The 72,089-nt window shown below is 36.8% G+C and overlaps 3 protein-coding genes across 3 annotated transcripts; 2 read left to right on the forward strand and 1 right to left on the reverse strand.

Moving 5' to 3' along the window:
- Positions 1-35,005: 35,005 nt before the first annotated feature.
- LOC107821436 (transcription factor bHLH162) lies at positions 35,006-36,680 on the reverse strand. The gene is made up of 3 exons (XM_016647870.2): positions 36,075-36,680; positions 35,553-35,876; positions 35,006-35,441 (listed from the first exon to the last, which is right to left on the reverse strand). Exons 1-3 carry the CDS (start codon positions 36,210-36,212, stop codon positions 35,364-35,366), a joined length of 540 nt encoding a protein of 179 aa, XP_016503356.1. The 5' UTR covers positions 36,213-36,680; the 3' UTR covers positions 35,006-35,363.
- Positions 36,681-41,340: 4,660 nt separating this feature from the next.
- On the forward strand, positions 41,341-43,400 carry LOC107792022 (transcription factor bHLH162-like). The gene is made up of 3 exons (XM_016614195.2): positions 41,341-41,598; positions 42,623-42,964; positions 43,173-43,400. The coding sequence occupies exons 1-3, from the start codon at positions 41,467-41,469 to the stop codon at positions 43,260-43,262; spliced, it is 564 nt and encodes a 187-aa protein (XP_016469681.1). The 5' UTR covers positions 41,341-41,466; the 3' UTR covers positions 43,263-43,400.
- A 20,699-nt stretch (positions 43,401-64,099) lies between these two features.
- LOC142178375 (uncharacterized) lies at positions 64,100-65,590 on the forward strand. The gene is made up of 4 exons (XM_075247720.1): positions 64,100-64,580; positions 64,749-64,801; positions 64,962-65,354; positions 65,492-65,590. Exons 1-4 carry the CDS (start codon positions 64,100-64,102, stop codon positions 65,588-65,590), a joined length of 1,026 nt encoding a protein of 341 aa, XP_075103821.1.
- The last annotated feature ends 6,499 nt before the right edge of the window (positions 65,591-72,089 follow it).

Raw genomic sequence — 72,089 nt, forward strand, 5'->3', positions numbered from 1 at the left:
ACCCTAAATCTCCCAAGTGGCGACTCTGAAATAAATAACCAATCCCGTTTCGATTGTCCTTTAATTGGAAAAAACTCCCTTGCGCCCTCTCGGGTGCGGAAGAATTCCATGGTAAACAGGACCGGACCGATGGTCAGTTCAAGTACAACATCCCCTACAGTGGCCGTTCCGTTTCCGTCAAACCCTCGGACACAGATACTGTTCTTGTGGATCCTTCCGTGGTCGATCTTCAACTGGTTCAAAGTAGATAGTGGGCAAATATTGGCGCTTGAGCCGTTATCCACCAATACTCGAGTTACCACCGAGTCTTCACATTTGACAGCTAGGTATAGAGCTTTATTATGCTCCGTACCTTCCACCGGCAGGTCATCATCTGAGAATGTTACCCTGTTCACCTCGAAAATCTTGCTGGCAATGGTTTCCAGGTGGTTTACAGCAATCTCACTGGGTACATGAGCTTCGTTCAATATCTTCAACAGGGCCCGACGATGCTCCTCAGAATGGATCAGTAACGACAACAGTGAGATCTGGGCCGGTGTTTTTCTCAGCTGTTCGACCATAGAATAGTCCTGTACTTTCATCTTCCTCAAGAACTCTTCAGCCTCTTCTTCGGACACAGGTTTCTTGGTTGCAACTGGGTTGGTTCTTCTTAGCTCCACCGGAGCAAAACATCGACCTGATCGAGTCAGCCCTTGCGCTTCACAACTGACTTCTTCCACCTGTTTTCCTTTGTACATTACCACCGCCTTTTCATATTTCCAAGGCACAGCCTTGCTGTCAATCATCGGCAGCTGGACCACAGGCTTTATGGTCACCCGTTCTCTACATACCCCTTTCAACACGACCGCCGGTGTGGGCGGGATCCCTGGTATTACCAACTTGCTTGGCGCGGGTTTGCTTGTTATGGCGGACGGGATCTTTCCCAATATCACTACCGGCTTGACGCCTTCTCCCTGCGACTGTACACTCGTTCCTCCACTGGTTGAGACTTCTTTCGTGGCGGCTTGGATCATCATCACTGTTTGTGAGGGTTTTCTCAATTCTCCTCCCTCACACACCAACTCAATCATGTGAGTTTCGTGGTGCGCTGGTAGTGGGTTTTGGTTGATGTTAGGAGCCTCCGGTGTCTGGACCTCGATCTTATTGGTGTCAATAAGATCCTGTATGGCATGCCTTAATTTCCAGCACTTCTCGGTATCATGCCCGAGCATCCCTGAATAGTATTCACAACTGATTGTTCGATCCAAGTTCTGAGGTGGGGGATTTGGTTCTCGAGTCTGGACATGACTAACCAAACCCAATTGCCTCAGCTTGTGGAACAAAGCGGTGTAGGTTTCTCCCAACTCCGTGAAAGTTCTCTGCTTCCGCAACCTGTCATTCCTAGCATCTGGATTTCCCTGAAAGCCTGCCCCTGAAGGGTTTCTATACGCCCTCGGTAGAGGATAGGTGTTTTGTGGTGGTGCATATATGTTCTGGGGAGCCGGCGCGCGCCATTGTGGGCAAACCGGAGGCTGAGTGTATGCTTGGGCCTGGTGTACGGAACAATGTGGTTCTCGAGGCGGATATAAATTTTGTGGTGGGTTGTATGGGTAGTTTGACCTGTGAGGTCTGGGTTGGTTGTAGTGTGGCCTGCCAGCCCTGGACCAGCTGCCTGCCTCGATCGTGGCAACCTCTTCTTTCTTTCTTCTCAGTTCACCTCCCGTGCCGCTTTGAATAGCCTGGGTTGTGGCCTTGAGTGCTGAATAGTTTAAGATTTTGTCAGACCTCAGACCTTCTTCTATCATGACCCCTATCTTGACCACCTCGTTGAAAGATTTTCCAACCGTTGTCACCAAGTGACCAAAGTAGGTTGGGTCCAATGTTTGCAAGAAATAATCCACCATCTCTCCCTCTCTCATGGGAGGATCGACTCTAGCTGCCTGTTCTCTCCAGTTGAACCCGAACTCGCGGAAACTTTCCCCGGGTTTCTTCCCAGTTCTTAATAATGTGAGACGGTCAGGGACTATCTCGAGGTTGTACTGGAAATGACCTGCGAAAGCCTGGGCCAGATCATCCCAAGTATACCACCTACTGGAATCCTGCCTGGTGTACCATTCTAGTGCAGATCCGCTCAGACTCTGGCCAAAATAAGCTATCAACAGCTCATCCTTGCCGCCTGCCCCTCTCATCTTGCTACAGAATCCCCGCAAATGTGCCATGGGATCACCGTATCCTTCATATAAATCAAACTTAGGCATCTTGAACCCAGCCAGGAGTTGGACGTCTGGAAAAGGGCACAGATCTTTGTATGCTACGCTGACTTGGTTGCCCAGCCCGTGTAAGTTCCTGAAGGACTGCTCCAGGCTTTTGAACTTTCTCAGCACTTCATCCTGTTCAGGGGCCTTAGCCGGCTTTTCAATCTCTGCCGGTACTTCCAAATGTGGATTGTAAGCTTGAGGCTCGGGTGCATGAAATGTAGGCTCAGGGGGATAGTATTGTGTATCGTGAGCCTGAAACAATGGCTCACTGGTCGTTCTTTGCAAAGGGGCTGATGTGGGTCCCACAAAAATGGGAATATTGGGTGTTGGGAGAGGTTGATGGGGTGGTGGAGCTTGGGAATCATGAGGGCTTCTTTCTTGATGATAAAGGGGATTTGGACGGCTTGTGGAAGGGCCGGAGTGAGGGTATTTTGGCATGTGTCCCAGTGTTTCAGGGCTCTTTTGTGTTTTGGCTATGGCTAGCTGCATTGCATTCATCTCTAGTCCCATCCTTTCAATCTTTTCCATCGCTTCTTTTAACAACTGGCTCATCGGCCTTTCTTCCTCATTGCTATTCTCTGAAGTAGTCATGCTTGTTGCTACCGGTCCTTTGGATCTGGTTTGGTATGAGTGTGTTGCCAGAGTTCTTTAACAACTAACTTGTCTGGATCAGACAACAACAAACTTTGTTAGCGTTAGAGTTTAACAGATTTGATCATAACACATAGAGGATGCAATGCTCCTAGGCAGTTAACTGTTTCTACATGCTTTGCTTCGAACAACATGCATCATTCCGGTTTGCTCATTTGCCCCCTTTTTATTTATTTGTATTTTCTTTTCTTTCTTTATTAAAAGCGGTCAAATCTTATGGGGATTGCCTACGTATCACGTCCCCGCGCGAATCAGACCAGGCGTAGTTCTGCCATGAGGCTAACATTTATAAAAGAAGATGAACAAACATTACATTTGAAAACTTTGTAAAAACAATGTCTTGCAATACACACGTTCAAATTGAAATAAAAGATACAATTCTTAACATCTCGTAACGTGCCCCACTTTCCACTTGTGTTGTACATTATTAGATCATTTGCTCAAGGCGGGGCTTGACCCGGATGACCTCCCAATGTTCGATACATCCTTTCCAACTCCACTGCTAGATGACGGGCAAATGTGGGTGCATGCTCTGTAAACCTTTCATAATCCATTCCTTGGCAGTTTACATAACTTTGAGAGGTGTAGACCGCCAGGTCGTGGATCTGTGCCCTGAAATCTTGGAGATGTTGGCCTTGATTCTGCAACTACTGATGGCGAGTGGTGGCTATATCTCGGATACGGCCTTCACGATCTAGGGCTGACTCTAATAGAGCTCGGAGTCTGGCCTGCTCTAATCTCAACTGCGCTCTTTCTCTATCAGTGTCCGCTTGATGATGCTCTCTGTACCTTCTTGCCTCTTCTAATTGTGCACGAAGTTGGTCTTCTGATCGTATCCAATGGTCTTTTTCCTTCTTGAATTGTGCCCTGTCTTTCTCGGATTGCCTATCTTGGCGTTCCTTATCAGATCTGGCTTCTTCGTTTAACTGTTGGATCATTTCTTTCGCTTTGCTCAACGCCCTTTCTTTTGCAGCAAGAACGGAATCATAATCTTGCATTCTTTCAAAAAGATTGGCGACGGTTTTTTGATCCTTCCAATTCCTCATTGGCGTTTCGGAAGCCTTTTTCATTCTCAGAAATCGAGCATGAAGACTTTCATTCTCGCAGGCTAGACTCTTCTTCTCGCCTTCAGCTTCTTGTGCTTGCAAAGCCTTCTCCAGACTGAGGTTCCTTAGATTTTCCTTTAGGGCATGGATAGTTGCTTTGTACCCCTTCTCTTTTTCTCCCCAGATCAACCGCTCTTGGATTTTATCATTAAAGCTTTGAATATGGGGTCTTTTAGTTGGCCTTCTTAGCTCAGGTTCTGGTACATCATCCACGCGAGACCGTTTCTCAAACCACCTTGCATATCCAGGATTTATCTCACCCTTTGTAGTGTCTGGGACTTGAGTATCGCTTTTCAAGTATCGACATCCATTCCACATCTGCTGAAGTAACGCCTCAGGAATAGTGACCTCTGGGTGTAATTCGATTTCTTGCGTACTCAAATCTTCATCATCAGGAACTACTTGATATCTTCCTAGTTGTCTTAGGACTCTCAATGGCGCATACGGCTGGATGCTTCTCAATCCCAATAGTAGCAGATAACTATTTGAGTTTGACATATGTATCACTTCCCTCATCGGGAGCCATCCCAGAGTCCATTCAATTTGATTTGCCGTTAGAGCCCTTAGCCGAGATACCCATGCTTCTATCCCTTCTGGAACCTGATAATTTTTCACTCTTTCCTCATAACCCTCGATGTAATTATCGTTGCTTGGCCCATACTGTATGATCTTGGGCTGTTGTTGGAGATGTTCAATCAACCACATTTGCAACAAAATTTTGCATCCTTCGAAGACTTTCGCTCCTGCTTTACATAAAGTTAAAGCCCGATAAAGGTCTGAGAGAATGATGGGGACAAGGGTGTGTTTTTCCTTGGTGGTGAGGATTTGCACAACTTTTGCGGTGTGAATATCGATTGTTCGCTCTTTATTCGGGAAGACCATGATTCCTAGAAAAGCCACCATGAAGGCGAAGCGACGGTGAACCTGCCATGCGTCTTTGTCTTGTTTGTTAGTAAGGCCTTTCTCATGAATTTCGAACCCATCTGACTTTCCGAACCTTGAATACAAAAAGTTGAAAGAACAACATCCGTTGACGACATTGCTTTTCCTGATTTGACTGCTGATGTTCAGAAGACCGAAGAATCGATGTACCGAGGGAGCCTTTGTGAATATCAAGCTTTGATTCCTTAAACTTTCGTCAAAACCAGCATATCCAGCTACCTCCTCTAATGTAGGAGTGAGCTCGAAGTCAGAGAAACGAAAGACATTGTGAACAGGGTCCCAAAAAGTTACTAATGCCGCAATCAGATCATCACGGGGTTTAACTTTCATAATGTCCGGGAGATTCCCAAATGCTTGATGACCCACTTTTGACCATCTTCGCCTAATTCACACCACCACATTTGAAGCTGGAATAGAAACTCTTCTGTATTTGCGGAGGAGGGGTTTTGTGTGGTGCTCATTTTGTATCTGAAATTTAATTTAATAAAGTCAAGACTCATTTTGAAAACATACTTTAATCATTTTCAGTCAAAACTATTTTCAAGATTTAAAACTATTTTTGGGAATTTTTCAAACTATTTTCAAGATTAAATACCTTTCAAGATTAAATACCTTTATTTCAAGATTTGAAAACTATATTTTATTTTTTATTATATATATATATATATATATATATTTTTTTTTATGAAAAAAAACCCATTTTATTCCTCAGCTCTTACCATGATTTCATTTAAGCCGGTCAGCAAGCATGTTCGAGGCAAATGAATGCACATATAGCAAGTAGGATGCATCAGGATGGTCTTTTTATTTCGGGTTCACCTGTCTTAGACAGACCCAACCCCTGTGTTGAGTCCCCTAAGTCAAATGCACGTGATGCAAATAAACGTTCCTACTAGGGATCCGGTACATGGCTGAGTTATTCTAAGTGTAAAACCTGAGGTTGATTGTTCTAAACCTGGCTTACCCAAACAGACAGTTTGAGCCGAAGCGGGGGTAACGTACCGGGAGCACGAAAGTCTGCCCGGCCTAGTTACTTGTCCCAACTCCATCTTATTTGGTATGACTTTAACAGAAAGGTGGGTCACGCGCACGTGTACACCATAAATTCAGAAGACTCAGAAAGAAGGGGGTTTCGTAACAGTTGTATATATTCACAATTCAAATAATATTAAAGCGGTAAAAGCATCATTTAGCACATTAGGCATACATCATGTAAAAATCAGATAATAAATAAAGCCAAATAATAACAATTACTCTAAGCTTGAATTCTTAACCCTGAACCAGTGGTTCTGGTAAGTAAATAGGTCCCCAACAGAGTCGCCAGAGCTGTCGCACCTCCTTTTTCCGCCCCGCGAGGGGACAAGGGAGTTTTTCCAATTAAAGGACAATCGAAAGGGGATTTATTTATTTATTTCAGAGTCGCCAATTGGGAGATTTAGGGTGTCCCAAGTCACCAATTTTAATCCCGAATCGAGTAAAAGAATGACTCCATATTACAGTCTGCGTACCAAAAATCCGGGTAAGGAATTCTGTTAACCCGGGAGAAGGTGTTAGGCATTCCCGAGTTCCGTGGTTCTAGCACGGTCGCTCAACTGTTATATTCGGCTTGATTATCTGATTTTATACAAATATGAACTTATGTGCCAATTTTATCTTTTAACCGCTTTTATCATTATTATTATTTTTACCAGGAATTGCAACGTCGCGAAAACATACCTCGAATCACGTTACATCAATGTACACGTGATTATTGACATATCTCGACTCGGTTGAGATTTGGATTTGGGTCACATAAATGTGCACCCGAGTTAAGGAAAATAAATTATTAAAGGCGCACTTAAAGCAACTAGCGTGTTGTTATTTCGGGGAAAGCCATGAAATTCGCTTAAACGGCATGTACCGAATTCTAAGTATTTTATATATATATACATTTAGAGGGCCCCGCACTTTGTGCATTTTTGTTTGTCGAGGCTCGTCTCATTCCTTATGAAAAGAATTTGCAACGTCGTGGAAATGCATCTCAGACCACGCCACAATCAATGTACCCATGGTTAGAGACACATTTCGATTCCGTTGAGATTGGGATTTGGGTCACATAAATGTGCACCCGAGTTTAAGGAGATAACATTATTAAGTACGCGCTTAAAGAGACTATCGCGTTATTATTCTGGGGAGGGCCGTGAGATTTGCTAAACGACCCATCCTGAAAACTGAATGCTTCGATAATATACATTTAACGAGGGCCCCGCAGCTTGTGCGTTTTTATTTATTTTTGTCGAGGCTCATCTCGTTCTTATTTTAAAAGGATATCCTATAGCAACTACGTTTCTTGTCGCGTTTGTCTCTACTAATTGAAAACAGTAGATAGTCCTAATTAATTACGTGCTTGCAAGTTATCTATAACAACATTCAGAAATGCTTAAAAATCAGAAACGAGGCTGCGTGCACAGTCAGCCGAACAAATAATCACGGGCCCAAATCCAGCCCATGCGTGATGGGCCAGACCTGGGCCACTGCTTGTTCGATGCGGGCCTGCTTGGTCTGTTTTGACCTGGGCTCGACCTTCATGAGGTTGAGATTGCAAGTTTTGTGTTCTTTGTCTTAACAGGTGGTTTACTAGTTATATGAGACCATTAATCAGAAAAGGAAGAACTCAGCCAATGATGTACAGTTTTCATGCTTGGCATACATTACAGCATATATTACAAAGTAAACTAAGTTTGAGATGCAACCTATTTCATTGAGAATATTTTCACCTATCAGCATACATATGTAAGCTACCCTTTAGCTAATCTATATTGATATACACTGGGCATACAGGCTGCTTCTATTGTCAACAGAGGAATGAAAATTATCATACAGTACATGATATCTAATATAACAATCTATGTATGAAAATCAACTTCAGGTCTTTTCTTTTTGCATTCAGGCTCAATGTTCCAATTACATTTGATAGTGCATTGGTTGTGTACCTGGTATAGAGGACAAAGAAGAAAGGACTGATCAGTTGGGCAGTATGCAGTAAACACAGCAACAGTAGATACACAGCAACAACACAGCAACAAACCAACAATCACAAGTGTTTTCCACAGTCCACAGACAACCAGCAACAATTCCCAGAACAAAGAAAACCAGCAGATGGTCGAGCACCAAACAAGTAATCCCAGAAAAGAGTAATGAAACAACAGAAGTAACAGAGTGTTCAATGCAGCAACACCAGCAGTTCAACAATCACAAGCAGCTCAATCAGTGCAGACAACAGAACTTTGCCAAGACAGCTTGACCAATATGAACTCTTATGTAGCTTTCAGACAGTGTTTGGTTACAATGTTTACTGGAAATTTCCTTATGTTTTCAGTTTTCTTTAAACTCCCAAGACCTTTCTCAAGACTAAAAATTCCAGCCCCTTTTTAAGTTCTGAAATGGCCTATTTATAAGCCAAACGACCCAGCGCAGCTAAGCTGCCTGGATCCCCCCACTTGCAGACTGCCCATTCCCTTTAAGCCCATGCCTAAGCATCTTTTTGGTGCCAGCCATTTGTTCCACACGCCTGGTTTATTCTTTAATCAAGAGTTATGGGCTCATTTTAGTATTCATTTTAAATTCCCATGCTCTTATGTCTTGTTCCCCATTGGCATTAGTTTAATCCTAATTTAGTACCCTACTTGTCAGCTTATTTAAACTAAGCCTTTTCTGTTCTTTTCAAACCCCAGACTACCCATGTTAGCCCTTGATTATTACTGTCCTGCATCACTGCAGCCTCAGGACATTTTGAACTTCTGAAAGTTCCATTTCAGAACTGCCCTAGCCCGGTCCTTTTAATTGTTTATAATGCAGTTACAAACTAGCATTCATAGATAATGTCCAACATTCAAATCACAATACGGGTCCATTCAGTCAAGTGAGGTTGTACGTATTAGAGTATTTGAACATTTAGTCGTAGGAAGTTAATCGACGACATTTATCAAGTCGACTATACTAATTATAACAGGTAACAATCAGTCGCTCATATAAACAATACGTACATGGACCTAAAGGGCTTCGGACAACTTTGGTCAATCACTGGGAACCTATATAAATTATTCATGCGACGACTATCCTAATCGGACATGCTTATCATAGGATACATTCAAATCATACACAGAAAACAATCGACCAAATAAAAGGTCTTTGACAGAGATGGAAGAAATTAAGAAAACTATCAGAAAATAACAAACAATCACAACAAGGCATGCTAACGACTTAATTAGCAGTTGAATAAAACAAAAGGGAAAGAAAAACTTACCGAAAAAATGTCTAAACCAAACTGAACCAAAACTGACTCAACTTTGACCATTTGAGGCCGAACAAACTTTAATCAGGGTGTTCTCACACGAGAACACCTTGATTAAGGTCTATTAGACCTCAGACCCCTGTCAAGACTGGCCGGATTCCACAGGTTCATGTGTTCTAGGGTCTGGATTTTCAGATCTGGTTTTTTAGAAGTTGTGGGTAGATTCGGACCAAACCAAGCTTGGTTTGGTCACGAGGGAAGTCATGGGAGTGTCTGATACAAAGATGGTGAGGTTTGGTATAGATCGAGTTTTGTCTCGAATCTTCAAATCCAGATTCGAGACGATAGGAGGTGATTTGAGGTACATGGCTAGTGGATTCGTGTTCAGGGTGGTTGGATGCTTCAGGGGTGTGAAGGGGGTGGTCATCGGCGTTCATGCCGCCGGGTTCTGGTGAAAGGGAAACTAGGGCGGCGTTAGGGTTTGGGGGTTTCAGGGCTTGGGGAAGGAGATGACTGAAGGGGGGGGGGGGTTCGGATAGGGGGCGTGGGGTGAAGGGCCAAGTTTATATACGGAAGGGGAAAGTGATCTGAACGGATTAGATCTATTGGTGGGTAACAGGACGGGGTCGTTTGGTATGGGAACGGGGTCGTTTTGGTTTAGGTGAGGGGTTGGGTTGAACCGGCTAAATAGGTCGGGTTATGAGGGAAGCTAGGGACCGTTGGATCAATGGGGTTGGACGGCTCAGATCAACTTGCCTGAAACGGCGTCGTTGAGGTGAGTTGAACAGCCTGATCTGGACCGTTCGTTTGAATCAAATCAACGACTTCAATAGGGATGACGATACAACGTCGTTTGAATCCGTGCTTGGGCAGGCCCGTCTTGGACTGGATCAGTGCTTTGGTTTTGGGCCTCGTTTTGGGGCCCAATCAGATTTTCCTTTCTTTTTTTTTTAATTCAACAAATTAAACAAAAACCCTAAAACAATGTAAAAATTAAAATTAAAAATAAACTTACACACATATTGGGTGACACCTACAACAATTAACACACACATATTAGAATTTTAAAAATGGTTAAATCACAGCATAGAGTAAAAGCTGCATATTTTGTGAATTTCCTTTTAAAAAACCGAATTACGGCCCGATTACACACGGCATACTTATTGTATTTTTGTTTGATAATATTCAATGAAAAATGGATATAAACACTAAGGACTACCAGCACATGTCACATAAAAATTGAAAATTTGTACGGCGAGGCCATTTGCAATTATTTTGATTTCTTTTGGAGTGATTGTTCGTGAAGCAAAAATCACGTGCTTACACTTGGTGCTGATCGGGTTGAGAGGGATATACCCATATGTACCTATACGAGTTATGAGGCAAGTAGGCAGAAAACAGGTTGTACCAAGAGTTGTCAAAATGAATCATTTCAGGGTAGACTTCCAAGATAAAGACGTCCCTTACAAATTCCAAGCTCAGCACATGTGGGACTGCAAAATCATTGTAGAGAAAAGCACCATTGAGCCAGACAGGTATCATGCAGGGTGCGAGTAGGGATGCTTATCGGGCGGATTGTGCGGTTATTTACTCTTACCGGTTTGGCTTAACAATTATCGACTTTTAAATGTATTAATCCGCTAGCCATCCGATAAGATATCAGGCGGATTGGTATCGGTTTACCTCTTATCGGGCGGTTTATCGGCCTAATTCAACCTATATTGTATGCTATAGAAAAATGATAGGAATGAGATATAGTAGCAAGATAACCTTTTTGGGGCATTTGCAGCAATTTAAGGGCATAAATTTGAAGGTAGATGGTATCATTGGCAAGATTTAAGACTTCATGCTAGCTAGACAATACAATTTATCCATACAGATCAGATGGTTCTTCTCTGTTTGTTGTGGAAGCTTAATCACGAGCATATACTAAAATAATATAATTTAATATTAAAGTAGAGACCACAAGTTCAGATAATTAAAGTAGAGACCACAAGTTCAGATAAATTTTCCTATTTGTGAATTCATAATTCCAAATTAATAAGCAATTGAAGAATATAATATTACGCAGTGCACAAAAGAGCATATCGGAATGTAAAAAAACATCTTCATGCAGTTCATACTTTTCATATTTTCTCTGACCTTGATAAAAAATTCAATTCGTTCCCCGTCTGTTAAGTCGTTAACCCGTTACCAGTAAGCCATTAAGCTTCGGTTCGGTTCGATTTTTGATTTTGGATCGGTTTTGAACACCCCTAGGTGCGATCCTCTGTATTCTGCATGGTTGGAAGACAATCTGAAAGGAATGGTGACACCAGGGACCGATCGAGGGAATAGAATCATAGATGAGGAAGCTGAAACTCATGTCAAATACAACAGGCTGCGCAAGATGGTCCACGACTCTAAGAATGAGCACTGGAAAATACATGAGAGGAATGTGAGGTTGATCGAGGAGTGGAAAGAGATGTCAATCACCTCCAACAGGAAATTGGAATACTTGGAGCGAGGAATAGTGGAGCTGGAAGGCAAAGTCATAAAGAGAATTGAAAATTGCCAGAATGTTGAAGGAGCTGAAGGAGGACATCTGGCCAGAGCCTACTTGCTGCTGGGTCTGCACGAGCTGGGGGATCTATATGATGGAGTCCAGAAGATCGAGTCTGGGGAAGGTCCTTCTGGGACCAAATAGGCTAAATTTACTTGCTTTTCCTAAAATGAAATAAGGCCAAATGCCAAGTAGTGACTTATCTTATTATTATCTTAGTGTTGTTTTGGGATTTGACTATTTTTATATTATGAAATGAAGTAGTTATTGTCACTAAAAGTTCTCCAAGTTTATTTGTCGCTAGGCCTACCTCGGGCACAATGAGGGTCCCAAAATAGGACACGAGTTTACATTTCACAATATGTGTTTAAATACTGCAAATGTTTCAGAATCCTCACTAACTTGTTACCTTTTTGTTTTTGCTTATTTTTATTATTATTCTCATCCCCTTAGGTTGATTTACTCATACTTGCCTCGTCAGCATATCATACCAGATCTAGAGGCCCTCCACATCCTCTTCCTCCAAGCAACACAAAAGGCAAAGGAAAGACAAAGATGGACGACTTAAGTGGAATCCGAAAGGAAAATATTGAGAATGCAGAAACTTTAGATGGTCGTAGTACTCCGGCCCCAAATGATTTGGTTTTGAGACTAGAACAAGAGATACTAGAACTGCAAGGAGAACTTGTGCAGGTCCGCAACTTGGCAAACCTGTCACTCACCCTCAATGTCCCTGATATCCACTAACAAAACACAAAGAACCCAACACCTCCTCAGAACACACCAAATCAACAACCACAAAATCCTACCGCACCAAATCAATACGTAACTCCACCCCAAAATATCAATCCATTGACGATACCAACTCCACCACAACACCATCATCAACCAATTCAGCACCCACCAACCACCACTTACCACACTCCCCAAAACACACCACAACCCATTCCCGATCCCCAAAACTCCACCCATGACCATCACTACACCTAGGTTCCTGGCTCCCATCAAAGCAACCCCATATATGTGGAAATTATACCTCATTCTACCTAACCAATCTCTTCTGCACCGGAATCCTCCAAAAAGGACCTGCTCATTAAGAATATGGCTGAAGAACTCAAGAAGTTGACAAGCCGAGTTCAAGGGGTTGAAGGCGACGGAGGAATAAAGGGTTTGAACTATGAAGATCTTTGCATACAGCCGGATGTCGAACTGCCAGAGGGGTACAAACCTCCTAAGTTTGAAATATTCGATGGTACAGGTGATCCTAGGGTTCATCTAAGGACCTATTGTGACAAGCTTGTCGGAGTCGGGAAACATGAAAAGATCCGGATGAAGCTCTTATGAGGAGCCTTACTGGGGACGCTTTGTCTTAGTATATCAGCCAAAATCCCAAGAAATGGTCCAATTGGGTAAGCATGGCGTCGGATTTCATGGACCGATTCAGGTTCAACACAGAAAATGCATCGGATGTCTTCTACATTCAGAATCTTAAGAATAAACCTACTGAGACTTTTCGTGAGTACGCTACTCGTTGGAGGTCGGAAGCAGCCAAGGTCAGGCCCTCTTTGGACGAAAAACAGATGAATAAATTCTTTGTTAGGGCACAAGATCCACAATATTATGAGAGGTTGATGGTTATCGAAAATCACAAGTTCTCTGACATCATCAAACTCGGAGAAAGAATAGAAGAAGGAATCAAGAGAGAGATGGTAACAAACTTCGAGGACTTGCAAGCCACAAATAAGGTACTACAATTAGGTGGCATAACGAAGAAGAGAGATGTTGGGGCAGTAATGGTGGCCCATGGACCAAAATCTCCACTTACATATCAAACACCTCCACCCACCTATCAAACACCTCCACCCACATATCAAACACCTCCACCCACATATCAAACACCTTCACCCACATACCAAGCATCACCGCCTACATATCAACCTTTATCTCCTAGATATTCCCAACCAGCCACTATCCATCACACCTATAATTCCCAACCATCCCACTTCCAATCGCCACTAGCTCGCCAAAATTATCCAAGACCAAGACCCAATTTCGATCGCAAGCCACCCAGACAGTACACCGCCATTGCCGAGCCCATCGACCAACTATATGAAAGGCTAAAAGCCGCAGGCTACATCACTCCTGTTCTCGCTATAGCATTAGAACATTCATCCCAATGGGTCAATCCGAACAAAACTTATGCATACCATTCCGATATAAAAGGTCACACCACTGATGAGTGCGGAACATTGAAGGATAAGATTCAGACACTCATTGACAACAAGGTCATACAAGCAAAGGAAGACACACATAATGTCCGCAACAATCCCCTCCCTGATCACAGAGGTGATGATGTACATGTGATAGAGACAAATGAAGAATGGGACCCTGAGGGGTCAATCAGGCTTATCTGAGAAGGCGACGACTTTAAGGTTGCAGTCACACTTACTCCTATTGTGGTTTAGACTCAGACACCTATTGATGTTGAGGTAACTGCATCAATTCCATTCGAGGTAGAAGTGGCTCTGCCCCCAACCACCTCTGCTCCATTTGAAGTAGAAGTGGTCACACCTTTCACTGTGACAGTATCGACCACACCCCCATTCAATTCAAAAGCAATATCCTGGGATTATGTTGCTGAGGCTCAGTGAAAAGGGAAGGCCAAGATAGAGGAATATGACGCTGCACAAGGAATGACTAGAACCGGAAGAGTCTATACACTTGAACACCTAGGAGGTTCAAGTAAGGAGGCCACTACTAGACAGCCTATCATTGAGACCGGGCCAGATGACATGTGGAGGAAAGTACAGGCAAAGGAATATTCTGTTATTGACCATCTGAACAAAGTCCCTGCTCAGATATCTATCCTGTCACTATTGCAAAATTCAGAGGCACACAAGAACGCTTTGATGAAGGTACTGAGTGAGGTTTATGTCCCCAATAACATCACTGGTGGAGAAATGGCCAATATGGTTGGGCAAGTGCTGGAGAGCCATAAGATTATCTTCCACGAAGATGAGTTACCGCCCAAGGGTTTGAATCACAATCTAGCATTGCATATCATAGTGCAATTTGAAGACAAGTCCATTACCAGGGTCCTGGTTGATGGAGGTTCAAGCCTACATATTTGTCCATTGGACACTCTGAAGAGGTTAGACAAAGGTTTTCATGAGATATGGGTAGGAAGCATGAATGTGAAGGCTTTCGATGGGTCCCATATGGCCACGATCGGGGAAATCAACCTTTGCTTGCAGACGGGGCCGACTTGGTTCGACGTTGAATTCCAAGTACTTGACATACCAGCCTCATATAATCTTTTGTTGGGACGGCCATGGATCCATGCTGCTGGAGCCGTGCCCTCCACACTACATCAAGACGTGAAGTTTGAATGGAACCGCCAGGAGGTAATCATTTACGGAGATGGAAGTAACCCCATATACACTAGTCAAACCATCCCGGCCGTTGGACATAGAAGAAGGCTAGGAGGGAAAATCTATCATCACATCGAACGGGTCAATGCCACCGAGAAGGATAAGTGGTGGAGTAACAAAATAGAAAGCATATTAGCATGGTCCGGATATGAATCCGGCAAAGGTTGGGAAAGAACCTTTAGGGCATCACCAAACCAATATAGCTGAAAATCATGGGTACCATTTTTGGGCTCGGATACCAGTACACATGGCAAGAGTATAGGAATTGGTCGCCTCCATGGCGTGGACTGTATTGCCCTCTTGAGCAGCCAGTGCCACGTTTGGAACAAGCTTTCCACCAGGCCGACACAATATGGGGAACTGTAGAAGAAGAAGCACTAGCTAGGTTGAAGAATTTGTTCTTGGAAGATGAGGACATGGATTGCGGTGCCATAAATGAGAAGGAGGAGGAAAAAGGCCTCACTATGGAGAAGGGAGCTTTTCTTAGGAACTGCACCGCCACACCATCCCGAGCCCGCCGAGTCCCTAGGTAGCTTGGCATGATTTACCTCTATAGCCATTTTAGGCATTTAAAATTTCCTGTAGTTTCGTTTTAATCTTTACTTGTTTCAAAATAAACGCTCGATTCATCGAGCCGTGATTTGTCTGAATCATTTTTCAAGTTTTAATCAAATGCATTTGCTCTTTATTATTCACTACTATCTTTACACTTTTTCTTTCCACAGCACTATTATTACTTTTCCTAATGAACCAGTGACTGTGACATGTAATGAGGCAACGCAACATGAGAATAGTGGTTCAGATTTGGAAGACGAGATACCCGAGGAAATCGTTAGGGAGGTTGAAAATTTTGAAAATAAGCCTAAGTCCAATCTTGACGAGACCGAAGCAGTAAATTTGGGAGACGCCAAGACCGTCAAAGAAACCCGCATCAGCATTCACTTGTCACCAACGGAGAAGGAAGAGTACATTTGTTTCCTAAAGGAATATGAGGACATATTCGCATGGTCATATGATGACATGACCGGTTTGAGCACTTCCATGGTTGCTACCTACTAATCCATGTGTCCGCCAGTCAAGCAGAAACTCAGAAAATTCAAACCAAACATGAGTCTGAAAATCAAGGAGGAAGTTACCAAGCAGATCAAAGCCAAGGTTCTCAGAGTGGTTGAATATCCAACCTGGTTAGCTAACATTGTGCCAGTTCCGAAGAAAGATGGGAAGGTTAGAGTATGTGTTGACTATCAAGATTTAAACAGAGCAAGTCCTAAAGACGATTTTCCACTACCAAATATACACATCCTGATCGATAATTGCGCCAAGCATGAACTCCAATCCTTGGTAGATTGCTTCGCGGGTTATCACCAGATTTGGATGGATGAAGAAGATGCAGAGAAGACAGCTTTTATTACACCATGAGGTGTATATTGTTACAAGATGATGCCATTCGGTTTGAAAAATGCTGGGTCCACTTACATGAAAGCCATGACAACCATCTTCCATGATATGATACACAAAGAAATAGAGGTGTATTTGGACGATGTCATTATTAAATCCAAGAGGGCCACAAATCATATAGCGGACTTGAGAAAGTTCTTTGATAGGCTTAGGAGGTAAAATTTAAAATTGAACCCCGCAAAGTGTGCATTCGAGGTTCCCGCAAGAAAGTTATTGGGATTCATTGTCAGTCGTCGAGGGATCGAACTAGATCCGACTAAAGTCAAAGATATTGAGGAGTTACCACCACCTAAGAGCAAAAAGGATGTGATGAGCTTCCTAGGACGTCTTAACTATATCAGTCGCTTCATAGCATAGTCCATAGTCATATGTGAACCCATCTTCAAGATGCTAAGAAAGGATGCCGAAACGAGCTGGATCGAGGATTGCCAAGAAGCTTTTGACAAGATCAAGAAGTACCTGTCCACACCACCAGTTCTGGTCCCGCCAGAACCAGGACGACCTTTGTTACTTTATCTATCTGTATTGGATGGAGCCTTCGGATGTGTTTTGGGATAACATGACGAGACAAGAAGAAAGGAGCAAGCCATATATTACTTGAATAAGAAGTTCACACCTTATAAAGCACGATATTCTCTGCTTGAATGCACTTGCTGCGCTTTGACCTGGACAACCCAGAAATGAGGCATTACTTCTGTGCCTACACTACATACCTCATATCTAGGATGGATCCTCTAAAGTACATATTTCAGAAACCCATGTCTACTGGGTTGGCTAAATGGAAGATACTACTAAGTGAGTTCGATATCGTCTATGTAGCTCAAAAGGTGGTTAAGGACAAGCATTGACAGATCACCTTGCTAAAAATCCGGTGGGAGGAGAATACGAACCCTTGAAAACGTATTTTCCTGATGAAAAAGTATCATTTGTAGAAGAAGACATTACCGAAGCATATAATGGTTGGAGGATGTTCTTTGACAGAGCCGCAGATTTCAAAAGAGTGGGCATTGGAGCAGTTTTTGTATCAGAAATGGGTCAGCATTATTCAGGATCTGCTAAACTCAGATTCCCTTGCACCAACAACATGGTAGAGTATGAAGCCTGCATACTAGGGCTCAACATGGCAGTCTATATGAATGTTCATGAGTTGCTGGTAATCAGTAATTCAGATTTGCTTGTGTACCAGGTACAAGGAGAGTGGGCCACCGAGAATTCCAAGATATTGTCATATCTGCACCATGTGCAGGAATTGAGAAAGAGGTTCACAAAGGTAGAATTCTGACATGTGCCCAGAATTCAGAATGAGTTTGTCGATGCATTGGCCACTTTATCATCCATGATACAACATCCAGATAAGAACTACATCGGTCCCATTCCGGTGAGGATCCATAATCAGCCGGCATATTGTGCTCATGTTGAGGAAGAAGCAGATGGAAAGCCTTGGTTCCATGACATCAAAGAATATTATCAAAATGAGAATACCTAGAGCATGCAAATCACACTCAGAAATGCACGCTCCGAAGATTGTCAAATCACTTCTTCCACAGAAGAACTCCTGATTTGGGTATACTAAGATGTGTCGGCACAAAAGAGGCTTCAAAGTTACTTGAATAGATACATGCTAGGACCTGCGACCCACATATGAATGGTTTCGTCTTAGCTAAGAAGATACTCAGGGCATGCTACTTTTGGATGACCATGGAGACGGATTGCATCCAGTATGTCCGCAAATGCTGAACTTCTTAGGGTAGGCTATTTTTGGATGACCATGGAGACGGATTGCATCCATTATGTCCGCAAATTCTTTCAATGTCAAGTGCATGCTGATATGATAAAAGTGCCGCCAAATGAGCTCAATGAAACAAGCTCACCTTGGCCATTCGTCGCCTGGGGAATGGATGTTATTGGTCCGATTGAGCCCATCGCTTCAAACAGACATAGGTTTATTCTGGTAGCCATTGATTACTTCACAAAATGGGTAGAAGTTGCATCTTACAAAGCTATAACCAAAAACGTCGTCGTAGATTTGCCAAGGATCGTATTGTCTGACGATTCGGAGTTTCCGAGTCCATTATTGATGACAACGCTGCCAATCTCAAAAGTGATTTAATGAAAGCTATATGTGAAGCTTTCAAAATCAAGCACAAGAATTCCACATCCTACAGACCTCACATGAATGGAGTCGTAGAAGCCGCCAACAAAAATATTAAGAAGATACTAAGGAAAATGGTAGAGAACCACAAGCAATGGCATGAGAAGTTAGCCTTTGCTTTGTTAGGGTACTGCACTACGGTTCGCACATCAACCGGGGCAACTCCCTACATGTTGGTTTATAGTACCGAGGTTGTCATCTCGGTCGAAGTGGAAATTCCTTCTTTAAGATTCATACAGGAAGCTGAACTCAGCGATGCGGAGTGGATAAGGAGTCGCTATGAACAATTGGCCCTTATCGATGGAAAAAGGATGAACCCAGTGTGTCACGACCAACTTTATTAGAACAGAATGTCCAGAGCTTTCAACAAAAGGGTCAAACCAAGATAGTTCACACTAGGGCAGCTGGTATTGAAAATATCTTCCCACATCAAGATGAAGCCAAAGGGAAATTCTCTCCCAACTGGCAAGGTCCGTACATGGTTCACAGAGTACTAACAGGAGGAGCGCTCATACTTGCAGAAATGGACGGAGAAGTCTGGCCAAAACCAACCAATTCAGACGTAGTCAAGAGATACTATGCTTAGATTATGTACATTTCCTCATCTGATGTGATTGAACTACGCTTGACCTGATTCTCATTTAAGAAGGGATACGTAGGTAGCCTTATGGGTTCGATCATATCATAATAAAATTTTCATTCCCCCAAGAGCAGAAACTAGGGCAGAATTTTGTGGAGGACCCTTAAAATTCCGGAGCAAGTTTAGCCAACGCCATCGCATGCCGGGAAGTCAGTAATCAGTTAAGAACTGGGGCAAAATGTATCAATACGTTTCTAAAACAACTCTATTTTTTCAAATATTGCATATTTTCGAAAACTCTACTTCCATAACAGTCAGGTGTTACCCAGGGGAACTCGAAAGGCTTTCAAGAATGAAGCAAAGTAAGGTCAGCGGACGAAAGCACGAACCAAACACATATACACAAAGCAAATTCACTATCCAACTGGCCATCAGACACCGAATATACATCTCCAGCTAAAACATATGCTACTTTCACTTACTACTTGCTCTCTGCATGAGGCTACTCCTTGCCTCCCTATTCGCATGATTCTAATTCCTGAATCCACATTTGCATGAGGCTAATCCCTACCTCCATATCTGCATGAGTCTAATCCTTGACTCCATAAGGTTAATCCCTACCTCCATACTTGTATGAGGCTAATCCCGGCCTCCATATCTTCATGAGTCTAATCCTTGACTCCATGAGGCTAATCTCTGCCTCCATAATTGCACGAGTCTAATCCTTGATTCCATGAGGCTAATCTCTACCTCCACATTTGCATGAGTCTGTTCCCTGACTCCATATTTGCATGAGGCTAATCCCTGCCTCCATATTTGCATGAGTCTAATCCTTGACTCCATGAGGCTAATCCCTGCCTTCATACTTGCATGAGGCTAATCCCTACCTCCATATCTGCATGAGTTTTATCCTCGACTCCATGAGGCTAATCCCTGCCTCCATACTTGCATGAGGCAAATCCTTGCCTCCATATCTGCATGAGTCTAATCCTTGACTCCATGAGGCTAATCCCTGCCTCCATACTTGCATGAGTCTAATCCCTGACTCCCTATTTGCAGGAGTCTAATCCCTGACTCCACATTTGCCACATTTGCATGAGGCTAATCCCTGCCTCCCTATTTGCATAAGGGTAATCCTTGCCTCCTTATTTGCATGATACTAATCCTTGCCTCCCTATTTGCATGAGGCCAATTCCTGCCTCCCTATTTGCATGAGTCTGTTCCCTGACTCCATATTTGCATGAGGCTAATCCCTGCCTCCATATTTGCATGAGTCTAATCCTTGACTCCATGAGGCTAATCCCTGCCTTCATACTTGCATGAGGCTAATCCCTACCTCCATATCTGCATGAGTTTTATCCTCGACTCCATGAGGCTAATCCCTGCCTCCATACTTGCATGAGGCAAATCCTTGCCTCCATATCTGCATGAGTCTAATCCTTGACTCCATGAGGCTAATCCCTGCCTCCATACTTGCATGAGTCTAATCCCTGACTCCCTATTTGCAGGAGTCTAATCCCTGACTCCACATTTGCCACATTTGCATGAGGCTAATCCCTGCCTCCCTATTTGCATAAGGGTAATCCTTGCCTCCTTATTTGCATGATACTAATCCTTGCCTCCCTATTTGCATGAGGCCAATTCCTGCCTCCCTATTTGCATGAGGCTAATTCCTGCCTCCATATTTGCATGAGGCTAATCCCTGCCTCCATATCTGCATGAGGCTAATCTCTGCCTCCATATTTGCATGAGACTAATCCTTGCCTCCATACGTGTATGAGTCTAATCCTTGACTCCATCTTGCATGAGGCTAATCCTTGCCTCCATATTTGCATGAGGCTAATCCCTGCCTCCACATTTGCATGGGACTAAGCACTGTCCCTCTTTGCCCAAATATTTTTCTATTTCTTGTACTATTTATTTGCTTTTCAATCGGGCTAAGCTCTACCCTCCATTTTACAAGACTAATCATTGTCTTGATAATGTCATGACTAATACACATCATGGGTTGAAATATCGCCGATCTATCCGAAAGTGTCATAGTTTAAGGCATCATCCTCATAGCTGGAAGACACCACGCCATGGACTGAGGATCCCTCAAACCTGCATATCATTATTCAAAGGCATCATGGTTCGTAGGCGCCATTGTCATGGTTCAAGAACATTATTTCATGGACTGCGAATCCCTCACTAAACAATTCATGGCCCAGGATGTCATGTTCTAAGGATGTCATCTTTAACCGTCCAAAGACAACATTCATGATACAAAGGGAATCTGCATCATGTTTAAATTTTTGCAAATACGTTTATAGCATCTTTTATCTGTAGGTAACCAGTAAGCAATTGCTATCCTAGCAAGAGAAATCTCGCTTCAGTTCCTTCCAACCGTCCCGAGCTTTAACCACTAACCATAGCCATTTCCGCATCGCGTGTCCGTTCTTGCAGTAATTTCATCGGCATACTCAGCGGATGAATCCAGAACTACACATGGCCTGATTCTTGTAAAACTAAGGATATGTAGGCAAATCAAAGATTGAAGTTCGGCCTCTGTCTTTTAAAACATCCCATCCAGTCAAAATTGGCCATCATTTCTTTACCCAATAACTCTTTCATCATTCTCGGGTGAAGAGGGGTAGCTGTTGATACCTAATTTTTTTCTATATTTTTTATATGCATAAATACCTTCAACATAGCATATACATGCATATATAAGCATGCACATGGTTTTTATAATTTTTTCCATAATTTTAAGGATTTAAATTGATTTATTTCCTTCCCTTTTGTTCATAAAATCCCCAATAATTATACCTCAAATTATTGTTGTGGTAATTTAGTCATTAAATTTCTATATTTATGCCAAAATATGGTTAAAATATTTTTATGCATATTTTATAATTGCATTTCATATTTTTAAAGCTCAATTGCATATAATTATAATATTAGCCCCATAATATATAATTACATTTATATGTGTGAAATTGATCTACTATATTTTTAAAATGTTAAATATCTATTTTAAAACATTTTAGTACCTAAAATTATTTTTTTAGAATTTTTTTATCATTTATTATAAATTATTTAGGTAAAATTGGCTATTGAAAATATAGCCAGATTTACATTTCAATTGTATCCCAATTTAAACTCAGCCCCAGCCCAATTTCAGATTAAAAACACCTGACTCAAACCCTGAACCTGCCTACCTGACCTAAGACCCGTCAAATCCTGGCCGTTGATCTAAAAGATCAACGGCCCATCCATTTTTACTATTTTTAATTCTAACGACCAACTAACCCTATCTCATTTTCCAAATCCGCCGCCTCTATATTCTCTCATCTCCTCTCCTCTCTCAACTACTCAACCTAACCCTAGTTCCTTCAACCGTCGACCTCCCTTTCTCCGATCTTCTCCGGTGATCTCCCTTCAACTACTAAGCCTCCAATAGCTCCTCTAATGCTATGCTTGCCTTTTCTAAGGTCTTCAAGGGCCCTAGGCCACGTCAACTTGCATCTAGGGTTTGTCATCTGTTATGTTCTTGGCTACTTCAGTATGATTTCAAGCAAAATCATGTTGTACTTGTTACGATCCTTGAGATTTTAGACAGGTTCTTTCATCTCTACTTGGGTTTCTTCTGAAACCCTAATTTTTGCTTATATCTCCTAGATCTGTATGATTTTAAATGATTTGAGTCTGTTTCTTTAATGTTTTATACTATCCTTGTAACTCTTTACAAGAATCATTGATTTCAAAGTGTTTTCACCTTCTTCTAAAATTAGGGTTTCCGGAACTTCTTCTAAAACCTTGTTTAAACCGATTCTTTATGTTTAAACTTCTATCTCTTGCGTATTTTGACTGATTCTATGATTCTACTACCTCTTCAACTTGCCTATGTTGAAAACCCTAATTTCTTAGTTCTAATCTTGGGTTTCTGAGTGTTGTTTTGATAACGTGTTCAGTTAATCTATATGTTTCTGTGATTATGTGATTTTACCCTATGATTGCTTGTTAAGGTTCCTAATTATGGTTATCCCTACCTATTGTGTGATTTTACCCTATTTTGTTCACCAATGTTTTTGATTCTTCACTTCTCCTACCTTGTATCATGCTTATTCTACTAATTCAAACTATGCTCTACATGAACCCTTTATTTATATATGATTTTTGTCCTACTCGGCCTCTTAGAGTTCTGGTTTTTTCTTACTATATGCTTGTTCTTATAAAGTTGTGCTAAATCAGTGCTATCTTCTACTTTTTAATCCTTGAGTCTTTGTGATTGATCTTTAACGGATTTCGCATGATGTCTCTACTGATTTTTAGCCTTGTAAAATATTTTCTGACCTTATTCTACAGTCAATTATGCTATTAATTGATTTCTTAATTCTTTTCCTTGATTGAAATATGCTGAACCTAGCCTCTATTACATATTGTGTACTTGTACTATGCAAAAAATATTTCCTTATTTGTTATGCTCAGCCTTATACGATTTCCTTCCTTATTTGCCATATGTTTATTACCGTGTGAAGTTGACTCCTAATTTAAAGGGAGTACTTACCTTGATTTTATGACTAATTGATTCTGAGTCCCCATAGTTACTGATGAACTTTGATTTTTACCTTATTTGCTACTTGCTTTCAAACTATATATACAACTCACTTATTAACACAAACACATGAACACTCTTGGTTCAAAAGCTCTCTTTCTCTCTCTCTCTCTCACTTAAACTTTCTGCTCTCTTTTTGTGCTACTTGCTACTATTCTAAGTTAGTCGGCTGCAAGCCAAGGCTAACTATTGTGTTCTCCTGCTCCTTCACTTTTGTTTACTGTCTTTTCTACTGGTATATTCTAGTTTTAATTCAAGTTCCAACAACAATATGGTTCTTTTATTGCTTCAATTCATACTGTTTCTAGTTTGCTTTTATCTATGGTTTTGCTGTGAAACCTGCAGTTAATATGCTTACATGATTAGCATGTTATGAACTCCCCTTGCTTAGAATCAGTATAAACATGTTACCCCCTTTATGTCTGATCAATTGTTTCTGAGCATGTACGTACCAATTACCTCTGCTTGTTATGTTCTTACCATCATATGCTCCATGTATCCCTAAATCCCTATCACCCCTGTATCTAAGTTTGTTCTTTATGTTTGGTTCTGTGACTATGTCTGGTCAATTGTGTCTCAGCATGTCTGTACCAATTCCTAAGACCTTTGCTTGTTATGTGTTTACAATCATGTGTTCTATGTATCCCCAAATCCCCTGACCCCTGTCTGTGACTACTGAACTTGCTTTGGTTCTGTGACCTCTGGCTATGTATGAACCTGTCTTAAGGGTATTGTGTTTGGACTGTTTTCTACTACTCCACTCTCTTTTCAAACTATCTCTGTGGTTTTACTAAATTATTTCAAATAAACTTCCTTTTAATACAGTTTTCCTACTGAAACTTTTCAACTTGTGTCAAGCACTTTCACTCTATTCTTAGGTCAATAGGTTCTGCCCCCTCCAGTATGTGTACTACCTTGGGATCCTCTTGAGAACCCTATGAATTCTGGTATACTGAGGGTGGCACTTCCACACAGCACTTGTTCAATTTTGGTTACCAAGTCTAGGTGTAAGCACTGCCCGGGATCCTTGAAATCCTTAGAGAACTTTGATGCACCTAGACTATGACATTGTCTATGGAATTGAGGCATTTGAGGCTATTGGAGGCTTTGGAAATCTGGGCCTATCTGTAGGCTCCCTATAGAATAACTTCTTATTTTCTTACGGGTATTAACTTGTAAACGAATATTGGGGTAATTAGTGAAAATAGTGAGTAGCTATATGTTTGTGGAGTAATACGGGTAGAAACCATGCCTATAGGACTTTACAATGTGTTGTGTTTGCCTTCATAAATAGAAGCCATACCTATAGGACTTTACAATTTGATGTGTTTGTCTTCATAAGTAGAAATCAAGCCTATAGGACCTTTGTATCTTGTCATGTTAGAAATCATGCCTATAGGTCTCAATTGATTCCATGATAGAAATCATGTTTAATAGGTCTTAATTAGTTTCACAAGTAGATACCATGCCTATAGGATATAATCCAAATTCAGCTTCTGTTATAACAAGTGTTTATGTGTGTTTTCGTTTGTCATCATGCCTACAAGTCTTTAACATCGGTATTAAACAAGTAGATATCATGCCTATAGGGAATAACACCAGAAATTCTTCTTATAGATCTCGCCTAAGTTTAGTTTAAATAACTCAATCTGGTTAACGTTTGGCTCACTTCTGAACTGGTTTAATTAAGTGGTTTATATTTCCCTGAAACGAGTCTTTTTTAAAATTGTCTTAATTTATCATTAGACAACATGCCTATAGGGATTAAAAAGTCCGTTTCAAAACCTTCCTTGTTTCACTACATAAAATATAGTCATCAGTATTCCGCGTATAGGAAAGCTTGTAGGCCATTTTCAAAACTTGCAATTCTGATATCCTTTATGTGACTTAATAATGTTCTAACAAGCTTTAAAATCAGTAGGCTACTGATAGGGTCATTACTTCTGAGTTTATAAAAATAAATTGTCTGTCTTCTGTATATTCACTTGGACATCATGCCTTAGGATACTATTTAACAAAAGGCATTTATTTGTGTTTGAGTCGTGCTGTTTACATGCCTTATCTGTGGAGGTAAACTGACCCTCTTATTTGCTCCTTCTTGTTCTTGTTTGCTAAGAGTCCTATGTGTTATTGCTTGTCGCCTTAGTATTTTCACCTTTAAACTTTAGGGGTCTGTTTAGAACCACCTATAGGTAGAGGTCCTAAATCCCTCCAGGATCATTAAGAAGGGACGGGTAATAACACGCAATAGAGATCGCTGACCAACACTCGCTTTGAATGATCACTAAAGGGATAGAAGGGTAGATATGAGATATGATGACTACGCGCTAATGTCACGTGTAGCCCCTTATCGAGGAGTGTTTATCGGACATTGTGTGGGGTAATCTTATAGGCTAATCAACCTAGGACTCCTTCTTTTCAAAATTCCTTTTATTTAAACTTTGTTTTATAAATACAACTTGTCCAAAACCTTTGTCTTATTATTTGAGTTATACAAACACGCCTTATTTGTAATTATTTGCTGCAAGTATTTATTTGGACTAATTCGTAAATATAAGTTCGGCCGGGACCCACAATTATAGACCAAGAGGGGTGCCTAACACCTTCCCCTCGAGGTCATTTCGAGCCTTTACCCTAATCTCTGGTAATGCAAACCAATCCAAGAGTTAATCACTCTAGGTGCCCTAACGCACCTTAATTCGTTAGGTGGCGACTCTTCAAATACCTAATTCCCAAAAGGAAATGAGTTATTACCCTCGTGGAATGTCGAAACCCTGACCTCTCTCCGCAGAGGGAAAAAAGGGGGCGCGACACAGACATCGGGATGTCACAAGTCACGAGCATCTACTAAGGTCTGAATACAATGAAAAGTCTAAAAATGTACTAAATACAGTCTAATGAAACAAAAGGGAGAATCTGCACACAAGGTTCAGGGAGTAATGTGAGTACTCCAACTCAATAATTAATAAAGGTAAATGAAAGCTGAGCAGTAAGAAAACACATAAATCACGTCAAAATGCTACAACAAAGGCAAAATAGTTCCAACACAGTATAGAAATCATTTACTTCGTAAATCATGCTCAGTTCCGGTAAAAACCTTTTAAAATAAATTTTTAATAGTTTCAAACGAGTGATAAAACAGTGAGTAAACATGATAGAAACGTAAACAGCCCCTTGGGTAAAACATGTATCATAAATCGCCCCTCGGGCATAATATCAACAGAACCAGCCCATGGGCTACCTTACAATCACTCGTAATCAGCCCCTCGGGCATAACATAAATCAAGAACCGCCCCTCGGGCAATAACATGGAACAACATCAGCTCCTCGGGCTATATCACATTTACACTGGGTACCTGCGCTCATTAGGGATGTACAGACTCCGGGAGGGGCCCCTTACGGCCCAAGCGCAATATCAAGTCATCTCGTGGCATAATCAATAGGCTCTCGGCCTCATATCAAGCCACCTTGTATCGTACAACTCAGGCCCTCAGCCTCATAATCATAATCAAAATAATATTGCTGCGGCATGTAGCTCGATCCCATAATAATCCACACAACAAATACCCACGGCCCTACTCAGTCAGAAATCTCTAAAAGCCACTTGGGCACAGTAAAATATGATTCTCAGCCCAAAATATCATTTAAGTGTTAAAAACAGAGTAAACATGGTTGAGTTATGAAAATAGTATGATATAGCATGACTGAATACATATATAAAATAAAAACAGTGAGGAAATAGCAGTAAAAATCCCCTAAGGGTCCAAATAATTGGTACGAGGCCCAAATATGGCATTCAGCCCAAAATATGATGATAGTAAACAGTTTTCAATCAATGCGATAAAACAGTCATTCAGGATGGACTAAGTCACAATTCCCAATGGCGCACGACCCCACGCTCGTCATCTAGCATGTGTGTCACCTTAATATAGCACAACAATGTGAAATCCAGGGCTTCATACCCTCAGGACAATATTTACAATCATTACTCACCTCTATCCGGTCCAAACTCTAGCCCGCGGTGCCTTTGCCTCTCGAATCAGTCTCCAATTTCTCTGAATCTAACCAAAATCAGTTCCACATCATTAATACACGCTAAAGGAACAAAGCCCAAGCGAAAATAATCGAATTAACTCAAAAATCTCGAAATTGGCCAAACCCGATCCCTGGGCTCACATCTCGGAATTCGATAAAAATCACATCAATAGAATCCTCATCCTCCCACGAGTCTATACGTACCAAGAACATCAAAATCGGACCTCAAATAGCCCTTCTAATTCCCAATTTACACTTTCCAAATTCAAGCCCTAATGCCCCAATTTTAGGCTTTAATTTCCATATATTTCATGTTTAAACAAGTAAGAATCAATATAGGATCGAGTACTGAGTTCAAAAATCTTACCTCCAAGTTTTTCCCTTTGATTCCCTCTTCAATTCTTCTTAAAAAGCTCCAAAATCGCTCGAAAATGGTGAAAGTTAGACCCAAAATCATGGACAAGGGCTATTTAAACATTCTGCCCAGCCAAAAATTCTTTCTTCGCGAACGCGGTCAAAGTCTCGCATTCGCGAAGCACAAAAAATTCACAGCTCAAATTTCCTCTTATGCGAACGCAAATAGACCCTCGCGAACGCGATGCCTTACTCAGCTTAGCCTACGCGAACGCGTTACCTCAGTCACGAACGCGATGCTCAATCAGACTCAACCTTCGCGAACATGGGACCAACATCGCGAATACGAAGGGCAACTGGCCTGCCTCACTCAACATCTCTTCGCGAACGCGTGATCCCTCTCGCGAACGCGAAGAGCAAAACTCTGCAACACTAATCTGAAGAAATCTGCAACTTTCAAAACAATAATTTGATCTGTTTAACTAGCCGAAACTCACCCGAGGCCATCGGGACCTCAACCAAATATGACAACATATCCCGTAACCTCATTCAAACTTGTTCCAACCTTCGAAACGCTCAAAACAACAACAAAACACCAAAATCACATCGGATACAAGCCTAAGAATTCCAAGAACTTCCAAATTCCGCTTTCGATCAAAAAGTCTACCAAACCTCGTCCGAATGACCTGAAATTTTGCACACACGTCACAAATGACACAACGGACCTACTCCAACTTCTGAAATTCCATTCCGACCCCTATATCAAAATCTCACCTATCAACTGGAAAATGCCAAAATTTCAATTTCGCCAATTCAAGCCCAGCTCTATTTCGGACCTTCAAAACACATTCCGACCATGCTCCTAAGTCCCAAATCACCTAACGGAGCTAACCAAATCATAAAAATTCCAATCCGAGATAATCTACTAACAAGTCAATCTTGGTTAAACCTTTCAAATTTTAAGCTTCAAATTGAGAACTATTCTTCAAAATTCATTCTGATTACCTTGAAAACCAAAACTGACGATTTACATAAGTCATAATACATCACACAGGGCTAGACATGCCCTAGAACTGGTGAGCGAAGTGCAAAAGCCCAAAACGGCCGATCGGGTCATTACACTAAGCTGGAACGTAGTTAAAGAAACCGCACTCAACTCTGCTATGCCTATAGTATGGAGGATACGGTGGCACTCCTCAAGAAAACCATCAGCATCCTCTAACGCCAAGCCACTGAAAGTAGGAGGGTGGTACTTCTTGTACCTATTGAACCTACACTGGTCCTCCTCAAAAACTGCTGCCCTACCCTCGGGTTGAACTGGGGCTACCGGCTGTACTGGTACAACCTCTAGAATCTGATCGACCAGAACCCGCTGCAGGTGCGGGCGGCGAGAGTTTGTGCTCCTCCCCTGGCCTGAGATGTGGCAGGAGCAAGGGGAATCAACCCCGCCTAAGCTAGAGTACTGAACATGCTCAGGAATTGTGCAAGGGTCTCCTGAAGAGCTGATGCAGTAACAGGCATCTTAGGTTCCTGCGCTCCGATTGGAGCTACTAGTGGCTCCTCTGTAGCAGCTCGTGCGGGTGCTCTGGCTGCACCACGTGGACGTTCTCGGTCTCTGCCCCGGCCTCTCGCGGCTCTAGCAGGAGCCACGGGTGTCTGGTCATCTAATCCGGTTGTACGTGTCCTCACCATTTGTGAGAGAATAGAATACATAAGTTTAGAATTTTGAAGTCAACAATTTCACACGACAAGGAATCAAAAGAAGTAAAATTTTCCTAACAATTCCATACCTCTCACAGATAAGTACAGATGTCTCTGTACCGATCCGCGAGACTCTACTAAACCTACTCGTGACTCATGACACCTATGAACCTAGAGCTCTGATACCAACTTATCACGAGCCAATACTCCCTCTGTGAGACGTCGTGACGACACCTAATCTCTACGACTAGATAAGCCTAACATTTTGCAGAATAACAAAAATAAAAGCAAAACTTTAACAACTAACTGCAACAGATAATTAAATAACTAATAAAAACGTTGCTCAGTGTGTACAATAACCAACACTCTAGTATACACAGTACTCCCAAAATCCGAAAAATCATAAGCCACAAGCTACAGAAGAAAGCTAGTATCTCTATACACCAGAGTCTAATAAAAAAGGTACGAAAAGGTAAATGATAAAGGAGGGAATAGAGGGGGACTCCGAGATCGGCGAACGCGGCAGATATACCTTGAAGTCTTCAAATCTCACTATTCACTGATGACATGGCTGGTAAGAAGCACTTGGATATGCACACAAAGTATGTGTAGAAGAATAGAATGAGTACACCACAACGGTACCCAATAAGTGCAAGCCTAACCTCGGTCGAGTAGTGACGAGGTCAGGTCAGGGCCATCTAGTATATATGTAATAAATAAGGCAGAATAAAAATATTGCAGTGTAATGAGAGACTAGAATTTAACAAAGAGGAAATCACAAAAAAATAACAGTACTGCATATAGGGGTCAAACGACAGGGGATCTCCCAAGATACCGTCTCGTAGTCCCAAAAGTAAATATGCATGAGGGATCTCCCGAGATACCGTCTCGTAGTCCCAAAGTAAATATGCAGAGGATTTCTCGAGATACCGTCTCATATTCTCAAAGTAAATACACAGCTCAAAAACAATGGAAATAACAGTTAAGACAAGAAATTCTATAGTTTAGACTAAGTACAAGTCAAGGAAAAAGCAGAAAATCCACTAAGCATGCTGCACAGAGTTCAGATAATCATTTAAGACACGTAGACATGCGATATTAGGCTAAACAGGATAACTACACATGTTGGTATAACTTAATTAAGATGAAACAGGTTATTACTCAGTAAAATCAGATTTTATAATAAATAGTCGTGTACGCAATCGTCACCTCACGTACACGACGCTCACATATCACAACTGCACCAAATCCGAAGGGGATGCCCCCGCCACCCCACAAGGTTAGGCATGCCACTTACCTCGAACCAAGCTCAGTCAATCAGTAAGAATAACTTTTCCATGATTTTCCGATTCCGAATGGCCCAAATCTAGCCAAAAGAAATTACATATCATAAATATAACTATAAAAAACTAATATAATTAATGAAATCAAGGCTTAAGCAAGAAATTAGAAAATCATCCCAAAAAGTCGACTCATGCTCACATCTCGAAATCGGGTAAAAATCACAAAATATGAACACATATTCACTCACAAGTTCACTCGTACCAAAATTATCCAAATTCGATATCAAAATCCAAATCAAAACTCAAAAACTTAATTGAATAACTTTCAACTTTTTCCCTAAATTTCTCAACCAAATTCTTTAATTAAATGATGAAATCAACTATAGATTAGTGAAATTTAACCATAAATGAGTTAAGAATCGTTACCCAAAAGCTTCCTCTGAAAATCTCCCAAATTATCGCCCAAATCAAAGTTTCAGAGTGTAAAATGAGATTAAACCCTCGAAATCCCTCTTTACTGCCCAGCGATCTCGCACTTGCGGTCCAATTTCCGCTTCTGCGGTACCTCTTCTGTAGCGAAGACTCTGCATATGTGGAGTTAACTTAAATTCCAAAATCCCACTTCTGCGAACCAGGGCTCGCACATGCGGTCCTGCTTCTGCGACCCTACACCAGGCCATCCTTGCCCGCTTCTACAGTCACCTCTTCGCATCTACGGATGCGCAGATGCGGCTTTACCTTCGCACCTGCGACCTCTGACCTCTTCCTTCCAAACCACATCTGTGCCTCTTGGCTTGGTTCTGCGGGCTCGCACCTGCGGTCAATCTTGCGCAGGTGCGATTACACCTGGTGCCTTCAGCCATTCTCCCAAAATCAAATTTGATCCGTTAGCCATCGGAATCTACTCGAGGCCCCCGGGACCTCAACCAAATATATCAACAAGTCCTAAAACACCATACAAACTTAGTAGAACCCTCAAATCACATCAAACAACGCTAAAATCACGAATCACCCTCCAATTCAAACTTAATGAACTTTGAAACTTCAAACTTCTACAACTGCCGCCGAAACCTATTAAATCACGTCCGATTGACCTCAAATTTTGCACATAAGTCATATTCGACATTACGAACCTACTCCAACTTCCGGAATCGGAATCCGACCCCGATATTATCTTTCGGTCAAACTTCCCAAAAATCAAACTTTCGCTATTTCAAGCCTAATTCAGCTACAAAACTCTAAAACACAATTCAGACGTGCTCCTAAGTTCACAATCACCCAACGGAGCTAACGAAACCGATGAAACTCCATTCCGGAGTCGTCTTCATATAGTTCCAACTACAGATAAAAATCCTAGAACTTAAGCTTCCGTTTTAGGGACTAAGTGTCCCAAAACACTTCGAAATCAAAAACAGAACCTCCCGACAAGTTGCATAAGCAGAAAATGATACGGGAAAAATAGTAAATAGGGGGTCGGGGCTAATACTTTCAAAACGATCAGTCAGGTCATTACGGTCTCAGTCAGTATTGGAATTGGGTTAATTAGTTAATCATTCTTTACGTTTATAATTAAGAAGGGTGATTTAAAAAGCTTTTCATATTTGATCTAACAAAGAGTTGACACGATTTGACAATATCATCAATTCGGTTTGCTTCAAAGAATTTCATTTTGTTACGTCTTGCATATTAGGAGTAATAAGGGTTCTCATATGCAGATATAATTTCCACGGTCTACATGAATTTCCTTCAACACGTGCGGTCAAGCAGGCCAAGTTAAATATGTTGCTTGATGTCTCCCTAGTCTATCTTCTTTCTTGTCTTTTGATCTGCTTCTAACAATCCATTATTTTAATGAAATAACAAAAACTTACATTTCTGATTACTTACTGTAAAATTGATTCAGTTTGGTGTTCAATCATACTTAAGAAACTGCAGAAGTATCCCATTGTAATGATTTTTGTTTACCCAGCAGGAGTATCTCGCTTTGCTTCCTTGGTGACTCAAACGGACAACCTTAAGATTGGAGGTGAATATGCTAACTGCTTGAGCAATATAATTCCCTCTTGGTTTCAGTAGTAACTAAGGTTTGCCGTAGGGCATTTTCAACTCTTTGCGCCATTTTTTCCCACCAAAATGGTGTTAATTAACTGCCCTTTACACCACATAAATATTCAATTTTCATGATTAGTATGTTGCTCCCATAAATGCTCTATTAATGTATTACGAAATGCAAAATGAGTATCTTTGTCCTTAATTTTTTTGTGTCGAGCTAAAATTATTCAAATCGGGAATTTTCATGTACTACCATTTCTGCTGTTGGAGTTGGACCTTACCAAACATCTTGAATTGGTGCATTAAAGATCACGCTCATCCTCGATTATCCTATTGTCTCGTATAATACATGTAGTTAATATACAATTATAACTTATAATAAAATTAACTTACAATTTTACAATTTTATATAAGAATAATATATACAAAAATTAATTTATAAAAATTATACACCAAAATTAGGTTATAAAGTTAACATTATAAAGATATTACATAAAAGTATAAGTAATTACAAAATTTATAATATATTAAATTAAAGTTTCATATAATAAAATATTAATAAATAGTAATAGTATAAGATAAATAGTGTTATTCACACACTAAAATGGGGTAAGAAATGATGTTGGGTTGGACCAAAAACACTAAAATTACATTTAATGTGAAAATTGGCGAAGGGTCGGAGATGATGTTAGTGTTTCAAAAGAAAAAGATTACTACTATAAAAGAAAAGGACAGATTAATGTAAAGCACAAAATATTACTGCAAATTCAGGGGGGGAAAAGTCTTACAACAAAGACTGGCAGAAGGAGAAATAAGCTGTCATCTCAAGTCTCCTACTTTGTTTATCTTTATTTACTTTTTTTAGCTACCCGCAACGTGCCCTTATCCTTAGCCACAATATTCTCCCAAAACTATGGATGTTTCACTTTCATCCAAAGTTCTTTCCTCCCTTTTCCATCGCCAGGAAAATTCCATCTTCTTCGAAAAGTTTCAGCATGGAATAATTTACTTTAGTCGTTAAACTTCATTAATTTCAAACGCAATGAAGTTGTCGGTAAAACTCTGTAATATATTTTGACCAACAAACTACATTGGATTATAATGAGAATGAACAACAATAAACTTAGCAAGTCAATATATAAACACTTTAAAAGAATTCTTATATTATTATGTCCTGCACCTAAAAATAATAAACAAATTATAAAGAGTTGAATTAATAATTTAAAAAATAAAATAGATTACCTGTTACACTAGACTAAAATATACCAATGATAATATACATTTTATTACTCTGAGAGCTAGTGTATAAAAATTAAACCTCAACTCTTAATATAAATTGGATGTATATATATGTATATATATATATATAGCTAGTGGAGAATTCATTTAAATGGAGCCAGCTTTGGTCCTGCAGAGAAAAGATCGATGGTTATCTGCAGTCCTATCTGAAGGGGGAACAGCCTCACCCTTTTTATATATGAAGATCTCAAAATTGATATGGTGGCTCTTCACTCAACCTTATTAGCTCCTTTTTATTTTATGCAAGGATTAAACTTGGCTAAAAGCTGAAGCTCAAGGCTGTAACATTATATTAATGCAGCATTTCTGGTGTTTGGTATCCAAACCATTAAAATCCATTAATGAGAATAGGAATTAAATTTTCAAGAAATTGTAGTACAAGGATTTTTCTAGCAAAGGAACTGAATCATAGGCAAAAACATACGCATTGTTTTTGCTAACAGACAAGATGTTTGATCTTTGGATACAAATTCTTGAACTATATATATTGTTTAGAGCGAACAAAGTAAGCTACTCAATTAATCACAATCATAGGGTGTAGTGGAATAATTAAAACCCTTTCATCCTTAACTAATGGCATCAGGGTCGAGTTTTGAAAATGAAAACCTTTTGGTAAGGAGGTGAATTAATCAGAATTATTCAATCGAAATATTAGTTGCCATTAAGCTAGCTAGCACCCACCCACAAACTTCTTTAGCCTTTCTGAGATTCTTGCAGCTCCGTATTGATCTGGTGCACACTCTCCCATCTGCAATGAAGCAATGAAACACATCTCTGTCATATATTAGCTCACACAATTAAATAACCACACCCCTTCATTTAGACATAAATATATAGAGGAAAGAAACAAATGGAAAACCTGAGAATGTATGGAATGGACGATGGTGTCACCAATGAGAGTATAATTGGCATTTATAACTTGTACGCTTTCTTCATGAAGCAGACGGATAACATCAGTGAAGATGAACTGATAATCCAAACTAGTAGTTATAACCACCTGTAGAGCTGAATCCACACTGTTGATTTCTATATGTGGCAATGGCAACCCTATCTTTCTCCCACAGCTTGAATTTTCACCACTTTTTAAGCTATCTTTTTTCTGTGTCATTCTCCCCAAATCTATCTGCAGTCTTTTTATGTAGTTGATTGCCTCTTCCAGTTGATCTGGCAGTGACAAAACTTCCTGCAATTATTAAGCCCAAATAAAATAATTTTGTAAACCGTGTAACAATGATAATGAGCATGATTCTACTATAGATCTGACTATATGATCTCGAACATGTTTCAAATCGGGCGGATTTTGGAAGGAAAACTTAATCATGACATGCGTGAAATAGAAGAGAAAAATAAAAAGAAATAACTAAAGGAGAAAGAAAAGAACCCTAGAATGCTGTTGATGAGGCACAAGAGAATGGAGCTTCAAGTAGAGAGCTTTCATTTGGTTTCTTCTGTTTTTCTCAATAGTCTTTCTGTCAGCTTTAGACGATGAAGAACTTGGGTTGTTGCACTGTTGCTCCATCTCTTATCTATAAAGCCTCTCCAACAAATTTGGCAAATAAACAAGATGCTATTCCTTCTAGATTTAGCACAAGATGTTTATAAAGAGTAGTAAATGAAAGAAAAAGGCAATGACTGCAGAAGAATATAACATCCATATCTGGTGATAGAAAATGTTTGTGTAAGAAGAGATAACATCAGGGCTATCAGTAAAATATGATGCATTATATTAGACTGCTCTTCTATTAATCAGAGGTTTCGTGTTCGAGTCTAGTATATAATTTTTTATTGGTAGGGAGCGCTTCCATGTAATGAAACCTACGCGGTACAAATTCGAATATAGCTAGTTGGGTCCAATGCGCGTCACACGGTGAGAAACCCAAAAAAGAAGATAGTAATATTACTGTTGTATTTTCCCCTTTTATGGGTCCCCAAATGGGACAATTTTTGACCACTCCTGACTGCAGTTACAAAGAACCAAGACTGTTCTAACAATCGCCCCAACTATGAATATGTTCATCATTCTTCTACGTTATTTAATAGTACTAATATTTTAAGTAATTTACTAAGAAATTAATGAAAGAAAATTCCGTTAGTGCGTGTGAAAGCAATTTATATTAATGATGGCTAATTAAAAACTTCTAAATCAACTGAAAAATAATTAAAACTAGAATCCTAGAAAATTTAGATCTTGTTCACATTCTTGATGATTTTTTTCCCACAACTTTGTGAGATCGATTGCGTAATTGCTGGTGATATCAGCATTTGAACGCAAGTAAAAAGTTGGAATTCTGGATAACACAAAAGGGTCCACTTGCAAGTGTATATATATATATCCTAATTAATTAGGTGCACTTTATGAGGTCTATATATTGCGTAATCTTGGTGAGATCAGCAGCATTGATTGTGTATTATAGGGGCAGGTGTTGTGAATAAGAAGAAAAAGAAAAAAGCTAATTTAGGGGATCATTTGAATCCTACACCTATATGTGAGTGGGTGTTGAAACAGGTTTACCGTCTTTTTTCGAAATAAAATTCACTCAAATCACCTAACGTTAATAGCAAATCATAGTAATTTACCAATTTTGCGGGATAAATTGAAGCGAATATATATTAATTATGGTCTAGGTCATGTATTCATCGAGTTTGTATAAACACATGGACTAGTAGATAAACCTTTTTCAACTCTAAGCCTTCTATTAGGATTTACAACATATTATTGCAATCTTTTTCTTTTCATTTCTATAGCATGTTTTACATTTGCATTGGTTAGTTAATTGTTTTTAAGCGGGAAAAGAAAAAGAAGAACTTGAATCAAATAGCAAGAAACAGAAATAACAACGAAAATAAACAAATAACAGATGTGGAATGACCAAAAAAAAATGCGTCAAATAGTAAGTACACGTGCAAATTTCGTGAAACCTCCAAAAAAAAAAAAAAAAAAAAAAAGCAAATGTGAATAATTTCAGTCATGAATGAGACGTCTCCTTAATCATGTGGCAGTGCCAATGTTTGTACTTCTAAAAACATTATTTCTTCTATTCACACGTTAGGTTATACTACAATAGGGATGTTTCATTAATCCTTGAATTTCATGTGTTTGATGAAATACTTGTTGCGTTCACCAAGTGGACCACCCCCATATTATTTCTGGGAGAACTAAAAAAGAAGAAATATTATCATTTTGATTACTCTTTAAGACAATAAAATGCAAAAGTACTTATATGTGACATTCGAAATTCTAACAAGACAATAAAAAAAAACGTTCCATTTTATGTGATAGTTCTTTGAATCAGGCTCCACGACATAAAAATAAAAAATAAAAAAATTGTAACTTGTGGTTTGAAATATATATGATATAATTATTTGTGTGACTATAAATCATCTTATTATGGGTAAATGAGAAATTGACAGCTAAATTGTTTTTAAAATATACTCCATCCGTTTCAATTTATGTGAACCTGTTTGACTGAGCACGGAGTTTAAGAAAAAATGAAGAAGTTTGGAATTTGTGGTCCTAAACAAGTTAAAAAGGGGCTCAGAGAGTTTGTGTGGTTATAAAAACTTCCCATTAATGATAGAATCATAAGTTTAAGCTAAATTGTTTCCAAGAAAGGATACATTTTTTTTGGAATGAACCAAAAAAGAAATAGGTTAACATAAATTGGAACAGAGGGAGTAGAAAAATTCTTATTGGGACAGATCGAAAGAAAGTGTATTATGTAATGTTGTTTGACTTGACACGAAACTTGAGAAAGAAAACTTTTTAAACTTCTGATTTAAAACATGACATAAATATTTGTGTGGCTATAATTTATCTCATTAAGGTAAAATTAGTATTAGTACTCGCGCGATGCACGAACACAAATCTCTAATTTGAGTTATTTAATTCGTGTGCAAATAACTTTAAAATATTAATCTTTCAGATAGAAGTTATATATAATTATTAAATAAATGTTAATAAAAAGCAAAAATTTCTTAAATCTCTTAAAATTACCCATAATTTCTTGTTTATATTGCATTACCCATAACTTAAAATTATCATATTCTTGTCTGTTACTTCCATTATACAGTCAAACCTCTCTATAACAACCTCGTTTGTTTCGAATATTTTTGGATGTTATAGAAAAGTGCTGTTATAGAGTACATATATTATAACATAACATGAAAATTGGTTCCGAAAAAAGCTTGCTTTTATAGTAAAGTGTTGTTATATATGGATGATGTTATAGAGAGGTCTCACTGTAATATATTATAAATAAAAATATATTTTTTTTCTTGTAGTAAATTTTTTTTTTTACCTTTATTCTTTTATTCTATTGTTCATATTAATGTTTAAATTTGTCATTTTTTATAATACCTATATTCTTATCTTTATAATTAATTAAGATAGAGGCATTGTTTTTATCTTTAAATTTATTTATTTTTTAAATCTTATTAATTAAGATAGGGCAGACAATATCTTTACAAAAATATTCATAGATTTTTCATACAAATTCAAAAAAAATATTTAAATTAAGTATTAGTATTAACATTATCCTAAATATTCAAGTGGTTTTACAGTAGTTTGTCACTTGACTTAACCACAATGCAAATTTTATTCGTTATCATTTTAAATACTTTCTCTTCTCAAAAATCAAATAAGTCTTATCCTTCCAAATATTAATACTCGAGTCTTATCCTTCCAAATATTTGTACGTTGAAATTATTTACTTGTATTATTTTTTCTCTTTTTCTTTTAATTTTTTTAATTATGTTGTTCATATTAATGTTTAAATTTATCATATTTTTTTATAATACCTATATTTTTATCTTTGTAATTAATTAATATATAGGCGTTGTTTTTATCTTTCAATTTAATTTTTTTAAATCTTATTAATTAAGATAGGGCAGACAATATCTTTACAAAAATATTCACTTTCTTTTCATTTGGATTCAGAAAAAAAAATTAATTTAAATTAAGTATTAGTATTAATATTATCCTAAATTGCCAAGTGGCTTTATAATATTTTGTTACTTGGCTTCATCACAATGCAAATTATATATATATATATATACACACACACACACAAACACACACTTTCTCTTCTCAAAAATCAAATAAGTCTTATCCTTCCATATATTTCTACATTCAAATTATTTATTTATATATATATATATTCTCTTTTTCTTTTAATTTCTTGTCCGTATTGCATTACCCATAACTTAAAATTATTTGTATCCTTGTCCACTACTTTCATTACAATACATTATAGATTAATGTGCTTTTTTTTTCTTGTAATAATTTATACACACACACATATATATGCGCGCACACATATTCTCTTGGAATTTATATATATATATATATACACACACACATATTCTCTTGGAATTTGGTTTATAAATTTTTCGATATTTCGAGAAGTTAACAATATTAAAAAACTCAATGTTAAATTAGGAAAAAGCACGTAGGCTTCAAAGAAAATTCTTTCAATGTTACCTTTTCAAATATGTATTTCTTGCAAATAACCTTTTTTAAATGCCTAAAACTAAAGCGGCAAAGTAGTTTTAAATAGGATTTACAATATCCCATAACTTTAGGCATTTATTAGTCCAATTAAAAATGAAGATTTTTCAAATCTTTGAATGTAATAAAAATTAATCCATTATATTTTTTTCTTATTCTTTTAACTTTATCCTAAGTCTTTCCTAAATTCTTATTTATTTTGTCTTACTTTGCTATGTGTCTTATTCTTAAGACGCCACTTTATTTTATATTTTAACTCACTCCAAAATATAAATAGTCATATGTCATCTCAATTTACGTCTTTTTATATTTTTTTATTTTGTTTCTATTATAGCTTTTTAATTAATTTTTCACCTCCATATTTCTAGTTAATATATAAGAAAATCTATGAGTGAATCAATATATAGATATAAAATACAAATGTATATGTAGATACCAATATACATATAAATATAGATATATAGATTAGATTTGTCTAAGATCTATTAAGATTATATATAAGATTAAATCAACTACTTCCATTAATTATGTTTCTATTTATAATTTTTAATTATTAATGTTGTCTTAAAATTGTCAAGTGACTTCATTTTATCTTGTCACTTGGCTTAACCACGATGATATAAGAATGTATCATTATTTTTGGGACATATAAAAAAAATGCATCACATAAATTTGACAGGAGGAGTACAAGAATACTTTTCCTCGAATTCAGTGGAAATTAAGCAGTGGAAATTTTCTCCTACGTTTACCTTTTACCCTGCTAGGATGTGGCACTGGGAAGGAGCCAAGGAGGACTTGGTCGAAAGCAAAACCAAGCAATTAATGTAATGTAATATAAAGTAGTTATTGCAAATGGTGAAACATCTTGAGAAAAATGTTAGCAGTGATTCTTACAACATTTTACATCGCTTTTTCACACACAATTTTTTCCAGCTAAGTTTTTGTAAACTTAAAATATTGTTAAAATGTAGTAAAACATCAACAACCAATTTCATAATCAGGCTGATATTCAGTAATGGTCAAAAATAGTCACATATGGGACCATAAAGATAATAGGACAACCCCACCTACCATTCTATCATCTTTTTCACCTTCACATAATCATGTTGTATTCTCCTTCAGTTATTGCCTTTCGCTTTTATTTATTACTCAACTTTTGCTTCTCCACTGTTTCAGAAATACAAAAAAGTTAATAAGTCCTATAAATATATTTAACAACTGAGATCTTGTTATTTCCCAAGTTTGTTGGAGAGGCATATATATAGATATGGAGCAGTGTAACAACCCTAGTTCCGTATCAAAAGCTGACAGAAAAACTATTGAGAAAAACAGAAGAAATCAATTGAAAGCTCTTTATTCCGAGCTCAATTCTCTTGTGCCTCATCAACAACATTCTAGGGTTCTTTTCTTTTCTCCTCTATTTTTAATTTTCTCTGATGTTTATCTTCTATTAATTTCAAGCACATTTTCATGTCTTATCCCCTTCCCAAAACCCCTCTGATTTGGCTCACGTTCTATATCACATTGAGATCGATCTAGTAGAATCTTCAAATATTAATCGAAACATGTCTAACCCTTAAATATGATAAATCTTTGTAAGTCCTGTTTTTTTTTATTATTAATAAAAATATGAAATTGCACTTGTTCACTAGCATGTTGCATTGACTTCCTTAAGGTAATTAATTATCTGAGCTAGGGGTACATTAACCAGGTTGGTTCGGTTTTTATCAAAATCAAACCAAACAAACTATATCGGTTTGGATTGGTTCGATTTTGTCGGATTTTTCGAGTTTTTTATTACTTAAATATTATTTCAATCTTACTTTGTTAGATTTTTAATAAATAAATATATGTTTAGTAAAAATATAAAAAATTGACAAATATATTATCTATTAAAATACTCTTATGAGAGAATTTTCTTAATAACACATGGTAATAGTTATTTTTTTTAGTAGTCTGACAATAATTTTTCAAAGTTAACCGAATCTAGTAATTAAACATAAAAATCAATATGCTACCTAAATAAAAATAATTACTTCACATTCGGAAAAAGATATAAGAATTTAATAGATCTTAACATATGATATGAATATGGAAGAGCAAAGAGATTGACGCATTTCAGTAACACTTGATGAGAAAGCGGTCATACAACCCATTATTTAAGGTTAATAAATATGGAGCACTTTATATAATATTAAATATTATATCCCGCAAGAAAATCCCAAATATTTCTAAATATCTTTTAAAATTTTGTTTATATAAAATCTTATAAATAAAAGTTACTATATTTATATGTCGGTTTGGTTCGACTTTTTTTTACTCAATACCAATCCTAGTCGGATTTTTTAATCGGTTTGATTTGACTTTTCGATTTGATGCGATTTTTCGATTTGGTTTGTACAACCCTAATCTAAGCTTTGCAGGAAGTTTTATCGTTGCCTGATCAACTGGAAGAAGCAGCGAACTACATTAAGAAACTGCAGATAAATTTGGAAAGAATGAGACAGAGAAAAGAAAGCTTAACAGTTGATGGAAATTCAAGTTCAATTAGGTCAAGCAGTGTGAGAAAAGAAACATTGCCATTGTTGCCACATCTTGAAATACATCATGTGGACTCATCTCTAGACGTTGTTCTAATTACTCGCATAGATGATCAGTTCATATTCAACGATATTATACGTATGCTTCACGAAGAAAGCTTAGAAGTTATCAATGCTAGTTATACTCTTATTGGTGACACCATCTTCCATTCCATACATTCAAAGGTATTAAGTACACTGCGTTCAATGGAACTCATTTTTTAGGATCGAATTATTTATATTTATGCACGTAAAAAATATATATTTAATTATATAAAAAAAAATCACTTTGATAAATCCATGACTTTAGATCTGGATTCGCTTCCACCGTAGATTTGTTGAGGTTGTGACTTGTGATATTGATATGTTTTTTGTTGATACAATATATATGTAGGTGGGAGAATGTGCAAAAGGGTACAGAGCTACAAGAATCTCAGACAGATTAAAGAAGATTGTGGGTTCAGGACATTCAGGCGCTAGCTAGCTAGCAACTAAAGTACTACTGCTCCTATATATTAATTTCTTTTGACATGTGTGCTAAATTATTTCCACTATCTGTACTCTGAGCATTATTATTGAATTTGGACTCTTGGCTTTTCCAGTTTTCAATCTTTAATTGATTGGTACGTTAACATTGCACTCATTTTTTTACTTGTGTTTTTCTTTTATTTTTGGTTATGAACTTACATTTTTGACTTGATCACTTAGTAAATGTAAGAAATAATACTATATCAAATACAGTGCATGTATTGGATTACAAGGGTTTAACAGGGTATGATCTTATTGGTCATGGCCTCTTTGGTTTGACTTGGATAATCAGAGAGTATCAAATACATCACATGAGCTTGGATATTAGGATGAAACAACATTCAAATGGACGCTGTACTTATAATATATTTCTCGAATTGACTTGAACTCTTCTCGATCACTTATAAGGAGTATATATCATTAAAATAATTTTCACCAACAAATTATTTCTGGAAATGTACAAGTAAGCTCAACTGGATACTCAATAATTAACTTTTACCTTATCATTTTTTGTCGCGTAATGAGACATCATTCAATTCAATTCCCAGGCAACGTACAGTAGGGGATAAGAGTTGTCGATAAAAAGCTACAAGTACTTGTGGTCCGAAAATGGACAATAAGGCTAGTACAAATCTGCCTTTTGCTAATCTCTTCTCTTCCACTCAATCCTCTTTTATATATATAATTGCCTTTTTCCAACTACTGTTTTAATCAATTTCTTTCCGAACTAATAATAGCATAAATGTTTAGATATTTAGGGTCTATTTGTAGTTGGACAAAAAGAAATTTTTCGACTTGGTTTTATTTTTTATCATGCCCAACTATGTCTAATAAAAAGGACAAAGCGGTCGTTACAAATATAATTTGATTTACAAGTCCGGAGTCGAATCACACAGAGAACTAAGACTTAGCTACAATTGTTCACTATCACCAAGCTTGAACAATTCCTAACTTATAGATATTAAGATTCTTGTGTTTAACTAACTAACTAACAAATTAAAATAATAAATTAACACTAAAGATACTATAGGTTGGAGAAAAGATTAAGGAGGTCTAGCATTATGATTTCCCCAATAGTCATAATCATTCTCACTATGTCTTCTATAATTTCGCCTAAGTATTCTCTACCGATCATGAGCGTTTTGCGTGTTATAATTCTCTCTCAAGTAATTATGACAATTTACTAGACACACTCTCCTAAGTTATGCTAGCTGGCTTTAATTACAGCTCACTTAGATCGCACCCAAAGTTTCGTTATCCCTAATCCCACCTTTAAACCCTTGGTTATTGATTCCTCACATACGTCAGGAGTGATGTTGTTCAACAACTACCTAAATATGCACTCTCTCCCGAGTAATACCTACTAAATAGGCACAGCAAATTGAGGGGCCTTCAATCAACCACAAGAATAATATAGTTGAACAAATAGGGAAAATACTACGGCTCTATTATATAAAAACATAACAAGAATTTATCCTACAAAAGGTTTCATCAAAACCCTAGATAACAAATTAGTTATTCGTAATAGTATGTAAAACTACAATACTAAAAGTCATAACCAACAATGAAAAATAGGAAGAGGAAGGAAAAACTCGTAGAAGAATTCCCCGCCTTGCTCTTATTATGTCTCTGTCTCCTTAGGTCGAATCAGTGTCTCAAATCTGTCCAACCTACTCAAAATACCGTTTTTCCATGCATATATACCAAGTAGGGTTGGATCCAAATAATTACACCTTCTCCTATGCAAAAAAGGACACATTTCCGGACAGGACGTGCATGGCCGCGCTCAGACCGCGCATATCCACTTTGAGTCTGCCTGACGAGCGTGGTCTGAGCGCGGATGCTCTATTGACGTGAACTTTTCACTCTGTTCCTTTTAGTATTTGGAAAAACGTAAAACATGAAAGTTGTAACACTTTGAGTTAGCTTTCCAACCATATATTGTGGATCCCAAATGAATTTCTGAGCAAAACATTATGTACATTTTACTAGACAGTGCGCAATATGCCTAATCGATTCTTTGTTTGTTCTAACTATCATCCGTTGACTCCCGAACAAGATCCCGGCTTAATTCCTTGAGTTTTTACTCGGACTTCAAAGCTCCAAATCACTTGAATTCATTCTATAACATCTACATAGCTCGGAATCACTCCTACAAGACATAAAACACACAATTAGTGCAAGACACTAGCGATTAAAGCTCAAACTCAATTGAAGTGCAGTAAATTTGAGTGTAATAAGCGACTAAAATACGTAATTATAGACTATCATCAATTGTCAGCATCATAATCAAACTGTTTGTTTAGTTAGTTAGTATACGAAAGAGATTTCAGTCAAAAGTAACCAGTATAATTTTTGGGTAAATTATATGTTTAACCAATTATTCTGTAATTGCTTTTAAATATATGGTAACATCTTCATACTCAGAGATGTATTCAAGATTTCAAGAACATGGGTGAAGCATGAGCGCCACATACCCGAGTTTCGGAGAGAATGTCCGGAAAATGTATTTTTAGTTTAGGAATTTTAAAAGTCAAAACAAAGACTAAAGAAAGAGAAGAGAAAAAAAAAAAAGAAAACATGTAACCAGTAAAATAGAGGGGGGGGGGGAAAGTGTGTTTAACTGAAAATAGTGGCAAGGGTATGGGGATTTAACACTATTTATTAATAAAATATAATCTGAAAGAAAAAAGAATATGAGAATCGAACCCCCAGACTAAAAAGTAAAATGTGCACCTTCTTATTAGTGCATTAAAGTGCTCACTTGAGTAGGGGTGTTCATAAAAACTCGAAAAATCGAACCGAATCAAACCGACCAAAAATACCGATTCTTTTTAGGTTTGGTTTTATTTTGGTTTTGAATTTTAAAACTGATCACATTTGGTTTTATTTTGGTTTTAATCAAAAAATAACCGTAAAAATTCGAACCAAACCGACTATAGAAGTACCTATTTAAATTTATTATTATACCTATATATATATATATATATATATATATATATATGTATATGTATATATGAAGTTTATAATATTTTATGGTACACATTAGTCGTTTGTATTTTTAGTCTGGTTCTTTACTACTTAATATGAGATTTTTTCCTTCCTATACCATATATGAAACTTTATTACCAAATATGTGCATAGTATCTAAATTACCCGCCTAGTCCATATTTTTCCTACAATTTCTGTACCATTCGTTTATTAGGAATTAATAGGGGAGAATCTTCCCTTAATAACGCGCGAAAAATCAGGAAAGAATCTTGGGATTGATTGATTCTACATTAAATTCAAATTTTGAAACGGAAAGGAGATTTCGCATATGCGTAATTTACTCTTAAACTACAATTCAAAATTTTTATTAAAAAAAAAGTACGAACAGCTTCACAAACTGAATTCAAATTGTAGAATTCAAATCTTCGAGATTCAACAACTCAACATTGCTATATTCTGTTCTTCGTCGTTTTCAGAAATCAAATTGGCGATCATATATCTGTTCTTCATTTTTTTTTTCTCAATCTAGAAATCCAGGAAAATGAAAAAAATTTAGAATAATACATCAGCAACAACACGCAATCATGTCCAAAATCGCAATCATGCTACAATTCAATGGGAATTGGGATAACTATGGCAGATTTAGAGATTTTGAAGTTGATGCCATTGTGGTAGATGAGAATGCAAGCTACAGTATTCTGATTTCTACAATTGCAGAACAACTATCGATTGATACTTCAGAAAAAATTATAGAAATCAAATACATGGTGAACGACAATTGTCCCCCAATGGAGATTAGGAATGATATGGGGGTTCGTGTGTATATGGAGACCAAAAAGGATAATAAAAACTTAGGTTCATATCCGTTATGTATAAATGTACGAGATTTCAATATGGAATTGGCAATCACCAACGATAACACAAGTGCAGGTTTATATAGTTCGAAATTGCATAGAATTATGGTTTTACGGTATTATCTACAAAATTACTACATTTACCTACAACTACACTACAAATCAGTTTAATGAAAGAATAAAGCAATGTTGTTTTCAAAATTATCTACAAAGTTACTACATTTATACGACAAAATAAACTATAATCTATGATTAGAAATTGTTGATTTCAAAATGTTGTCTTCAAATAAAACTACAATCTATGTTTAGAACAAAATCTAGTCAAATAAAATACAAATCAGTTTAATTATGTACGAAGCAGTATTGTTTTCACAAATTTCTACAAATTGCAACAGTTATAGTACAATTTAACTACAATGTCTGACATCCTAAAATGGATGACTTCAAAATTTTCACTATATCTACAAATTATCTACAAAGATTTTACAAAATTATAATGACACTGTTTATCTTTATTTTGATGCAGATTCGTCTTGATCCCTAAAGTTACTTGATATTCCATCCTCTCCAGCTATAGAGGAATATCAAAGTGAAATAATAACATAATCTACGCAAACTGCTATTGAAGAAGGACGAGTGTATCGGGACAAACAAACTGTAGTTGCTACAATGAAGCACTTTTATGTGATGCACAAGTTCCAGTTCAGAGTTAAAAGATCTAGTCATAGAAGGTATAGAGATATTTGTGGAGAAAAGATCATTAAAAGCAGTGTTTTACTCAAGATATGTATTTTTTAAACATTGTAGATAAATTGTAGTTACATTGTAGTTAAATTGTAGTTTATGTTACTTTATGTTAAAACAGTCTTTTTGTTGCATCTACATTTATAATCTGTATTAAATATTGTATTTTTTGTAGCTACTGGCTTGTATGCTTTGGTGAAAACTGTAAATGGCACTTCAAGGCAACGTCAATTAATGATTCTGCAATGTTCAAGATAAGGAGTTTCAACTGACAATACACATGCTCCTTAATGGATGAAACATTTATACAACGCAAACGTACTGCAGTTGTAGTTGGTAGCATGGTCATTCCAAAGTATTGTGATCCTAAGACTGTTTATACACCAAAGGACATACAAACTGACATGTTATCCGAATACGGAGTGAACCTAAGCTATATGCAAGCATGGAGAGCAAAGGAAAAGACTTTACAATTTTTGAGAGGGAATCCGGCTGACTCCTACAGCAAATTACCCAAATATTTTTATATTCTTGAGAAGACTTAACCTGGTTCGGTTGTTAAATTGAAGAAGACAGCAGATGAATGCTTCTTATATGCATTTGTTACTCTTTGTACATCAATAAGTGGTTGACAACATTATAGGCCAGTAGTAGTGGTCGATGGGACATTCTTAAAGTCAGCCTACAGGGGGATTATGCTGACAACAAGCACCATGGATGCAGCAGGTAAAAAGTGTAAAAATTTTGTAGTTATTTTCTAGGCAGTCTATAAAATATAGATACATTGTAGTAATTTTGTAGTTATTTTGTAGCTATTACATGAAATGTAGATAAATTGTCTATATTATGAAGATATATTGTAGTTGTTATGTATTTATATTTTTATATACATTTTCAAAGCTGCCAATTAATATTTTATGAATTAATAATGTAGGTACAATATTTCCCTTGGCATATGTTGTGGTTGATTCTGAAAAAGACGCATCTTGGAAGTGGTTCTTTGAGCAATTCAAGCAGGCATATGGTGAAAGACCTTCAATGTGTGTTGTTTCAGATAAGAATGAGAGTATACTGAAGGCTACATCAATTGTCTATTCGGGCATGCCACACTACTCTTGCATATGGCATATTTGGACAAATATAAGGTCAAAATTCAAGAAGGGTCATCTACAATTACATGAATTGTACTTTGTTGCAGCACGGTCATACACTCTGGATGAATTTAATGAAAGGATGTCGAAGATTGAAGAGGTAGACCCGCGTGTGAAATCTTACCTATATGATATTGGCTATCATAGATGGTCAAGAGTACATGCAACAGTGAATAGAACGTGGACAATGGCATCAAATATTGCAGAATCGTTGAATGCTGTAACAAAAGATGCAAGAGAGCTGCCGATATTTGACCTTTTAGAGTATATGCGGACATTGCTAGAACGTTGGACCAATGAGAAGTTATTGAAGATGAAGGGTACTTTCACATTTCTTGGGTCCAAATTCAACAAAGAATTAGAGAACAACAGAACATTATCTCAGAAGCTTAGGGTAAGATCTGTTTATTTGGTGCAGAAAAAATAAATTACGTAATATACAGTGTTTCCAGATTGTATATAAATTATAGTCAAATTATAGATAATTGTAGGTTGTAGATAACGTGTAGAATATTTGTAGATGATTTGTAGATAAGTTGTAGATAATCTATTTTTATGATTGAGATAATATTTTTTCTGTTTGTTCTGCAATTATAGGTGAGGGCTTCAACAGATCATATACATACTATGTTAGATGGTGTGAAGCGGTACATTGTGTGTCTAAAAAACAAGAAATGTAGCTGTGGCCAATTCCAACTTGAAGAACTTCCATGTGTGCATGCTTTGGCAGCATTAAGGCACAGGAATGAAACATATGAAAACTATTGCTCTCTGTATTACACAAGGGAAAGCCTTCTGCGTACGTATGAAATACCAGTAAATCATCTTCATGATGAAAGCAAATGGAATGTGCCACAACATATTTTGGATGAGGTAGTAAATCTACCGATGGGAGATAAAAGGCAGCCAGGGAGACCTCAAAAGGAAAAATATAAAACATATGATGAAATAAAGTTAAAGAAGTATAAGGTGTCATGTGAAAATTGTGGAGGTGAAGGGCATAACAAAAGATGTTGCAAGAATATGCCCAAGAAGAAATGAATATCATGTAGTTAGAATAGTTATTCAAACTAACTGTTAGTGAGTTAAAGTTAGCAGATTTTTTGTGTAATCGTTTAAGTTTTTAAAGATCATTATGAAGTAGACTACAATTTGTTTATGTGTGTTTAATATGCTTTTATGTATTGTGTCAGGCATCTAAATTTGTCTTTGATATAGTGTAATTAAATTTTAATATTTATTTTCTACAATACAACTGATATTAAAAAAGTAACTTTAATGTAAAGTGTTTCCATATTGTAGGTAAAATATAGGTTAAATGTAGTTAAATTATAGTCTTGGTAATAATTTGTAGATGATTTGTAGATAAATTGTGGATAATATATTTCTATGATTGGAGTATTTATTTCTTCTGTTTGTTGTGTAATTTAACTTCAACTGACAGTTATATACAGATATTACCTAGAACTTGAAGGTATTTCATAAAATTTATGAACATATACAACTATAAAATTATATACAATAACTACATTGAGTGTTTCCAAAATGTAGATATTATGAAGATTATTTGTAGGCAAATTATATTCTAACATCAAAATACTCATGTTTAATATAATGAAGATATAGTGTTGTAAACAACCAATTTATATTCAAGTGAACAACTAATAATGAAAGATAAAATAACAAAACAAAAAGGTATGCTGCAATAAAAAATAAAAAATTTGTTCATAAAGTAGTGTATTCTCCTTTAACTACAAATTGACATCAACTAAACTAGGAAAACAGGACACTATTTCTTCTTTCTCTGGACTCTAGTCTTCTCATTCAAAGCAGGAGCACCCTTCCTCCTTACTAGCATGCCTGTAACCTCACTTTCACTGATTGACCCATCTTTTTGGTTCTTTGTAGCATAGTTACATAGGAGAGCTCCATAGCGTTTACGGTGTTGGTCGATATCCGAAAGGTCTTCTGAAGGGATTGACAAATCTCCAAGGCTAACATACTCCACAAAAGCAGCCACAAATACACCATAATCGTTGCATAAGACAAATTTTTTTAATTATTTAACAAATGATTATAAAAAAAATAATTAAACATCTAGAAAGAGAGAATAGTTTTTTTACAGTGATCCTTCCTTTTGCTGTGGAATCTCCGCAACCATCCACTGTATGTTGAGAGGGTATATAACTGGTTTCTCAATGTATGCCTTTGTGGTCTTGAAGTCAATGTCTTTACGCTTCCCGTAGAAACCAGTGCAAGACAAATACAGAGGGATAATGATTGAAAACTTATCAACACATGATTCAACAACATTATGAAGGCGTGAAGACACCATGGAATCATACACATAAAGTTGCTTATCCGCTATGTCGAAAACGACCAACAACCAATGAAAATTCTCTACAATATTCACGGGCATGATGACATAGTCAACTTCATCCCAGGCAACATTAGCAAGAAGTCTATACCCAAGAATATATTCTGCAACATCATCATCGGGTTTAACAACCGAATACTTTTTTCTGGCGGAGAACTTATGAACTTCTCATAGATTTGTTCAATCTTTGACTTGAACAAGCAATTGGTTATTTTAAACCTAGTGTTGTTGTTTTTGGGTCCATATTTGCCTCTTTCTCTCAGGTAATACATAATAACATCAATGTGCTGCAAAATAAAATAAAATCTATTATAAGCTACAGTGTAACTACAATTATCAACAAAGCAGCTACACTTTAAACTATAAAGCTAGAATTCAAATAATCTAACAAATAGCTACACTTTAGCTGCTATACACAACAACACATGGAACACAGCAACTACCATAAGGTCTCAATAATATCTACATTCAAACTACAGTTAATATTATAAGTCTTCAACTTGCTCTACAATTTAACTACAAATTAACTACAATCATGAAATACAGATATACCAATTCTGTCCAAATTACCAAATATACAATTTTTACATACAATTCATCATCAAATATGATACATAAGGTCCAACCTAAATACAATCACACTATAAATAATAAGAGAAGCATTTATAAGAAATGTCTACATTATATCTACAATTTATAATAAAAGGCATGGTCACATATATTTCATATCTACAATATAACTACAATTATACTACAAAACAGAAGACAAAATATATCTTGTGAATTTATTCTTTGATACTTACCGAGTCATTGAGGACTTGTCCGGGGTGAGCAAGGGAATAAAACCAGTCCTTCTTATCCACCTTTTCAACTCCAAGGTCTAACCAAGACTTGATTTGGTTATCCTTTATGGAAAAAGGGAGCCTTCCTCCTGTAACAACAAATAAATTTCAAATAAAAAAATCACAGAATGAATTACATATTTAAACTTTAAAATACTGAAATGAAAGTGTCAAATTAAGCATTCATACCTCTTAGATACTTTGTCACTACGGTGGTATAACCACTTGTTGAACTTATCTAACACATCAAAATCTACATTTTCACCTATAAGAGTTGTGAAGGGGTGCTTAAGGTAGAAAAATTTAGGTCCAATAGAGTTGCTGCCTCCAGAAACATATCGAGGTATGAAAGGTGATCGTGCATATTTCCCCGGTTGCCTGGTTCTCCCCGGATGAATAGGGGTTGATTCATCTGGTATGGGCTCGCCATACTTAACCAATTGTGTTAAGTTGTCTGGCAACTCAAAGTCATCTAATGTCACACCCTTCTTATCAATGCTTGATCCTTCAAAAACAGCTTCATCCACATGTTGTGCATCTTCACCTTCATTTAGTTGTTTCTCAGTGACTTGTTCTGTCTGAGCTGCTACAGTCACTCAAATTGGGGACTGTGCATTGATATCTTCAATATTTGTTACATAAAACATAACTTACTTAACAAGAATGTAAAATTGTATAAACAACAATTATTTATTCTGAATGACAGTATGATATTATACCTGCTTGTTCTACCTCAGCTGCTTCTTGAAATTCTGAATATAAGTCAACATGTGCTGGAACATGTTCTGGACAAACTGCAGCTTCAATTTATAATTAAAAAAAGGTAAATAATACTAGATAATGCTTCCTTGAAAGTTGTAGATATATGTAAGAAGTTGTAGATAAAATGTGAATAATAAAACTATGCTCTATAAAGTTTTATACTAAGTGTATATATTTGTAGGTATTTTGTAGATACATGTGTTGCTTGTGCTTGCATGCACTTGATCACCAATATTGAACTGAAATTGCTGGTTGTTCACTCCTTGTTGTTGGTCATTGTTTTTGGTTGAACTACCAGCAAACTAAAGATTTTATGTTAGTTTGAGTATATTGTTTCATATGTCATAATTTGTTTTGGTATATAAATACATGTCAACTCTTACCTTTGCCTCATCCACATCATATCTCATGTTATCAAATTCAAAACACTCTTCACAGAATCATCTATAAACACTCGAAGGTCATGAAGTTCCTCAAATACAGCCTTCCTAAAATCCTCTAACTTTCCATCAACCTAAAAGTTAAAAATATAGTTAGTTGGTAATTTTATTCAAATAAATTACAAATCAGTTTAATTATGTACGAGGCAGTATTGTTTTCACAATTGCCTATAGATTGCTGTAGTTATACTACAATTTAACTATAATGTGTGCAATCCCAACAAGGCTGACTATAGAATTATAATACAATTTAACTACAATGTATACTACATAAATTGTGATGAAATGTAGATAAATTGTAGCAAATATGTAAATATATTGTAGTTAATAATATTACCTGCTCAATTCCCTTTTCTAGCTTCCTGAGCTTCTTAGCAACAGATTCCTTGTCCTCTTGACAATCTGTATGTTTGGGTTCCAATGTTGGAGAATCAACATTTGGAACCTCTGATGATTGTGCACCTTGTTCATCTTCATACTCAATCTTGTTTGGCAGAGTAAGCACTCCAATCTCTTCTCCAGATTCAGTCATGCTTGTGAACTGAATGATGAAAAAAACAGTTAGTTCCACTAAGGCAGAAAATGTAGACTAATTATAGATATTATGAAGGTAAATGTAGCAACATACAAAACTGGAAAAAAAAATAACTTAATCCACTCAGGCTTGATCATCTTCTCTTCAAAGGTAGTTAACCAAATCTGCCCCTTAGTAGCTGACCATCTTAATATGCGAGGTATTGAGTCAGAACACCTCGTAGCAAGCTCCATGCTGACGGTCGAGCAACACTCATAAAGCCACACTTGCAAGGCTAATGAGCATCCCCGTATGAGATAAGAATGTACGCGAGGATTTAGACGATGCCTAACGGATTCCATAACCTGATTGAACGATTTAATACCACATGAGTATGACTCAAACTGACCAGACTCTACCAAATAGAACCTAAAGTGGTCTATAAAAGACACATGGTCTTTGTCATAAGGGCAAACAAAAAATTCCAAAAGATAAAGAATGCACAACTTGACTGCATCCTCATCATTTACCCAAGATCTATTTGTTACTATGTTTTTTAAATACCACTTCTCTACTCTTTTTTTGTTAGGAAAATAGCAATTCATTAACTTGCTAACATAACTAAAAGTATATCCATAATCTGTAAACTGATTCACACAATTTAAGCCGGTAATTAAACCAAACTCTCTCAATGAAAAATTCAATTTTTCCCCCTTTAAGTGGACTGAAAAAAATGATTCATTAGACTCAGACAGTTCATATTTCATCAGAAGATGAATAGCTTGGTTTTGCATGCAAATGGAGGGGAGAGACAGTAAGTAACCAATACAAGTATGTTTAAAAAGCTTTAAAGCATTTGGAGACAATAACTCTTTTATCTGGCTAGGAATGCTAGGATCACATAAAGTGTGGAATCTAAATACCCCATAATCCATATTATGTGGGGCAAAATAATGTCCATTTTGCACAAAATGATAAATTATTTCACATTAGTAAACTACATAAAAATGAAGCATTAATCTACATATTATCTACATATAACTACACAATCACTACACAAATAGCTAAAAACAAATCAGGAAGAAAAAATACATACAAATCTGCTTCAAAAAAATACAGCCTACCCACACATATAACTACAAAACACTACAAGACATCTACAGATATAAATATTATCTACAAAAATGCAGGAAGAAAAAAGTAACTACAACTCTGTTTCAAAATTTAAAAGCTAACGACAATATAACTACAAAACGACTACAAAATAACTACAATTATAAACGGTAGAAAATCACAACTACAAATTCTACAAAATTAAGACAACTAATCTACAATTTACCAAAACTTAAAACAGAGATTTTTACATCCAAAACAAAACTAAAAAACTGGAAACGAAAATATAAATGTTTACCTTCTCCAAAAAAAAATTCTGAACCAATTTTGGGAGTTTTTTGGATTGTTTCTTTGTTTTTTGTTTTGAGGAAGCGGGAGACAACTTGGGTTTTTTAACTGTTGGAATTTTAGGGACATCTTCAGCAAAGTCGTCATCTACGCATACCTCTTTCCCCTTTCTTTTGAGTTGTTTGCCGCCTGGTGTAGCACTTCCTCCAGCATCTACATTGTGCATTTGCTTTGTTCTCATCTCGGCACGGATTTGTCTAGGAGATGAACTGTGAGTAGTAGGTTCCATTGCATGTGTAGATTTTACTTGTTTTGTGGTGATTATGGTGTTAAAACACCCAAATCGAAAGAGGGGATATCACCTACTATAAATTTTTTAGGTATTTGTTTTGGAGATTTGATGTTCTTCATGGTTTAACTTCAACTTGACTAAAGATGGGAACGAATTTTGTAGAATGATAACTTCAATATTTAGTGGGTAGCTTTTGTTCTGTAAAGAAGAAAACAGACGCTAAACGTGAGGGAGTGAAGGGAAATCAGTAAAACGGGGGGGGGGGGGGGGGGTGGAGTGAAGGGTAAAGGTAAAACGTGGGGAGGGGGGTTGAGCTGAAAGGAAAGAGAAACGTGAGAATATACGGCCCTATAATTATGCCTCATATAAATGCCCCATTAATTATATCCATATTTTAAATTATGGTATATAAATGGTAATTTAGTATACTAAATGTAATTATCTCTAACCTTAAATATTGAGGGTAATAAGATTTCATATGTGGCATAGGAAGGTAAAAATTCCTTTTAATATCTAATTCTTTGACTTTACATTCTAGTTTGATTGGTAGTTTTCTTTTGCTAAAAATAATAATTTATTTCATGTTAAATTATTCATCACTATTTGAATTAACTATTACCAATATATCTTGATCAATATATCCTGGTAAATGATAGATTTCTCAAAGAGCAATTGGTTTGATAGTGTTAGGTTGAAATGTAGTCACCGGAATATGTACTTGGTAGTGTATGTCTCATATTAAAAAAAATCGAAAAACCAACAAAAATCGAGTCGATAAAAAATCGACTTAATTGGCATGGTTTGGTTCCAATGTTTGAAGAACCGACTTACTTGGTTTGGTTTCTTTTTAAGGAAAAACCTATCTAAACTGAATAATGAACACCCCTACACTTGAGCTTAAGTTCACTAATGTTAATTTAAATATTTGAGCTGAAATTCACTAGTGTTATACATGATTTAAGGAGAGGACCGAGGAGGATGGGTTCAAGTGAGCCCACTAGGGATGGCAGTGGTGCGGTTGCAAGGCAGGTTTGGCTCAACCCGCAAAAATTTCAACCCGCCCCGGCCCGGCCCGCATGCCATTTTTTAGTATTTTCAACCCGCCCCGCATCAACCCGCCCCGCATCAACCTGCCCCGCCCCGCCCCACATAATCTTTTGCCCTCCTTTTTTCTACTTTGTTATTTATATATTCATAAATTTAAATGTAAATAAAAATTTTAAATTCATTATATTTTGTTGGTACGTACCTATTTCAAATGGCAATTTCACTGTGTTGTTGAATACTGCTATAAAAATAAAAAAAGAATTTTTTTTTAAAACTATCTAAAGTCCAAACTCTTTACATCAAGTAGTAAAAATACCCGGTAAAAGTAAAATAGAAAGTATCTCTTCCATTTTCCTAACCAAAAAGAAAAGAAATCTAGCATCAATGGTCCATTTTCTTGTGCAGGCCAACTAATAATTATCTGGTATTACTAAAGTTATATGCTTAAATTTCAAAAAATTCAAGTAGCAGTTACTTTAAATTTTACAAATGAGTAGTGACGGAATCTAGGACAACGGAATGAAAAACAGAAGTGAATAAGGGAGAACTTGAAATTTGGTGATTGATTTTTCTGGCAGTAGTTTATGTTATTTTAATCCAAAATTTGCTTGGTATATTAAACTATATCAATATGAAGAAAAAGATTAATTTTTATTTAAGTCACGCGCAGACAGATGTTCAAATTAAAAAGCATTCAGATGAACCAAGACATTACACCTAGTATTTCATCACAAACCCGCAACAGCTTAATACATAAACCCGCAGCAGTTTAATCACAAACCCGCAACCCGCCCCTCCTCGCTATGAATTATAGAAAGAATTATTTTAACCCGCCCCGCCTTGCCTCGCATAAATATAAGAGATTTTTTCCTAACTATACCATATATGAAACCTTATTATCAAATATGTGCATACTATGTAAATTACCCGCCCAGTCCACAGTTTTCCTATAATTTCTGTACCATTTGTTTAATACACAATTAATTGGGCAAAATCTTCCATAATTAACGCGCTAAAAATCAGGAAAAAATCTTGCGATTGATTGAGTATACATTAAATTCAAGTTTTGAAACGGAAATGAGATTTCTGTTCTTCATCTTCATCTGTTCTTCCATATATTTTCCACCTTTGATAGCCATTAAAAAAGCTTGAAAGCTTTGAATTCAAATTTGAGTTTTCAAAAATCATTATTTGTTTGGATTGGGTGTTGTTGAAAATAATCGGGAATATGGTTTGGAGTTTATATCTCAATTTTGAGGGGTTTTGGTGAAGATTAGACTTGGTTTTGACTGAATTTCAGATTGAAACTCGAAGAAGAAGAAGACATATTGCAGAAATTGTAGATAAATTGTAGTTAAATTGTAGATTATTTGTGTTCTGATTGTAGATGCTTTATTTTCTGTTTTCATAAATAAAAAACTGCTAAAACTTCTACAAATCTTCTGAAAAAATGCAATTATGTCAAAAATCACAATTATGCTACAATTGGATGGGAATTGGGATATAAAAATTTAATGTACCCAGTTTGTAGATATTTTGTAGATAAATTGTAGATTATTTGTATTCTAATTGTAGGTACTTTGTTTTCTGTTTTCACACATCAAAAACGACTAAAACTTCTACAAATCTTCTGAAAAAATGCAATTATGTCAAAAATCCCAATTATGCTACAATTGAATGAAAATTGGGATATTAAAATTCAATGTACCCAGTTTGTAGATAATTTGTAGATTTTCAACATAGATTGTAGTTTAATTGTAGTATAAATGTAGTAATTATGTAGATACCCTTACAAATAATACTGCTTTATACATACTTAAAATTGATTTGTAGTATATTTGTAGAATTTTGTAGATGAAGAGAAAAATTTTGTAGTCAACATGTGCGAAGATGTATTTAGTTCAAATTCTGATCAATCCAACTGTAACTACAATTTATCTACAATTTGTGCAATATGTCTTCTTCTTCTTCTTCTTCGAGTTTCAATCTACAACTCAGCCAAAACCAAGTCTAAATCTTCACCAAAATCCCTCAAAATTGAGATATAAACTCCAAAACATATTCCCAATTATTTACAACAACACCCAATCAAAACAAATAATGATTTTTGAAAACCCAAATTTGAATTCAAAGATTCAAAGCTTTTTAATGGTTGTCAATGATGGAATTGTTGGTCTTTTTTCTCTTTAAAGGTTTGTTCTTCTTCATTGAGAAAATTTGAAGCTGAAGGTAAATGTGTGTATGAACTTTGAAGATTTATCTTCAATATTTGGTGAATTTTAATGGAGAATAATGAAGAACGTGGGTAGCTTTTGTTCTGTAAAGAACCAAAAAGACAGTAGCTCTATGTTGTAAAACCATAAGAATATGATTTTGAATCCGAAAAGAAATAGGAAAGCGTGGGCCCTACTATTTCGTACGTAACAAAATTGCAATTTCCATCTCTGTATTTTTTGAGAAGAAGAAGGAATGGAGAAGAGGAAGAAAGGGGAGGGGAAAAATTGCGTAGGTCTTAGGAATTAGGGGATAGAGAAACGTGGGATATATGGACACCTTTAATTAAGGAGTAAAAATTGCCCATTAATTAGACCCTTAATTAAGTATGATATAAGATTGGTAATTTGGTATACTAAGTGTAATTAAATCAAACCTTAAACATTGAGGGTAATAAGGTTTCCTATATGGTATAGGAATGTAAAAATCTCTCCCACAAAGGACTTAATTCCTATGGGATTTTTTTCGGGCTAAGTTCATATTTAGCCCGCCGGTGAAAACAAATGACATTCTTTAATTAATATGTACCTAATTGGGGGGGGGGATGGGGGAGGGGGTGGAGAAAAATTATAAGAGGGGGCCAGTTTGTTTATGTTGTCCAAATAGTCATACGAAGAAGATTAAGGACTTGTACTTACTATATAAGAACCTGCAATAAGCTTAGCTATTAAACTAACATGGTGAAATAGGAGTCGCAAGATAAGTGACAATATATTGACAACTTAACATACGCTATAAGCCTTTATTTAGAGAAAACATGAACCAGAAAAGTCATTAATCAGGTGTTTACAGACCTAGGTCAAATCATAAAAGAGCCAAAAGTTTATAGATGAAAAACATTTTGAGTTGTAGAGCAACTTGAGTCTCTAATTATTACTATTTGCTAAAGAGCAATGCCCGTATTTGGGAATGAGAACTGATATCATAATTCTCAATTCGTATGATATTTGAGCGGGAGAAATTCAAAAATAGCTCAGATTTACAAGTGGTCATTCAAAAATAGCCACAGTTTCAAAAGTAATCGAAATTTAACCACTTTTCATGTAAAGATAAATTTGAACGAAAACACTATTCAAAATTCGGAAAAATATTCCAGTATAATATACTGAAAATTCCAGTATATTATACTGGAACTCCAGTATAATATACTGGAGTTCCAGTATACTTTGCTGGTGGAGTTCCAGCAAAGTCAGCAAAATAGTGGCTATTTCTTAATGACTTGGCAAATGCTGGCTATCTTTGAATGACCAGTCCGAAAACTGGCTAGCCCGTGCTATTTTAAATATTTGAGTAGGTAGGAACTTATGGACATCGTATCCGGGTAAAATAGCACGGTATAGCCAGTTTTCGGACTGGTCATACAAAAATAGTCAGCGTTTACGAAGTCAATGAAAAATAGCCACTATTTTGCTGCAACAGAGACTCGGTCCAGCATAATATACTGGAGTTCGGTGCACCTGTGGATGAACTCCAGCATAACTGGAGCACCGGTGCTCCAAACTCCAGTATATTATACTGGACAATTATACTTGCTGGAACTTCAGTATATTATGTTGGAGTTCTAGTGTACTTATGCTGGAACTCCATCATATTATGTTGGAGTTCCAACATACTTATCCTCGAACTCCAGTATAATATATTGGAGTTCAAGCATACTTATGCTGGAACTCCAGTATAATATACTGACGTATTTTTCGGATTTTGAACAGTGTTTTCGCTCAGATTTATCTTCACATGAAAAGTGACTAAATTTCGATTACTTTTAAAATTGGGCTATTTTGAACGACCAGTTATAAATCTGGCTATTTTTGAATTTCTTCCAGTAATTGTTAGGCCCAAACTTATGTACAGACTATAGTTCTTATTCAGCCCGTTTATGCAAGTAAAATACCTTCTTGGCCCAATTTCATGCACTGGTCTAGGATCCCTTATTTATATTGGATATTTATATTGGATGAACGACTATTTGAGTTAATTCTTCTTTCTTCTTTTCCTTTTATTTACTGGATTTGGTATTTTGGAATTAGAAAGCTAAAGATTGGTTGGCATTTAGGGAAATTTTGCAACACGTGAAAGGAACATGACTAATAATCTGAAGTACAGTCACTATAATTCTATTGAATCAAATCATGAACAAAGCAAAGAGGCGAGTAGAATTTAGAGTTATAGGCAGGGGTGTCAATGGATATTTGAAAATCGATTAAACCGACCGAACCGTATCGCACCGAACTGATTTTTAGGTTCTTTTTAAAGAAACCATAGGTTTTTATATTAATTTATAACCGTACCGATAATTAGGGTAAGTTTTTTATTTTATAAAATAAACCGAAAAATACCGAATAAATTTTACATATGAAAAATATATTTATACAGTAAGCTTAAAACTAATAAAGTATTAAATTTTTTATTGGGCCTTGGAATTATAAAAACTGTTACAAGCCAACAAATAATTAAATTCAAAATACTAGTTCCGAAAATATATTATCCTACTTATACTTAAACTAAGTTATTTCAAGTATCTTTATTAGCAAGACACAAAGTATTCCAGCGATTATGAGCAGCAAACTATAATGTATTGAATATGTTTCCCTTCATATAATTTAGATTTATCTTTTTTAATACTTAATATAGACTTTATTCTTGAGTCCTAACTTGGTTAATATCTTTCCACTTGTGTGATTTATATTTTCTTTGCTTTTGCTGTCGAATAGTTGATGTATTTATACTCTAGCCATCTTTCATGTTTTTTAATTCATCATCATTTAAACAGTAAAAATGTCTAGAGAGTTTTGTTAAGTCCTATAAAATAACGCATGTTATTGCATTCTACTTTTACTGGTGAATTTTACATGACATTTAAAAAATACTGAAAATTAATCGAACTGTACCGATATCGAAGTGAAACCGACATGATTGAGACGGTTTCGAAAAGTCTAATTTTTGTTATGTATAATGAATAACCGAAAAATTGGTATGATACAAATTTTATAAAATAACCAGTCGAACCGAACCATTGACACCCCTAGTTATAGGACGAGTGTTATTTTCAACTCACGCCTCTCACACCCATTCCCCCACGAACTAAATTTCACGTGACTGTGTACTATCTACATCGTTAGAGTAATTATGGCAATCGATCACCAATTTATCATACTCGTCCCGTTAAACCTTCCTCTAATATCATATTAAGAAGTATACCTTGTACCTAACTCAAACCCAAAAGCTAAATTTGACTGACAAGTCACACCAAATACCGTATGAAACTCCATACAAACCAATCCGTCCATCATACAAGCAATAACCCAAATATAACAAATCTTCGGAAAAGCAACTTATCTCCTAATGATTGCCCGAGTATCTATACTATTCTTATGAGGATTGATTAAAGGAATAAAATCACTTATAAATGTGACAAAATATCTTTTGCACGGAAACATATATACATATACGATGGGAAAAAAAACTTTACGGTCAATTTGGATATTAAGAGTTATAAATTTTGATACAATTTATCCCTTTTTCGTGAATATAATTCGTCAACTGACATCAAACTTTCAATATGCAAACAAACAGGGGCGGCCCAACGAGTTTTGTGGGTGAGAAATTCAGAAGGGAAATTTTCGTTCCTATACCATATAGAAAACTATATTACCTAATATGTTCATTGTTTGCATATTGCCCTTCATGCTAATAGTAGTTCTATATAATATATACAATGCATTAAATAAGGAATCATTGTAGCTGTAGAATTCCTTATTTAGGAGCAAGGAGAATTTAATATTTTCCAGATCTTCCACAACACAAATCACGCACAGTAATAACTATCGTCGAGTTCGTTACAAAATTTCCTTATTCTGTTTTAGAGATAGACTTTGTTTCAACTTTTTCTCTGATTTCACAAATCAAAATCGACAAAATCTTCTACAATACTTCTGCAACAAAAGCAATTATGGCAAAAATACCAATTATGCTACAATCGAATGGGAATTGGGATAACTTTGGTCGATTTAGAGAATTCGAGGTCGATGGCATTGTAGTCGATGACGATGCGAGTTATAGTCTATTGATTTCTACAATATCACATCAATTAATGATTGATACATCCAAAAAAATTATAGAAATTAAATACATTGTCCTCCAATGGAAATTAGGAACTATATGGATCTTCGTGTATACATGGGGACGAAAAAGGAAAAGAAAAACTTAGGATCATATCCGCTATGCATAACTGTTCGCGATTTCAATATGGAATTGAGTATCACAAATGAGAACACAATTGCAGGTGTGTGATGTTATTTTTTCTATGAAATTCTGGTAATTTGTAAATGAACTACAAATTATCTATAATTTTAATACATACATACATACATACATATATATATATATATATATATATATATATATATATATATATATATATATATATATATATATATATATATATATCAGTATGGATTTCTATAATATCTACAAAATTTCTACATTTATTCTACGTTAAAACTACAAAAAAATTGAAAAATTAATATGAATTACTGAATTTCAATCTTTCTACAAATTATTTACAAATTTTCTACAAACTGATGATAACAATATTTATACTTATTTTCATGCAGGTTTTCCTGGAATACTAAAGTTACTTGATATGCCAACATCTCCCGTTATAGAGGAATATAAAAGTATAATAATAATAGATAGTACACCAAGTTCTATTGAAGTAGAACAAGTATACCAAGACAAGGAAACAATTGCAACTGCAATGAAGCACTATTCTGTCATGCACAAGTTCCAATTCAGGGTTAAAAGATCTAGTGCTAGAAGGTATGAATATATGAATAGTCAAAGATTATTATTTTTATAATTTTGTAGTTTATTTGTAATTTTTTAGTTCTTCAGCTTTCTTTGTGATAATGTTTAACAGAATTGTAGTTGAATTGTAGTTATGTTGTATTTATATTGTATAATGTGATTGTTTAAGCTACAAAAGGGTTTTTTTTAATCTAAATTTTAAACCATTGTTTAAAATGTATTTATTTTGTAGCTACTGATATATGTTGGTGAAAACTGTACATGACATTTCAAGGCAACTAGCATAAACGATTCTGCAATGTCCAAGGTCAGAAATTTCAACAACAAGCACCCATGCTCTTTAGTGGACAATACATGCATACAACGCAAACCTACTGCCATGGTAGTTGGTAGCATGATTATTCCAAAATATTCTGATCCTAAGACAATTTACACCCCAAAAGACATTCAATTTGACATGTTGTCTGAACACGACGTGAATCTAACCTACATGAAAGCCTGGAGAGCAAAGGAAAAGGCTTTACAGTTTTTGAGAGGTCATCCTGCTGACTCATACGACAAATTTCCTAGTTATTTGTATATTCTAGAGAAGACTTATCCGGGGTATGTAGTTAAATTGAAAAAGACAGACGGTGACTGCTTCTTGTATGTATTTGTTGCGATTTGTACGTCAATCAGTGGTTGGAAATATTGTAGGCCAGTTGTTGTAGTTGATGGGACCTTTTTAAAGTCAGCATACGGGGGAATAATGCTAACAGCCAGTACAATGGATGCAGCAGGTACTGAAGTTTTATTTGTAAAAATATTGTAGCTTGTATGTTTTTTTGTAGTACTTGCAGATTGCAGATTAATTGTAGATATATTGTAGAATAATTGTAGTTTGTATATATATGTCTTCTTCTGCATTTTTACTGCAACCAATTATTACTTCTTACCACATAATGTAGGTACCATATTACCATTGGCATATGTTGTTGTTGATTCAGAGAATATCATGGAAGTGGGTTTTTGAGCAATTCAAGCTCGCGTATGGTGAAAGACCAAATATGTGTGTTGTTTCGGATTGAAATGAGAGTATCTTGAAGGTAACATCTATTGTTTATCCCGGCATGCCACATTATTCTTGCATGTGGCATATTTGGACAAATATACGTGCAAAGTTCAAGAAAGGACATCTTAAGCTAAGTGAATTATACTTTGTCACGGCGCGGTCATACACACTTGATGAATTTAATGAAAGGATGTCAAATATTGAGGAGATTGACCCCCGTGTTAAAGCATACTTATACGATATTGGATATCATAGATGGTCTCGAGTACATGCTACGGTGAACAGAACTTGGACTATGACATCAAACAGTGCAGAGTCATTGAATGTTGTAACAAAATATGCAAGAGAGTTGCCAATAGTAGAACTATTAGAGTATATAAGAACCCTTCTTGAACATTGGACGAAAGAAAAATTATTGAAAGCAAAGGGTACATTCACATACCTTGGATACAAATTCAACAAAGAGTTAGATGACAACAGAACATTGTCGCACAAGCTTATAGTAAGATTTGATTATTTATTGAATCAAATTCATAAACAGCACAATGTAGATTTTTTGTAGATTTTTTGTAGATATTTTGTATATAGCTTGATTTTAACCATATATGAATTGTTTTTTTGTTTGTCATGTACTCATAGGTGAGGGCTTCAACAGACTATATCCATACAGTAATAGATGGTGTGAGGCGCTATATTGTTTGTCTTGAAAACAAGAAATGTAGTTGTGGGCAATTCTAGCTTGATGAACTACCTTGTCCACATGCTTTGGTTGCTTTAAGACAAAAAGATGAGTCTTTTGAAGAATATTGTTCTCTTTATTACACAAGGGCGAACCTCTTGCGTACGTATGAAATACTAGTAAATCTGCTACCTGATGAGAGCAAATGGAATGTGCCACAATTTAACTGAAGAAGTAGTAAATCTACCTAAAGGAGGGAAAAGGTAGCCAGGAAGACCTCAAAAAGAAAGATACAAAATATATGATGAAATAAATTCAAAGAAGTACAAGGTTTCATGCGGCAACTGCGGAGGAGAAGGGTATAACAAAAGATCTTGCAAGAATGCACCCAAAAATGAAATAAAATTTTATGTATTTAACAGAATATTTCATAAAATTTGTTAGTTTGTTCTGGATAACAGATTTTGATGTCTAATCGTTGGTTTTTTATAAGATCATAATGTAGTTAGTTAGGATGTTTCTATACTGAGATAATACTTTCATAGATTGATTTGTTTATGAATGTTTTCTATATATATAATCTATAACTTTTTACTATATATGGAATCCTTTGCATAGTTGTTAATGTGTGTTTGCAGTTTATCTACAATAAAACTACAAAAAAATACATTATCTGGAATTTACAGAGTATATACATTATAAATCTGTAGAAAAGTAGTTAAAAACTTAAAATATTGTAGATGAAGTATTGTTTACATTGAAAAAATAAATATAAAAGAAACAAAACACATTGTTAAAATATTCTACAAATTATCTACAAATATAACTACAAAAAAACTACTATATCTGTAGCTAACATAATATATAGATTAGAATTCAGGTAGAAAGAATCTTTATAGTGAAAATAATGTAGATCAGAATAAATGTATAAAATTTCAGTTGCAAAGGATTTAAATGCTAAAAATAATGAGATCAAGTACTGTACATATTCAACAAGTGAATATAAACTATTACCATTTGTACTACTATACTGGATAAGAAAAAACAAACAAAGGCTACTATAATTGTAGCACAAGTCTACTACAATTAAAACATAATAAATTGTTCAAAAACTTGTCTACCATCTGTCTTATAAACTATCATCAACTACGCAATTGTAATACATGTTCCATTCCAAACATTACAAACTACTTCTTCTTCTTCCTCTGGACTCGTGTTTTCTCATTCAAAGCTGGTGCACCTTTCCTCCTTGCTAATTTTCCTGTCACCTCACTATCACTAATTTCCCCAATCCCCTGCTTCTTTCTAGCATAGTCCCAAAGTAGCGCTCCATAGCGTCTACGGTGTTGGTCAATATCATAAAGGTCTTCTGTCGGAATTGATAATTCTTCAATACTAATATGCTCTGCAAAGACAACAACAAATACACCACAATCGCTACAAAAGATAAAAATAAATGTCAATATTTACCAAACCATCAGAAAAAAAAGGGTTAAAAGTAAAGAAAGAAAGAAGATTTTTATTACAGTGATCCTTCTTTTTGCTGTGGTATCTCACCGACGATCCACTGAATGATAAGAGGGTCGGTAACAGTTTTCTTAATATATGCTTTTGTATTCTTGAAGTTGATGTCTTTATGCATCCCATAAAACCTGGTGCATGACAAATACAAAGGGATAATAATAGAAAACTTGCGACACAAGATTCAATAATAGAGTGATTGTGTGAAGAGACTATGGAATCATACGCATAAAGACACCTTTCTGCAATGTCAAAAACAACCAACACCCTGTGGAATTTTTCTACAATGTTGATGGGCATGATGACATAATAAACTTCATCCCATGCAACATTTGTGAGTAGTCTATACCCCAATATATATTCTGCTACAACATCCTGGGGTTTGACAACAGAAAACTTCTTTTCTTGAGGAGAATTTTTGAACTTTTCATAAATCTGATCAATCCTAGTCTTGAACACATCTGTTGTAGTAAATCTGGTGTTGTTGTGGGGGCCATACTTGCCTGTTTTTCTCAAGTAATACATTATAACATTAATGTGCTGCAACAAAAAGAGATTGCATTTATTCTACATGTTATCTCAAAATATTCTACACAAAACTACAAATAACTACAATACATCTACAATCAGAAATACAAAAGCATCTATTCATTCAGAAAACAAATTATCTACAATTTATCTATAAAATATCTACAAATTAAATACACTGAATCTTACCGAGTCATTAAGGACTTGTCCTGGGTATGCAAGGGAAAATAACCACTCCTTCTTGTCAACCTCTTCAACTCTAAGATCCAACCATGGCTTAATTTGGTTGTCATTTATAGAATACAGGGCCTTCCTCCTATATAAACAAATAGAAATTAAAATATAATTGTTGAATGAAGTGGATGTGTAAAAGATGAATACTGGAATAAAAGTATCAAATTGTGCAACCTAACCTCTTTGGACCTGTGTCGGTACCGTTGTATAACCACTTGTGAAATTGATCCAACAACTCAAGGTCTACATTTTGACCAATAACACTAGTAAATGGGTGCTTGAGGTGAAATATTTGAGGTCCAACCGAGGTGCTGCCACCAGAACTGTATAAAGGGAGAAATGGTAATTAGGCATACTTTCCCGACTGCCTTGTTCTACCTTGATGCACGGGTGTTGTTTCATCTTGTATAGGCTTGTCGAACTTAACCAACTGGGAGAAGTTATCAGGCAGCTCGAAATCATCAAGCGTAACCTCCTTCTTCTGTGATGACCCCACTTGTTTTAAAATGAAACTCCGTGTTCTAAGGCCTTGAAAACCTCATTTAGAGTCACCTCAATTTGTGTGCGCAGTCCGGGCGCATAGCCGGAAAGCTTAAATATGATAATATGTGAAAAATGATAAGTTTTGATTATAGAATGAGCTAATTTGACTTCGGTCAACGTTTTGGGTAAATGGATCCGGACCCGTAATTTGATGGTCCCGGAGGGTCCGTTGGAAAAAATATGGGACTCGGACGTATGCCCGGAATCGAATTCCGACATCCCGGGCCCGATAAATGAATTTTCAAAGAAAATTATTTTCTGAAATTGTTTAAAGAAATTTGAAATGAAATTTGATTATAACATGATGGTATCATGCTCGTATTTTGGTTCTAGCGCCCGGTACAAGTCTTATATATGATTTAAGATATTTCTGTAGAATTTGGTGAAAAACGGATGTCATATGACGTGATTTGGACTTAAATTGCAAAGTTGATGTTTAAAGAAATTTTGAGAAGATTTCATTGATCTTGAGATTTAATTTGATTAAACGAATAAGTCCGTAGGATGTTCTTGAGGTTTTGTGTGCACTTGGTTTGGAGTTCCGAGGGCTTGGGTGAGTTTCGGGATGTTTTAGGCTTAAAACCAGAAATTGCAGGTCTCTGAACCCCACCAGTGCGGTCCGCGGTCGACCTTGTACGATGCGCGGTGAAGGCTGTGCGGCCGCGGTCGGCTTTGTGCGGTCCGCACAGGGCGCTGATGTGCGGTCGCAGTCGACTTTGTGCGGTCCGCACAGGGCCCTGCTATGCGTCCGCAGTCGACTTTGTGCGGTCCGCGCAGACGGTTTGAGAGGGGTATAAATAGACGGGATTTTCAGTCATTGTTCATTTTTTAAAACCCCAAAAACATAAGAGGCGATTTTTTAAACAACCTTTCTTCTCCAAATCAATTGTAAGTCATTTTTTAACTAGTTTTCTTCAATTATTAACATCTTTTAACATGATTTCAACTTCAAATCAATGATTTTCATTGGGAAAATTGGGTGTTTTGGGTAGAACCTAGGTTTTTCAAAAATTTGGGATTTGGACCTCGATTTGAGGTCCGATTTTAAAACAAATTACATATTTGAGCTCGTGGGGGAATGGGTAATCGGGTTTTGGTTCGAACTTCGGGTTTTGACCATGTGGGCCCGGGGCGATTTTGAATTTTTGGGTAAAACTTTTAAGAACTCATTTTCATGCATTCAAATTGATTCATTTAGCGTTTATTGACGTAATTAAGTAACTTGTGGCTAGATATGAGTGAATTGGCGGAGGAATCGAGGGGTAAAGCTATAGTTGAAGCTTGAGTTGTGTTCGAGGCATCGAGGTAAGTGTTTGGTCTAACCTTAGCTTGAGGGATTAGGAGTTGTGTCCTATTTGCTATTTGTTTCTTGTTGAGTACGACGTATAAGCATGATGACGAGTATCTATGTGTTGGTGTCAAGCATGACCGTGAGTCTTATATTGTGATTTTCATGATCTCGTTGTGTTATTCATGCCTTGGCAAAGATTTCTATTTGTTGTATAAGGTTGTGGAAAGAATTGTGACCTATGAACATTGAGGAGCGTTGGCTCCAGTTGTATAACGAATTGTGAAAGTATAAGTGATAATCGAAACTCTAGGGCATTGGCTCGAGTTGTGAAGTGAATTATGAAGTAAAAGTGAGAAAGAGAAGAGATCATTATATTGTCCCCTTGCCGGGCTATTGTTGAGTTGAGGTTCCGTTGCATTGTGATCTTAATTGATATTACGGACGCTTAGGTTGATGATTCGTCATGATAGGTGTTGTAACAAGTTTAGTTATAGCTGAGGTAGTTAGATATTGAAACTAGTTGAGTTATAGTTGAGAGAGTTAGATATTGGAACAAGTTTGGTTATGGTTGTTTCTCCCTTGCCGGGACGTATATACTTGTACTATTGAGTTCCCTTGCCGGGATAGTGTAGTCTATTGTTGATCTCTTGCCGAGATGGTTAATTATGATTATTGTTGATTGTATATTGGATCGAGTTGCACGCCGCAACAATTATATATGTGGATCGGGTTGCACGCCGCAACAGATATTATATTGGATCGGGTTGCACACCGCAATAGTTATATTTGTGGATCGGGTGCACGCCGCAACAGATATTATATTGGATCGGGTTGCATGCCGCAAAAATGCTAAATGATAAGGGATCGGGTTGCGCTCCGCAATTGTATTGTTATTGTATTGATTGTAGACATCGAGTGTTTTCCATACTTTATTAAGTTTCTGATATAATTGATATGTTTCCCCGAAGCATGTTTCCCCTTCCCTTTAAAACTGTTATTACCTATTTATATTTCTGTTGTATATTATGTAACAGTACAGGTTTATCTGAAGTCTGGTCCTAGCCTCATCACTACCTCGTCTGGGTTAGGCCAGACACTTACCAACACATGGGGGTGGTTGTGCTGATACTACACTCTGCACTCTGTGCAGATACCGGAGCGTCACTTGATCAGCAGCAGTAGGGGAGCCAGCCTTCAGTCCACCGAGACACCGAGGTAGCCTTGCAGGCGTCCGAAGGCCCGGTGTCTCCTCTATCTTTTATTATGTTCTGTTATCTCATGTATCCGAGACAAACAGTGTTATTTTTCCTTCAAACTGTTGTATGTAGTACTCTTAGTAGTTCGTGGATATTGTGATACCAGTTTCTAAGTAGAGGCATGTGTTGACTTTCGAAACATTTTTTTTATATTTATTTAAGACTTCTGCTTAAATCTCATATTCCGCTATCATGTAGGTGTTTATCATTTGTTAAAATGAGTTGTAAAAAGGATTAACACAGAAGAGTTAAAGATTTCTAAGTACGTGGCTTGCCTAGCTTCTACGAATAGGCAGCATCACGACTCCCGAGGGTAGGAATTCTGGGTCGTGACAAGTTGGTATCAGAGCTCTAGGTTACATAGGTCTCACAATTCACGGACAAGCTCAGTAGAGTCTGAGGGATCGGTACGGAGACGCCTGTATTTATCCCCAGAGGCTACAGAGTTAGGAAAAACTTCACATTTGTTCTTTCATGTCGTGCGGTTCTGTTTCTCAATGCTAATTGAATTTCTACTATGTTCTTTCACAGATGGCGCGAACACGCGCTTCCTCATCTACCGCTCAACAGCCCGAGCCCCTAGCAGTAGCTCCTACGAGGGGTAGAGGGCGAGGCCGAGGCTGTGCTAAGGGCCGAGGTAGGGGTAGAGCTCAGCCCCGAGAAGTATCCCCAGAAGCGGAGCCTCAGGTTGACTTTGATGATGAGGTTCCAACTCAGCCAGTTTCGGTGGGCCCAGGTCAGGTCCTAGAGGGGTTTATTGCTACCCTAGTCCTTCAGGATACTCTTGTTCGATTAGTGGGCCTCATGGAGAGTGTCACCCAAGCGGGCTTGCTTCCTATAGCACCAGCCATCTCTTAGGCTGGAGGAGGGTCCAAACTCCTACTACTCGCACTCCGGAGTAGGTAGCCCCTCAGATTCAGACTCTAGCGGTTTAGCAAATTGGAGCAATTCAGCTGGGTGTGGTAGCTCAGATCGGTGATGGAGTGGCTATATTTGCCGATGCTTTATGGAGGCTAGATAGGTTCACCAAGATCTTCAATTCCACTTTCTGCGGTGCATCTATTGAGGATTCCCAGGATTATCTAGACAGCTGCCACGAGGTTCTTAGGAACATGGGTATTGTTGAAACCAATGGGGTCGATTCTGCTACATTTCGCTTGTCTGGATCCGCCAAGACTTGGTGGA

This window comes from Nicotiana tabacum, chromosome 3 (genome assembly GCF_000715075.1).
Source record: "Nicotiana tabacum cultivar K326 chromosome 3, ASM71507v2, whole genome shotgun sequence".
NCBI lineage: Eukaryota > Viridiplantae > Streptophyta > Magnoliopsida > Solanales > Solanaceae > Nicotiana > Nicotiana tabacum.

Coding starts and splice junctions, on each gene's coding strand:
- LOC107821436 (XM_016647870.2), bottom strand. CDS start 36,212: ATGGAGCAACAGTGCAACAACCCAAGTTCTTCATCGTCTAAAGCTGAC. Junction 35,877..36,074: donor CTCATCAACAGCATTCTAGG/GTTCTTTTCTTT, acceptor TAATAATTGCAG/GAAGTTTTGTCACTGCCAGA. Junction 35,442..35,552: donor TCCATTCCATACATTCTCAG/GTTTTCCATTTG, acceptor GCTTCATTGCAG/ATGGGAGAGTGTGCACCAGA.
- LOC107792022 (XM_016614195.2), top strand. CDS start 41,467: ATGGAGCAGTGTAACAACCCTAGTTCCGTATCAAAAGCTGACAGAAAA. Junction 41,599..42,622: donor CTCATCAACAACATTCTAGG/GTTCTTTTCTTT, acceptor TAAGCTTTGCAG/GAAGTTTTATCGTTGCCTGA. Junction 42,965..43,172: donor TCCATTCCATACATTCAAAG/GTATTAAGTACA, acceptor ATATATATGTAG/GTGGGAGAATGTGCAAAAGG.
- LOC142178375 (XM_075247720.1), top strand. CDS start 64,100: ATGTCCAAGGTCAGAAATTTCAACAACAAGCACCCATGCTCTTTAGTG. Junction 64,581..64,748: donor CAGTACAATGGATGCAGCAG/GTACTGAAGTTT, acceptor CACATAATGTAG/GTACCATATTACCATTGGCA. Junction 64,802..64,961: donor ATTCAGAGAATATCATGGAA/GTGGGTTTTTGA, acceptor ATACGTGCAAAG/TTCAAGAAAGGACATCTTAA.